This window comes from Prosopis cineraria, unplaced genomic scaffold, assembly GCF_029017545.1.
Source record: "Prosopis cineraria cultivar Desert tree isolate PC_DT_omini unplaced genomic scaffold, ASM2901754v1 PC4, whole genome shotgun sequence".
Lineage (NCBI taxonomy): Eukaryota > Viridiplantae > Streptophyta > Magnoliopsida > Fabales > Fabaceae > Prosopis > Prosopis cineraria.
In genome coordinates, this window is record NW_026555335.1 from 3,046,793 (window position 1) to 3,115,906 (window position 69,114).

Below are 69,114 nucleotides of genomic sequence, written 5' to 3' on the forward strand. Positions count from 1 at the left end.
TCGTTTGCATTGTTGTCATTAATGCGGCTGTTTATTGTGCTCTATAATCGTTCCGGCTAGATATTACACTGTATGTCCATTTGTTCATGGCTTTTTTATGATTCCTAGAAAATCGTAGGTTTCTTCAGAGGAGAGAGGAAAACCTTTCTCATATTGATGGCGATTATAATCAAATAAAAGACAAGTCAAATCTTCTTTCAAGGAAGGGAGTGAAGCTCGAACACGGCAAAAATAAAACAAATAGGCAATGAGTAGCTGAAAATAATGGAAGAAAACAAATGAGCGGTGGGAAATGGATGATGTCATGTTAGATCTTAATATAAAATTTTTATACTTAAGTTTATATAGGTTATTTGATTTGAGGATTAAGAGTTATTCTTGCTCGTCAATTATGCCTTGAAGGTCATTGTCACTCTAAACTTAATTATAAAGTAATTATGTCTTTTAATGTTAAGTATTATTTCTCTCATAACCCTAACATCAATAATGCATGCCGTTGTTTATTATCAATAGGTTCTATTATTTTTTAATACATATTTATTATTACTTCATTGGGTTAAGGGTATTTTTCCTATCAATTTTTACTCAAAGGTTAGTAAGCACATCTAACTCAAATAATTCATAAGATTAAGTATTATTCTTACTTCTCAACTTTGTTTGAAGAGTCAATGAATACCTTAAACTTAAATAAGAGTTCATTGTATCCCTCGTTGTTAGAAATTCTCTCTCTTAATACCCTTCATATTAATAATGCTTAACATCATTTGTCATTAGTGGATCCTAGTATTTTTATTTTTATTATTTTTTATCAAGTAAAAGTTATTTTTGCATTAGCTTTACTTGAAAGGTCAACAGACACCTTAAACTCAAATAAAAATTTATTATGTCTCTTAACATTATATATTCTCTCTCTTGACACCCTAATGTTAACTTACTATGTCTTTACTATTAGTTGTTCCACATTATATATTTTTAATAATTTTTATTATAAAATATTAGATTGAGTACCTTTTTAATTTTTTAACTTTTATTTGAAGTGTAAATACACACTTTAAATTTAAATATTTTATAATAAAAATATTAAAAAATTTAACATAATTGCACTAATAGTAAAAATTTAATAAAAAAAATCAGAGAGTGATACGGGAGAGTATACTTATTATCAAGGGACAGAATTGAACTTACCGAAGTTCACTTTGACCATTTTCATATCTTTCTTTATTTCTTTCCTTTCCTTTTGTTTTTGTTTTTTTAAATCCCAGGTAAGAAATATCAAACGCCGGGCATACGCGTTGGCCGTTGGGGTAATTGAGAACTGAGGTGTGACTCTACACAAGAAAGGCTGAATCCTTCCACAGCCGATTGTGAACTGTTCCGAGACGGACGGTGATGATGCCGCGGCACATAATCATGAACGTCGACACCGTAGGGCCCACCCCCATCTACTGTGTCTTTTCACCCTCTTTCCCAAAACACCACCTTCGCTCCCTGTGGGTCCCAGCTGCAACTCGCCATCTCATTCTCGTCCCTCGCCTGTCCGAAATTGTAATTTTCGTTAATGTTGGGGCCAAATATGGTAGCCTCACATTCATATCGCGCAATTACTAATATGTCCTCGTCGCCTTCATCTATATAAGAAAACGCCATGCTCCTCAGTCGTCCCCATTCTCAGCTCTGAACCTTTCTGGGAAGACCTGGGGATCTGTTTTTTACACCCTTGCGGGAGAGAGTTCTTGTTCGTCCTTTTAGTTGGTGAGAAGATGCTGGGTGTCTTCAGCAGCTCCATCATTTCGCCGCCCGACGAGCTCGTTGCCGCCGGCAGTCGCACGCCGTCACCCAAAATCACGGCGGCCGCACTTTTGAACCGGTTCGCCCAGAGCAACGCATCTACCGTCTCTGTGCAAATCGGAGATCACGCCCAGCTGGCTTTCTCTCACCACAACGAGTCACCGTGGCACCCCAGGTAACGTCAGCTTCCTAGTCGCAGTAGCTAGAAACCTGAGTCGCCCAAGCGACGTCGTTTGGTCGGTCGTTCTTATGATGCTTTCTCAGTAGGTGGAAATGTTTTTCTGCTCGTTGTCGTGAAAAAGGATAAACCGGTTTTGATTAAACTAGGAGTAGAGTTATTCCTAATCCAGAAATTCCGCAGTAGCTAGAAACCTGAGTCGCCCAAGCGACGTCGTTTGGTCGGTCGTTCTTATGATGCTTTCTCAGTAGGTGGAAATGTTTTTCTGCTCGTTGCTTATAAAACGTGAAAAAGGATAAACCGGTTTTGATTAAACTAGGAGTAGAGTTATTCCTAATCCAGAAATTCCTGATAGGAACATAAGAGGAGAGAGAACGTCTGATCGGTGATATAGGCAGTGGTGGCTGGAGAATCGGACGGTTGGTGGTGATTTTTTTTTTCCGGCCTTTGATTCGAATGATGATCGATGACTAATCACTGATCATGAATGCTCATGCGCCGTTTTCGTATACTCGTCAGTTCTGTTTCATTTCGAAATTCATAATTCATATTCATAATTTAATAAGAGATTTTCCATACTTTCGAAATTTTCTAGGCAACAAATTAGCTTGAAGGCTAAGCGATGGTCCATGAATGAGTTCATTGCGAGTGATTCGGAAAGGTGTGGAAATTACCCTCTTAAAATTCAGGGATGGGATTGGATAAATTTTTTCCTTTTTGGGGGTGGGGAGATGATTGGGTTTTTTTGGGATTCTGGCGTGAATGATACGTCGTCGTATTACCGAAAGAAAAATGTAATAATAGTGATTTAGGAAGAGAGAGGATAGAGTGTTTACAGCCCACATGGTGATCGTGTGCATTGAGCGACGCATGTGGCAGATTATGGACGCAAGTCCACGCAGTTCCATCAACGGTTGAATGCTGGTTGACGGGGGAGAGGGGTCTCTCCTCTTTTTTACTCCTCCTCCTCCTCCTCCTCTTTCAATTTCTCAATTTTAACTATTCATTAATTTTATAATAAAAAATTATTTAATAAAATAATGTAAATGGCGAAGATTAGGAAAGTCACCTGAAGACAAGTCTGCCCCGACTCCTTTCACGAAATGGGACCCGCTGGTATAGTAGTAGACATGAAGAGTCTCAAGTCCTTTGTTACTATTGTTATCATCGAAGTGAATGATGTTTGTCTTTTGTCATGTTTCTTTTTCGGATCGGAGATCAGGGGCCACTGGCCCGTTTGCTTGCAATTATTAGGCTTTGCTCCGCCCCATTCCACTCCATTTTGTTGACTTCCATAGTTCCATTCCTGGGCTCACCTGTTGTTTTCCATATATATATCTTTGTTGCTTTTGAGGCGAGGAGGCTGAATGAGGATAAGGATTGCGTCGACTAGGTTGGCCAGAACTCAGAACTACCTTAACAGGGGGAAGCTTAGATAGGCCTATTTGACAATATTGAATATTTTTATTTTTATTTGTTCCCTTTCCACTAATTTAGTTCTCATTTTTTTTTACTAAAAAGATTGGAATGAAAAAATAAAAAATGAACTAAATCACCTTTTTCTCCCCACAATCAGTAAACATAATAAAATTTATTAATATATTTTTTTTATTTTAAATTATAAATATTTTTTCCTAACTTATCTTGGTTCAAAATATAAGAAACTTGATAGGTTTTTTTTTTTTTTCCTATTTTATCTTTGTATTCATTAACTTAGTTTGTTGTGGAGCATTTATTATATTTTTCTCATTTTTCATGATAGTTAAAACTTTATTATTCTACAAGGAGAATCACACTTTCTCATATTATAATATTTCCTTCGTGTTTATATATAAGAAAAAAAATTGTATTACATAGTTTAAAAAAATTAGTTAACCATAATAATTATGTCTCAAGATAAAAAAAATAAACTAACATACTTATGTTAATCAACATAAGCATTATTAATTATTTTTTATTAATGTAAATTATGAGAGGTGATTTAGAAAATGTGTAATAAATATTTATTGAAATAGGTGATTTTGCTTATATAAAAAAATAAGTAAAAAGTGGTAGTTTTTTCTATGAATAAAAATGGAGGAAGTATTTCATTAAAAAAATATTTCTCTCTCATTTAATTTATTATTGACAAGTGGTGGAAAGAGCAAAAAAGAAAACTTTTAATATTTTTAATTGAAAATAAGGATATAACTGAATTTTATTGATATTCAAATTATAGTTAAAAATATCTTATATTTTAGATCAGAGGGAGTATATTACAAATGTAAGAATTATCACCTTCTCTACAAATTTCACAAATCATTATTTTCAATATCATGAATTAAATTATTTTTTTTTTTATAAAACATTGTTCATTGTTTCTTTTGATCATCTCATTTTTACTTTTATTTTTTTATTCATGTTATTTTATTTCTTTTTAGTAACTAAATGGAACTTTAATTTCATTAATGTCAGTGGGTCCCTTGGCGTGAGTGAGCGTTAAAATAGGAGGAGGTAATAATTTTACTTCATAGTCGGCAATGTCGTGGATTGGCTTCATGCTAAAAATCTACACCGCTTCCTCGAGCGTCCTAAACAAATGGCTTATTTAATTGGTTCTCTTGCTCAATGGGTAGGCACGTCCATCTTTCAATACGTAGAGCGACAATACTTTTACCTTGTGCTTGAGTCAAAATGAGTCCGGTCAGAACATTGGAAGAGGAAGCAAAAAAGGGAGTGACCTTGGGCATGCTTGTGTTTCATGCATTAATTGTTGTCGGTCGATGTAATAACTGCAACAATCTGAGATATATGAAGTGTTTGTTCGTGGGAATGAATTACCCCATTGCCATTATGACATTATCGGTTAACTAGACATCATGTTATATCTAAATACTGAGTTGGAAATGGCAGATCGTTTGCTGTGAAGGACGAGGTGTTCTGTTTGTTCGAAGGAGCTCTTGATAATTTAGGCAGCTTGAGGCAACAATATGGACTCGCCAAGTCTGCCAATGAAGTGCTTTTGGTAATCGAGGCTTACAAAGCCTTGCGTGATCGAGCGCCCTACCCTGCCAATCACGTTGTTGGCCATCTCAGCGGAGGCTTCGCTTTCATAGTTTTCGACAAGTCCACTTCTACTCTCTTTGTGGCTTCTGTAAGCAATCCAAACACATTAATTTCTCTGATGATCTACCTCCATAGGCTTCACTTCGTCACTGAAAACAATCTGCCTGCATGGACTTTGACAGGACCAATATGGTAAGGTTCCTCTGTATTGGGGAATAACGGCTGATGGATATGTGGCATTTGCTGATGATGCAGAATTGCTCAAAGGCGCTTGTGGCAAGTCCCTTGCTTCTTTCCCTCAAGGTGGGTTTGCTTGTAATTCTATCCCATGATCCATTTTTCCCCTCCCCTTGTCCTCAAAGTAAACGTTAATTTCTTTCTCATTGTTGACGTTGCTTGGACCATATTGTACAGGATGTTATTACTCCACAACGGCTGGAGGGTTAAGATGCTATGAGAATCCCAAGAATAAGGTGACCGCAGTACCTGCAGATGATGAGGAAATCTGGGGAGCAACCTTCAAGGTAACAGGATGACCTGGGTTTTAAATAAAAATGCTGGTACATTGCTCCACACCATTTGTAGAAACTCTTTATTTTGGCCCGTTCATTCCCATTGAAACCATAACTCGTAGTACTGGTCCAAAGTGACTGCAAGAGGATTATTCCCACACTCCTCCTTCCCAAAAAGGAGGCCAATTTCCTCCTTAATGTTGGTGTTTCATACTGCTAATTTACCTCGAGCTTGATTTAGCTCCAAAGCGGTTGGGAAATCAAGTTTTGGGTAGGTGGTTCTAGGTGGGGCAGTTCAAGAAACCACCAAATATGTAAGGAAAAGGAAAAAGCAAGTCAAGTGATAGAGACTAGGATCAAGAAGGGAAGGCTTTAAGTTTTAACATGCTCACCAACTTTTATGGCAATTTTATTTGCAATTTTTTAATCCTCTTGCTTAGAGTGGCATGGCACCGAACTTTTAGCTTGTGGTTGCTTGATCCTTGAAATAAGTGGTTTCTAATCTGTGAAGTGGTGAAATGAAATATCAGGTGGAAGGGCCAGCGGTTGCTGCAGCCAGAGTAGACGAAATCTCGTGGATGGTAAAGTAACTGGGGGTTACTTAACTACGAGGTTACTATATTGGTAGTGGATTAGTTGTGATTGGAGCAATGGGCTTATGTGGTGGTTGTGACTTCAAGGCATGCGTGAGGGTCCCATGTAAATACTTTGTTGAGTTGTAATAACTTTAAGAAAGAATGGGACAAGTAGGCTGGCGTATTCTCCTGAGGGAGTTTGTGTTTTAGATAGGACTTGCTGTGTTTCCATCAATGTACAGTTTGTGCACCCCAACACCAAAAAAAAAAAAAAAAAGTCATGTCCCTAGTTTGAGATTCTATTTTTCCCCCCTAATGCATTCACTGTTGAAAGTCTTTCCCGCTAACAAGGCAACGAATTCTTTATCCCTTGCTTTCTTTATGAGAGGTTGAAACGATAAACTTACTGCCAAATTAGCCACAAAAGAATCTCTCTCGAGAAACTTCAGTTTTTTTCATAAAAATTAGCCAAATTAGAACTTAAAAAAATTAGAAATTTTCGGGTTCAGTACTGCTTCTGTTTTTAAACATTTGTCGCTTTATAGTTGTGCATACAAAATTAAGAATGCTAGACGGCAAATTGTCACGATGTTTTGCTAAAATATCCTTGACGTCGCTGGTTAATTATAGCTTTATTGAAATTCTAACGTGATAATTATTTAAAAATAAAGCTAACATTTTTGAGTGACAATTATTTAAAACAAAATGAGAATTAGTGTATTTTCTTACTTGGAACTAGAAAGTGCGTTTTTTTTGTTCCATACAGCATTTGAGATCAATTTTATTGTTCGTGAGTTTTTGGTCACTGTGAGTCTGTGACTTCCTAAATATAAACACATAGATATAGATTTATAGATTAATTAGTACATTAATTTATACATGTATAATCTAATTATAAGTGCCACAACATTAATTATATCTAGTATTTCTTTCTTTGTATTTGTTAACATGTCAAAGATCTTAGGAAACAATATTAAAAATGCGTTTTCGCTCTGGTAATCTCAATTAACAGGATACGTACATCTACGCCTACACCCTCCGGAAGCTTGTATTTTGGCTTTTAGATTTCACTATTTAAACAAAGACCTTCACGTTCAGTGTTTGGTGCGTCCCTACAATTAAATTGTTTGAGACTTTGAGGAGAGAGAAGAATCACTTCGGTATTCAAAACAATGTTCAGTTTTGACTTTTGATTGGTTACAAACTGCGACCCATTAACTCAACATGGCAAAACATGGATAATTACCTCAAGCATGAATCGAGAAGCTGAATGCCAATCGAGACTCAAATAATAGTTAACCATTGGTCCCCATTTTCTTCAAGCGTCTGTTCCAATCTTTGATTCAAAATATTACACAAGTTATTTTTGGCAAAGAAGACCTTCAACCAAGATGCCAGATAATCAGCAGGTGCAGAGAAGACTTGCTAAATACAGTGTGTCATAAATATCTCTTCATCATAATATAACGTTAAAAGACAATTTATATGAACAGAAAGAGCAAGTGAAAAACAGAGAAACTTGTATTAGAAGAACATGGAAAGGAAGAAAAAAACAATATATTGTTCTACAAGCTGACTTCACAGTGGTTGTTTATGGAAGTGCAGGGCAGAAAACAGCATCAAGTGGCAGGGCAAATATCTTCCAAACTGCAGGAAAGAAAAAAATCATAGCAGGCTCCTTGTATAATGAGAAATTTTTAGGTAGATGTAAGATCAAACTGATTGTAAATGAACATGTTAGCGTGTAAAAAATGGGTCTCATGTAAAATATGAAAAATATATTAATATGTTTACATATTCATTAGTGATTAATGATTAACTTGGTTTTCCATTTTTTTTTTTTTTGGGTAGACCCAGCTAGGTGAGAATTTCTTTGTGAAAGACAGTACCTTTTCCCCAAGCAGTCAATGATGTCACCGGTAACAGTTGATCTCTTATTATTCAAGAAAGCAAGGGAAGCGGCCTTCCTCATCAAAGCAGAGCCAGCAATGCATCCCAAAACTGTTGGATTTTTACAGCTAAAATAATGGCATGATTTAGGATATAACTAACAATAGAAGATAAGCCAACAAAAACAATATTCCTAGTAGAGTTGCATTAAGACATAGAACCTGAGATTTGAGATTTCATCAGTTGTTTGAACATGCTGGCGAGCCCATGATAAAAAGACAGCAACACTGGACCAATAAAAACATTTTCTTTTATGCCAAAAATTCCAAAATTCAAACGGAACAAGTTTAATAATTATGATATTTTCAGTATTTAGTTTGCTCGATAGTCACTACAAGATCTATCTCTTACGGCTACAATGCAGAAACTAAGTACTACGCATGGCACCAGAAAAGCAGGGTTCAGGTCAGCATATTGGCAAAATCTTAACAAACAAACTGTTTCCTACAACTCAATTGAATTGTTGGCGGGACCCAAGAAGCCACGATTTTTTAAAAGTGTGCTATCAACTATCAAGAAAGAACCACTCTTAAGCATCACCTTAAGCACCTCATACTACTTACTCCTTATTGCTGGTCCAACTCAAAACAAGCTAACAACACAATGGTTGTGTTTTTTTTTACTTTACTTTATGCACTACAAGAAAAAGATAGAATCAGAATGAGATATGAAAGGAAAGGCAGTAAGAGTTATACTTGCCTCCCAGAAAGGATATCACCCTGGCCACCGCAGCGTCTAGGAGAACCATAGATGCTCACTGATTTAACTGTATGGGAAAAAACTACAATTTATTGATCTTCTAACATCTGTCAAGCCATGATATAGGTGCCTTGCACAAACATATATATATATATATATATATAAAATCTCAAGCCACTGGCAACTGTAACATGGTGTGCCGAGGCAAGAACATGACTTTCTTGATTGGGTATTTGAAATAATTTTTAAGAGCATAATGAATGATATGACATATGCACATTAAACTTGGATATTATATCTTAATCTTGACCTGAGAAGAAGAGACACAGAACAAGACTGTGTTATATTCATTACCTGTGTCACCATCACTTATAAGATCAGATTTTCCTTTCCTTAGGATAGTAACACCACCAATCCTGCCCAAGAACAATGCAAAATATGTAGGTTTCTTGAAACTAGTGCATTCAATTCACTGATAATAGCAAGACATCACCAACGTGTGTAGAGAACTCCCAAGCATGCTCTAATGCTTGTATTGCTAAAAGATGTTAATTTTCTTTCAGCAACACATATCAAGGATAATGATCTGCTCTCATCGTAATGTATATGATATGAACCAGTATAGATTTCTAGCAAATCACGGTGCCAGGAAAGGAGGAACTTACTGTTTGGAGAGAGACAGCAATTGCTGAGTACCATTTAGATCATTTACTTCAGAACTTAGAATCTTCTGAACAAGACGCTTGTACTCATTGACATTTGGGGTTAGAACAGCTAAGGCATAGCCACTAACAAGATCAATGCTATTTGTAACAAGGAAAAGTCCGTCCTGCAAAACAATTCACATATGTCAATCAGATTATGAACAAGACATGTAAACAGCAACATGCATATGGTAATCAGATCATGCATGAGGTGCCTTAAATCTCAATATATTACCCCATCTACAACGATTGGGATGTTTGACTGTCTTGCATGTCTCATGATTTCACTCACACAGGCCTGACACAAATTGTGCAAATGTCAGAGCTGAGAATCAGATATGACAAATGAATATCAAAAGCTAGCACTTGAAGTCAATGATTAAATAAGTTCTCCCAAAGCGTGCACAAAATGAGATCCAGTGAAGTATTTCAACAACGCATACCAGAAGAAATGGGTCTCTTCCAAGGCCTGGACCAACAACAAGACAGTCAAATCTTTCCATCCACTTGCCAACCTCAGCTAGAACCTTGTTTGATACAGATTCCTTGTCCTCGTTTCTGAGATTAGTCTCCAAAAAAATTGACATCCAAAACGAAATGAATCATGCAAACTGGAACACAAAGATAATCCAGAGAGTACACCTGACACTGTAAGATTCTTCTAAAATAGGGTGCACAATCAACTCAGGACTATAGCTTTTTATGACAGGAGCAGCATCTTTTGTACAAAAAACATGGGACAGATCTGCACCCTGCAAGAAGGGAAAATAGCTGAATGCAGATGACCAGAGAAGAAGGGTATCATTTTGAGCCATAAAATTTAACTGAACCAGGTTGAAAATGCAATATCAAAGGAAAAGAACTAAAAACAGATAGAGTTGTGGAAACTAACAATCTTTAAGGCTGAAATTGCAGCAAAATAAGGAGCTCCTGTGTATTCACGACACCCTCCAATCACAGCTATCTTTCCTAATTGGTAATAAAAAATCAGTGAAAGAATAATTAGAAATTTCTTGATTTTCTTTGGGCAAAGAGAAAAGGAATGGGCTTTCAAAGCTGAGCCATCTTTCTAGTTATAAATAGGGCAATCTAGCTTCTGAAGCCTGTCCTTTAAATTAATTATTGCCTCTTTGAAACTTAACACAACTCAGCTCAACCCTAGTCCCCTTATTACAAGAAAAAAAGGGAGAGAAAATTAAAAGACAGAATCTTGACATGGCAACAGTGGCATAGTTTGCAATAATGCTAAAAGAATTTTATTCCATAGCTTCTCTTGGCATGGCAACAGTGGCATATTTTGCAATAATGCTAAAAGAATTTTATTCCATGGCTTCTCCTTAGAGAGGAAAAACCAATAAGACAACCATCATCTTTATGGTTGCAGTCTTGCAGAAATGAACTAGCTCACATGTAAAATAGGCAAGTAGCAAAGGGAAGTGATGAAAGGAACGCAAATATTTTTTTTTTTTTTTTTGGTTCAGATTGTGAAAAATTAGTAGAATGTTACTCATACCTGCTTGGCCTTTATATCTTGTGGGATCAAGAGCAGGAGTAATTGCTCTTACAATGCTCTCAGCATCAGCTTCAATATAACTTGGGAGTTGCATTTTTCTAAAATCAGTTGAATGACCACTAGCACCTCCCAGAGATCTTATCAGGAATTGTTGTGTTCTGTAAACAGGCGAAGAAGCCAACATAAAACTTCTTGCACAATCCAAGAAGGCTACCTGAGAAGTCATGCCATGTTTGATAAACATGACCAAAAGACAGCCCCTATCACAATCCAAGCAAGAGTACTATTTAACCCTCGAGAATAGACAAGTTAAAAATTCTATTATGAAAAGCAGAAAGAGCAGACAAAAGTTAAATTTCACTTCTACATAAACAAGACTTCAAAAGCTAAAGGAAAGAATAACAAATCCAACCAGTAGCAGTCCAGGAGATTGTTTCATTTGGCGAATACCGATACCTGTTCACCCATTTGTCCCGAAAGGGGTGGAAAACGGTATTGTATGTTTATTTAAGAATGATTCAGACTTTGAAAGATAACAAACCGCTCGGTCTTGGTGAAAAACTGATTCTATAATCAAATAAGTCTACCCGGACAATACAGTTCAATTGAATTCCAGTAAGAGTATCACGAGGTATAGCGCTGAATTCTTCAATCATCAAAGCTATATATATATATATATAAACACTCAAAATAACAGGTTATATGAGCCAGGGGAAAAACGCAAATGATTGCTTTAATACCTGAAAATAATCAAAAATTTTAAACCGAAATCCGAAAAGCTTTTCAACACCGTAGGGTCAATGTTTCGAGCCCACTGTTCCGAGAATCAGAGAGGTTCGGTGGTTTTCCTCAGAATTCAGTAGGGCGTGAGAAATTACTGAACAGTCCCACGGAATTCATTTCCGTGCAGGCCACTTGTAATTTTAATGTCTTGAATTGTGATTTGCTTAAATGGTAACTTCTCTTCTTTTCACTTTGTCTTTGATTTTTTTTAATTTTACTTTTTATTGATCTGATTATTTATGTTTGCTTCAATTATCAATTAAATTTTTATTATTTAAAAAAAGACATAATAGTAAGGGTGCACAAAGATCAAGCAAGACTGGGTTAATTCTCAATTGGCGCCCGGTCTTATATATTGATTTGTCTTATATTTGCCCCCAATCCAGCTAGTCGTCCATCATTCTGTGCTTCCGAGTAATGAAATAGGAGTGCTATTTAGTATTCAATAGTTCAATCCAAACACTAAGGTTAGATATTCAATGGATTATAAAGCTGAAACATTTTACACAAATTCAGTCCAATTCGATGCCATCCATTCATTCATGGCAAGTTTGATTGAAAGATACTTAAAATTTAAAGTGACCTCTATGTCACAATGAGATGCTGTGAAAATGATAAGAGTTATTTTTAACTTAATTTTTATCAATTCAATTGTTAAAGTTTGTATTATTTATTGGTTTGGTCCGAAGCATTGTTAAAATCTATTAACATAACAACCAAAAGTCATAAACACGAATAACTAAATATTAATGACAATCATGCAAATTAATAATAAAAAGAAATATAATTATTTAAATATAAAAATTTAAATTTTATTTAAAAATAAAAAACAAAGCACAGTGTAAAGATTAAATTAATAAAAACTAAGTGGACTTAAAGAATAAATTGTTTTGATTTAGCTACATGTACACATATACATGCCAAATCATTTTATATAAATTAAACAATTGATAACTAAAAATATACTCTCTCCGACTTAAAATATAAGCATATTCTCTTAATTAATTTTTGCTTAAAATATAAGTAACTTAGTATGTGTAGATTTTTTTACCATTTTACCCTTTTATATTTATTAATTTAAATATTTATGTAAGTGTATTTTTCACTCATCATAAAGTGTTTTGATAATTTAAATTAAAAATAAAAATAAAAAATAATATACTGTCTCTACTAAAAAATATAAAATATTTTTTTAAAAATTAAATGTTAAAAAATATAAGACATTTTTAATCTTTTGAGGTATAATCCTCTATTGATAATAACTTTATATTTATTGTAAGATGTTTAATAAGGTTAAATATAAAAAAATAAGATTAGTTTAAAAGTAGATAATTATTTTATTGAGGTAAGATTTAATTAAAAATATTTTATATTTTTAAATAAAATGAGTATATTTTTATAAAAATAAAAATTTTATTAGCATGTGCACTGTTTTTTTTAATTAAAAAAAAAAAACTGTTGGAAGCAGGGGGAGCATACAGGTTTGATTGTCCCAACAATTTAGACTTAAACTAGGGATCTTTTTCTAGCCTCCTCCCAATTCCTCTCGAAGTGAAGGAGAACGGTGAACTGAGAGACACCGAAGGAAGGTGGAAGGTCGATGGCTCCTCCAACGTCTGATATGAAGATGAATGCCATAAGGTCGGGGATTGTGGTGCTGGGCTCCTTGGCTTTTGGCTACTTGAGTATCCAGATCGGATTCAAGTCTTTTCTTGAGAAAGCTCAGCAGCATGATGCCCTCCATCAATCTGGCCCCACGACACCTTCTCAAGAATCTGCTTTCTCTGACTCCGATTCATAGATTAGTACGTCTTCTTTCACATCGGGTCTCTGTGTGGTGTGCGTTAACATAGTTTGTTCGGATAGTGCTTGTGTATAGGTGGACACGTAGCTTACTGTACTCGATCCAAGTCTCTGTATTGAGAGAAAGTAAAGAAGAGCGGGGAGGGAGAGTTCAATATCCTGACTTAAGTTTTTCTACGAGTCTAAGTATAGTGATTACGTTAATTGAGTCAAAGGAAGGTGGCCCTTCTCCATTGGCTCAATTTGCCGTGGAATCCTCAACAGCATTTGTTGATGGAAGCTTATTCGATCTCTTAAGACTAAGAGCATGCTCTGTTGCGTTACTTGTTGAATTTATATTTCAATTGTTATATATCATGTGGAGCTCCAATGAAGATGTCAAATTTTTTGGCCGATAAAATGGAGATGTCATGGTCCTGTTAACTTCCCTTGTTTTCAGAAGGGAAAGAATATTGATTGTTAGACCAAAAAAAAAAAACCTTGTTCTTCTTTCTCTATCCTTGTATTAAATGGAATTAACTGTAGATAGGTTCTTGGTTGGGTGGGGGCTGTGATTGTCCTAGGATTATGCTACTGTTAATCTGAGAAGTCAGTAGTTAACTAGGTAGAGTATCTGTTTGTGTTATCATACCAATTCACATTTATATTCATTATGATAAAATAGCAGGCACAAGATCGTTGATATGAAAAATTTTAAAGGATGATGCCCGAATATAGCAGATATTAGGATTTTAATTCTTGCTGATGAGAAGGTCTTCAACGTCATAGGTGCATGCTTGGTCAATTGAGTTATTGCTCCCAGACACGATTATAGATTCGCTATACAGGGCATATGTAACATAAGTTTCGAGTTGGCCACATTTTTTGGTAGTGTTCTTGCTAGCTCCTTTTCTCTTGGGGGCCTAAAGCACTTATCTGTCCTGAATAAATGAATGCATCATCTCTCTTTTAATTAAGAGTTGAACTAGGAGAAGCTTTTTCTTTTGTATCCATTTCATTTATATTTGTCTCCACATAGGAAGTGTTGCATTGATATGCTGTGTGTTCATCCTTTTTGTTTTTCCTTTGACCCCTCGTCCTCCTCCCCACCTGTGTTTATCATCAATTAATAATACATATTCAAACTAATTTGTGATTGAATTTGTCATCAGTCCTTCGGCTTTATTTATTTGTTTTCCAGAACAGCATATACGGCATAAGTCATAACTTCAGGTGCTAGTTTTTCTGTGAAAATAAGCTAACATTCTAACTACCTAGAATAGTAGTTTTTAAATCCTTGTCAATTTAAATGTGCATTATTCCTTCTTTTCGTTTATGAAATAAGAAATAGTATATGTTGTTGGTTAATCTTTTAGTTCTTGTGGGATATTATCTTGACTTGGTGGCATAGATTGAATCTCATTCTAAAGGTAATACACATAGTAAACTGATTTTTTCCCCAATAAATCTCCTTCCTACGTTAGATGGATCAAAATGAAAAATTGGATTATGAAGTGGTGGTAAATGTTGATGGGAAGACTGGATTTGAAGGAGAAACATAGTTATGCTACTGTAGCTCAAGACGTGTGGATGGTACATGCAATGTACCTTCAGTAGTAATGTTGAAGCAAACAGCGAGCGAAACGCTTTAATGATGAGAGAGGTGCGTATTCAGTGACCAAAGTGTTTGCTGATTCGATGAGGTTGCGTCTTGAACAGAAGACGAAAGATCCGTTTGGTTTCCTTCATTTCACATTCAGAAAATAAAATTTCACTTTCAAAAAATTGAAAGTTGTTGGGGTAAAATATTTTGTAGGAAAGTACATCCTAAAAGTACATTCAAACAGTAGCTGAAAGTGGATTTCTGAAATGTAATTATTTGAAACTTTTGAAAAGTGGATTTGAAAAGTAGGATATTATTTGACCATACCACTCTAAGTTTAATCTCTTATTTTTTATTTAAAAAATAGTTAATTCATTAAAAATATAATTATTATTTTAATAATAATAATTAGGTATCAATTTTTTCAGTATTATAAATTGAGTAATTAATTATGTTAATTTTTATCATTAATGTATAATAAAAATTACAAATCTTTATTACATCTTTTAAAATTACAAATTAAAAAATACAAATATTTAGAGATTAAATTTTTAGCATTATAGATCAAAATTTATATTATTTATAATCTTTATTATATTTTTTAAATATTTTGAATATATTACATTTGTATAATAAAAATTATTAATCATTATAAATTAATGTTCTTTTTGGTAATTGTACATTCAAAAGTATATTTCACTATCACAAATTAAATAATTTTTAATGTATCAAACTGATTTTTAAAAAAATATATTCAAATACAAATTTTATTATAATAATTAATTTTTATTAAATTAATTTTTATTAAATGAGCTTTTGATAAATTGAAAACTAAACGCACATGGAGGCTTACATTTTGCTTGTGGCCATTTGCTAACTATCCATGCCCCTCACCGCCAGCCCGCCAGCCCGCCGCCTAGTAGTAGCTTATGCTAGATTTGCAAGAACTTTTTTTGCTGCAAATCATGCATATGGATTTGAACGTTATTCATATTTACTCTGGCTGACGAGGTTTTTTAGTTCATCATAATTTAAGCCTCAGTTTTGGCTAACTGTATTGTGTAACACTAACTTATCCTAAGCTTGTCTTGCTTCTGTTCTCCATAATTGCGCGCGCGCAAGTTTGTACTGAAGTCAAAAGAATCTGTTTTTGTGTTAGCTTCGAAATCACATTTAATGCAAGTCAAGTTGATCCAAAAGACAACAATTCCAATCCAACTACAGCCTACTCTGTGCTTTTATATGCTCATTCTGTTTTTATATATAAAGTGTTTTTAATTAAATTTTATATACTAATAAAGTTTTATTATTTAATTAAATTCACATAAAAATATAATAAATTTTTTAATTTTACTTTTAATAATATTATAATTAATATTATGATAGTGGTAGAAAAAATATATAATTAATGATCTATTTTATTTTTTAAGATAAGAGTAAAATTATTTAATTACTCATAAATATCATTCACTTTTTATATTTAAAAATAAAAATAACTTTTTAAAACTATCTTATATATAAAAAAAAAAAGAGTATGTACATACCCTATTCTTTTCACGCTTGTATACAAGTTACTTTCTAGTTTCTAAAAAGAATTGATAATACTCTTTATAAGCTGCGTTATTAAAAAGAAAAAAATAAAGGTAAATTTTTGTTTGTGCGGTATTGGTCGAGAAGTATTTAATACTCTAAAATATTTATTATAATATTTTTGCTTTTAAAATAATTAAAAATGTAGCATCGACCACACTGATGTTAAACGGCAACAAACACCGTTTGGAGGATGCTAACGTGGATGGAACTTTGACTGAAAATGCCACGTAATTCATTCCTCTTCCATTGATTTCTCTTGCACTCAACCTCGTTCTTCCTCTCTTTCCCCCGCATCCGCAAGACTGCCTTCTCTCTTAGCCCACAGGAGACCTCTCTCTAGATCATGCACACGCGCTTCCAAAATGTAGCTCCGGCCGCTCTCCACCGTCAAGTTCTCTTCCTTTGTCACTAACTCTATTTTATTTATTTAACCCAAAGATTCCATCAAACGAAGTGGTTGAGTTTGAAGGACAAGAAACGTGCCTTCGATTTGGAATCTTTGGACTCCTTTTGCAACATTCATGAATTTCTAACTTCTCTGTTCTTCCTATTTCTTGATTGTTGTGGTTGATTGTTCTTCCTATTTCTTGATTGTTGTGGTTGATTTTGTTGTTGAAAATGGGTACTGCAAACTTTCAGAAAAGTAAGTTTTGTTGTGCGCTACATGTTCTCTGCTCATTCACCTGATTGCCTCATTATTCTTCAACAATTCTCTATTCACAAGTTTTATTATTAACCCAGTCAACTTCATCATCAATGTACCACAACTACTTTGTTTTAAATCTATCCATCGTATTTTAAAGAGAAAACTACTCTGTTTATCTCTGCTTTTAGGTAAAAAAACAGAGGTAAACACGAAATCATTGACACACTGGATCTCTTGATGCAGACGTCAAAATGGGGGCTTCGGCAGAGATCATGCGGACGTCCTGTCGGCCTTCATGGTCTTCTTGATGTGAGCAAGAGAAAGCTAGTGGTTCTTGAAATCATTGACGTGCGCTATCTCTTGGCGCTGGTAGGTCCAAAAGGTGAGAAGCCGCTGTTACTGCTGTTGAGGAAGGTGGTGGGAGGAAGAAGGAGGAGCGGGAGACTGAAGTGGTGATCAAACATCTATAAAGGAAGCCAGCCATGCAACCCATTTGTGAAACTATTTTTCGAGGTTCAGATCATGGCTGATGCCTATCTTCATGGTGGCAGGCAGTGTTGTCATATGAATAACTGTTCAGCAGATCTTGCAAATAAATGCCAGCATTACAAGTAAGATATTTACCGCGACCTCATCAAATATTTGATTCGAATCTGCTGCTGGGTTGGAAGTGGTTTTCATTTGTACATTTTTTTTTTTTATAAGGATAGGAAGAGCTTTGCCTGATAATATAACACAGGAAGACATCGAGGTTTTATCATTGTCTTTCTCTGCTTTATGAGCCGGAAATATAATAGCTGGGAGTGGCTACTAGCTCTTACATTTGCTTAGGGGATGATGGCGACCAATGTTAAGTCAATCATTGCTTGAGTCTTGCGAGCACAGTAGCATGTAGCGATTAAAGTTTCACCAGCTGATTATTGAAATAGAGCCACCTGTCACCTAAAATGGGACCCACAAAATTTTTTCAATGGAGTTAGTGATGACTTAACGTTAAGCGATTAGATGTTTCAATTTAATTATCAAGGAATGAAAATATTACGTGAAATATTTTAGAATATTGGTTATTCTTTTATAAAAATTTTAAGGATAAAAATGTACCTTCATCTTTTAAAAAGCAAAGATTATAAATTCTTTCTTCTAATTCTATTTTTTAAATAATTTTCTAGGAATAGAGTAAGAGATTATGAACGAAAAAGAAAGTGTTTTTTAAATTATGTATTTAAAGTGGATAGTGGTAATATTTCTAGACTTTTTAAAATACCAGGTGATAGAATAAAAAATAATGTAGTTAAGAAAAATAAATTCAAAAATAAAATAATATTAATAATTTAATTATTTCTCTTTAGTTTCATTAAAATAATTAATAGTGATTATATATAAAATGAAGATTATAATCTTAATCTTAATTTGACAATATAAGCCACTTTAAAATTCTTGCGTTTGGGTATAGCTATTTTTACATTCCAAATGTGGTTTTCAGCTTTTGAAATGTGGAATGTTGTTTGGAGTGTTTTTTTTTTTCTCCAGATAGGATGTGCTTTGCAAAATGACCTCCAAATGAGTTTGAAACAGAAAAAATCAAAGGCTCCTCAATATAGCTTTTAAAACGTGGTATGTGGCATGGTTAGTATCTAATATTTTAATTTACCATGATACCCTCATATTTTTTATTTCTTCTCATGCAATCGAGGCTGACTTTCTCCTGTCATTTTGCTACTCCTCTCATCTTGCTTGTTCGTCCCTTGTCCATTGCTCCTCCATCGGTCGGCTGTCTCTTCTCTAACTCTTCCTTCCTTCCTTCTTAAGCTTGCTTCTATACCTTGACGCACGCCACTATGGAAGTTCATGCCATTGCTGATATCGCCGTCACAGTCGCCAAGGTCTTGTCGACGGATGATGGTGTCGTCTTCATTGCAGATGACGTTTTTGCATGGTTGTTGATGGGCGACGATGGGTCCAAAGGTGAGCTGCTAATTTTGTTGGAGGACGTGAAAGATATGATGGTGTAACCGGTGAGTACAGTGGGCAAAGTGAGGTTCATCGACGATCCGTGCTCTTCGCTTTTGGTTTCAATCCTCCTTGTCATACATCACCATAAACGACAACGAGGAGAGTCGAGGGTCGTCGTTCTCCAATTCGGGCACGTCTGTGATGGCCAGCATTGACACCAACTGGTTGAGGAGGAAGCTTGTGGGTTCAGTGAAAGAGCTTGGCAAGGAGAGAAGCTAGCTTATTTCACTCTTTTATATATTATTTTCATCTCTTTTCCAGTACATGCATGCGAAATATTGAATATATTTTTTATTTTTATTATTTAACATTTTAAATTTTATGTTATTTTAAATTTGTTTCACATTTTTTAAATATTTTTAATATATAATATTTATATAATAAAAATTATAAATTATTATAAATTAATATTTTTTTTGTCATTGCATATTAAAAAGTAAATTTTAAAAGTATAAATTTTTATTAATTCAAATAATTTTTAATTTATCAAATTTACTTTTGAAAAAATTTATACAAACATAAATTTCTTTACAATAACTGATTTTCACCAAATTAATTTTTATTAAATAAACTTTCATTAAATTTACTTTTGATAAATTAAATATTAAACACACAATTAAACTAATTGACAAAATACTGACAGTCTTGTGACCTTTTTTTTTTTTTTTTTTACTTGGTTGATGGTGGATTCAGCAGCATCCATTGGGGAGCGCGAAGATGCTCTCACTTCTCACGCTTAACAGTTCAGCTGCAGCCAGCCATGAAAGTGCTCGCCACCGCTAAAAGTCGGGTGCTTGCGCCTATAAAACTCTTATACATGCTCTCGTCCCTTTACCCACTATCTCTCTGAAACTCTGATGGCACCATTTGTGAATTGTGAATTTGTGATAACCTGTGACAGGACAAAGGACTGTCCAAGACCATGGACCTCATTCTTCACCCAGGAATTTCCTGTAAATTATATTCCACGAGTCTCTTGTCCATTAGTTCCCGGCATACATCAGCCAATGCCCTGTATACAATTGACAGCAATTTTGATGAAAGCTTATGATCTTCTTCCTCTGAAGCAAGTCACTTATTTGAATGTTGAGAAACTAAATTGCTCCAACATGGGTGGAGATTGGAGACATGGAGGATACTGCCATTTGGAGACACTGCCAGATGTTGGCACCTCATTAGTAGCAGGTGATAACTTGCGCCAGGTTCAAAATGGCAGATGCTGTGTTATCAGATTACTTGCGCACCTCTGCAACATCAAAGATTGTAGGTACTGAATGTAGCACACATGACTGCTCGTAGAAAAGTTGGGCATTCATCTCTCTATTATCTTGGGCCTAATGTGGGCCCTTCACCAATCCATCGCCAAGTTTACAGCCACTGTGCAGGCGAGTAACCGATGCTTTGGGATAAGCTGCTTTGGACCGTGCATTGTTCCTAAAATATGAAGCTTCTGGCTCAAGCAAAACTTCCACCTGTTACCAATTCCATTCCTTCACAGAGAAAGCCTTTCACATTATTCTTCATGGATTCATGAAGCTTTTTGTGTAGAAGTCTTCAATCACAAAGTTGCTAGGAGCTTCTGTATATACTCTTTTCATTTAAAAATATAAGATATTTTTTAAGGGGTTAAATGTTAAAAAATATGAGACATTTTGAATCTTTAAAAGTATAATCCTTGTTTTTTTTAAATACTTTCATTGAATAAATCATATTATATTTATTTTAATGTAAAATGCTTTATTAAATATGAATAAATATAAAAGGATAAAATTAATTTAAAAACAAGTAACTATTTTATTAAAAAAATATAATTCGGTTAAAAATATTTTATTTTTGTAAATAAAAGGAGTAAGATTGATATATAGAATCAGTTATGAAATGACTGAGTTCCATGTTGGAGGCGAGTCTTTGCAAATCTGAATGTGACAAAGACAAGGCTCCATTGTGTACCTATTTATCATTTGAGTTTAGCCAAAAAAGTATCAGGTCTTGCTCCGTGCCTCTCTGGAGTCACGGGGTATGATGAGAATTAATCAATTAATGAACTAATTCAGGGTGATTATTGGAGACATTTTTGTCACTCATGCGCAAAAACGGCTCTAATCTACGTATGTTAAGCTGCCGCCCAAGTTAGAGTCAAAGTTAAGTTGGCCGCTTGTAGGATCAGCGACAATTAATGCATGAAAAAGACTCGAGATATTATTCAAGTTAGTTAGATTTTTTATTTCTTCAAGTTCAGCAACAGCGTATATAACATTTTTTTAATCAGAAAAATACCATTTATGTATCTTGCGGAGAATTCATTTACGTATTTATTTAAGAAAATTAGTTTAACTGTCCTAATTATCAAGTTAAAAAAGGTATATCATTCCATTGTATGAAAAAGTAACTTTATTAGCATGATATAAATTACAAAAATTACTACAGGGGTCTGTTATTGGAAAAGAATGATTGGTACTCGTATATTAAATTGATGAAGTTTTCTTTATCATTATTTTTGCCCGCTTGTGGCCTGGGAGCAAAAATGCTTAATTTGAGTGAGGTCTCCAATTGCTCTGCTCGACCTTCAAAATGTAGGGACCATAAACCCAAAAAGGAACAAAAATAGTGAAAGTAAAAAACTTACAATTTAAATTCCAAACTGGTGTTATCATTAAAAATTCAAAATGTATAGAAATTTACAATTTAAAATTTTTAAATTAATTTTTTCTCTCATTATTCTTTAAAATAACTTCTAATTTTATAATTTTAAAAATAAACAGTCCCAACTAACACATTGAATTGTCATTTTTCAGATGGAAAATCAAAATTAATTATTAAACGTGGATTTGAAAATCTGTTGGCCTTGTTTTACTTGATAAAAGGACATAAAAACCCTGTTGATCTTGAGTTTTATTTTAAAAACTAGATTCGAGAGTAAAAGCTATCACGAAATCACATTCTAATTAAAACATGATTTATAATTAATAATACTATCAATGGTAAAGTAAAAAATATTAGCACCCATATTATTATAACATGAGTAAATACTACTCATACTTTTCATCATTTTTTCCTTTCCCTAAACCTAACATAGTGCAATCATTGAACAAATTTGTATAGTTAAAATTGACCTTGCATGCTTGTCAAAAGAAGAATCAAGGTACAACAATAGCTCCTATTTTAACGGCAACAAAACATGATCACTACAATCCCTTCAACATGATCACTACATAATGGTAGCTTTGAAAAGTTGCATATCTGAAGTTTTTTATATAAACAAAGGAAATTAAATCAACATGCTGTCAAAAGAAATGTGATCATAGTGCACAACAAAGGAGCACCTTGGGCGACTTTACTAATTGGCATGACAAGCATGTAATCAGTTCCACCTTAGGTCGGCAACTGAGTTGTGATAATGACTATCTAGGAATATAATATATATATATATATATATATATCTTTTTCTATGGAGATAAGTATATTCGGCAACACTAATGGAGGAGGTCCATGCAAAAGTCAACTATATAGTCTTCATGTCTTAGGTGAAGATAAAGAACCTATTCAATATAAAAAAATGAACCAACAAATGAGAACTAACAAAATAAAAAGTAAAATTTTTTTAGCTAAAAGTAACTCAAAGTAAAACTAAAGTCAATTGCTAGAAACTATCACGAAACCGATAAAACTAACATGTAAATGTAGGTTGTAAAAAAAAGTAAAATGGATCACATGTGATCTTACAAACTGCAATACTTTTACACAACTAGTATAATAGTAAGCATGTAGAAGATGTATCAAAGGAAGAACAAATAAGTGGAATAAAAGGAACAAAAATAATTACTGTTATAACAATAAAATGATATAAATCTTACATGAGTTTTGAGTGACCATGATTGTCTTTTAATAAAAATAAAAGGAAAATCACCTATGTGTCAGTTGCAATGTGTCGAAGTAAAGCTTGCAACCATCAGAACGGGTCTGCAATTATGAAAAGTAAAGGGCTTCAAGAAAATTCAAGTTCGTTTGCAATGCAATTCATTCGAGACCCATAACATGTATACTGAGAGACAGTCACAGTACCTATTTAAGAATCACTTTAAGACAAGACATAAGGCCGTTATTCTGTAAAGATTGGGATATTCAATTTATCCATGCCAATAGAGATGCAATTTGTCTTTCTAACCTCATATCTAAGAATGCCCGTACAAAACAAATTCTGTTGGTAACATGGACAACAAAAAGTTTATCTATGTTGTCTAGGTCATGAAAAAAGAAAAAGGGATAAGAGAAATGGAAAGCAAGAATAGAAGAGTTGAAAGTATAAAAAAGATTCTAAAAACTATAAGTAATGGGAGGAAAACTAAAAATAACAAACTTTTGTGACTTAAACTTGGAAATGCATGGGGGTGAATAAAGCATTGGGAAAAGCCAAAATACATTCAAATGGTAACAACTAAGCATTACACTCTAACCTAAGCACAAATTGACAAAAAAAGACAATTTATTCCATTAAACTTATTGAAATAGTTGGAAGGTCATTAGCTACAAGTAATTGTTGTTAATTTTTAGTTAAATTAGATAGTAACTATTGTTTCAAATCCGTTAAAGTTTTATTTTTTTTATACACAACCTAAATCTTTAAACATGTTTTATAGTGCCTATAGTAATCTAATGTAAATAACATTAAGAATCCCCATGCTGCTTGAACTTTTTCTCTAAGCCCCTTAACCTTCTCTCTCTTTAGCTATTTGTTGACCATTAGTGGTAGTAGCTATAGCAACACTGCACATTGTGGCAGCTTTTGCTATTTGTTAGAAAATCAAACAAATAACAAATAAAGAAAATAACTATAGACTTGGCAAGTGATAAAAATAATCATATTCTAATATATAGGAATTTAAAAAAATTGAACCATGAAAGCACTTATGTTAAAAAAATACTTAAAAATTTAGGAAAAACATAAAGAAATTGGTAAAAAGGAAGTCTTGTATGTAAGTTGAACTTATGATATATAAATTTGAAATTTTACATATAAAGTAAAATCGGTTGACAAATATTGTAAAGGATCCTGCTAAAAGACAACATACTATCAAGTGAGCCAAAGAAAGGTGCCTCTAGTACATGGAGTTATAACATTAAGATATGAAATGAAATATAGTCAGATTGGGGGTTTAGACCTTACTATGGCCAAAACAATTCAAAAATGACTAAATTTAATGTTTAAGGCTACAAATGCAAGTGAATTTCAAATAAATATAAGTCCATATGAAAGACTCCTAATTGAAAAATATTGTAGTCAAATTATGTATAAAAGATAAAACTAGAGACATTATAATTGATTACTTAATCTCTAGCTTCAGAGGCCTCCCTTTTACTCTTAGCTTGATCCTCACCTGTAAACATTAAACTATCAGAGAGTGATAAACATCTCAGTAACCAAATCATTTAACCAAGCATATTAAATTGTGGCAATCACAACAATTAAGCATTTAATATCACATAAGACAAACTAACATTATTTACATGCATCTTTATAATGTGTTTCAAATGATCAGATACAATCGCCTTATACCACTCTTTATATCATCTAATTGAATCCATGGGCTATTATCTCATATAAGTCTAGCCTATGTGACTAGACTAGCTCTGCTTTTTAATTGTGAATGGTCACCAGACCAAAGACTACCACACTCACTCTCGGACCATAGATTCTCTTTACTCAAATTTTAGGGTGTCATAAGTGCCCGACCCACACTGTCGGTGATAATAAGCATCGTGCCTGACCCATGCTGCACCCGCAAGTCGTTGGCAATACTAAGTACATATAGTAATGAAGTATGCCAACCACTGCACGCAAACTCAATGAAAGCTACACTGTGGATTTTCTATCATAATCTCTCTACTATATTAAGGTGAACTCCTACCTATTATGATCATGCAAGTTCAATCAATAAACATGAATATAAGTTCATGCATATCATAGTAATTCATCATCCTCATGATTTCTCGAACTCGTATGCTTATCACGGTTTACACCACATTATAGTTTACAATAGCTCATTATATAATTAACTCATAGCAAATCCAAGCCCACAATTCATATTTCAAATACCAAATAACATCTATATAAATATAATCATTAAGTATTTCATCACAAATATACATGCTTACCACATATCTTCCAAAATCATCAATTATGACCACTCATTATGTTAACACATTCATCTCATAAACAATCTAGGCTTAACATCTCATGTTTCAGTATCACATAATATCTATATAAATATAATAACCAAACACTTCATCACAATGAGTCATGTTTCATATTTGAGTAATAGTTCAAAATCAGCATATTCATACATAAGCTCATTTGGCTTATTTCAAGCCATTCATAATAATGCTTAAAGTGTAAATGTAAACATAATAATGTTATACTTAAATTTCTAGTTACCTTAACTCTTTATTTACCAATAAGAGTACCCATGAATATCAAACGAAGCCTCTAACAAGTACAATAACACCAACAATGGTCAATCTATAATTAAACACATCAATAGTCATTAATGGCTAATTATCCTTAATTAACTCTAATCAAAGCCTGAAGCTAAAAATCTCATTGTGTTCATCTACCTACAACCAAATTCGTTTTTAAGTTTCATTAGTTCCTTTGGACTCCCATTAATCTACTCAACACCATTAATAACTCAACTTCCTTAGCTCAACCAATTAGCTCTATGATTTACTTCAAACCTTATTTTGAAATCTTAAAATCATTAGCATCATAAATCAAATGTTAGACATTTAAATAGACACCTATTAATCCTTTTAAAGTAAGAATTCTAGAAAAAATCACAACTCAATTTTGGATTTCTAAAGAACTCCCCAAAAACAATGACGCAAAATGCACAAGAGAGGAAGAGAAGAGGTCATAGGCACTTACCCAAGTGATTAAAAGCTTCTAATAAACTCAATTGGATGCCCACAATAAACCCTAACAGAGCCTTCTTTGTTCCTCTTTGGACTCCCACTCTCTAATTTTTTTAAATTGAGGTGTGAATTTAGAAGCTTAAAAATTGAGCTTTTGTTATGGCCAATAAACCTTTAGCTACAACTAAAGATAAAAATTTCAAATTCTGAATACTATTCATCTAATTAGGCTTAAATATGACTCAATACTACTTAGGGTCCAATTATAAGCCCTAATTAGGGTTCGATAGACATATTACCTACCTGTACATTATCTTTTAAATTAATACTCAACTGTTTAATTTATCCTTAATTATCTAATTAACCTTAAGTTAAATTTTTCAAGATGTTATAGGTATGAATGAAACAGAGGCACCTTTTATAATACATAAAGTCATACTAGAATGTTACCATTTATTAGTATGAAAAAGTAGCCGTTGGAAATAAATTTTAAATGAATAGATAAGATTAAAAGATCAAGACAAAAAATGTACCCGTCATACTGGTATGTCTCTAGTATACTAGTATGTATAGCTCATATTGGTATGTACTAGTTCTACTGATATTATCAACCTCTATCATACCGATATGAGTTATTTATATCATTATGTACTAGTTCTATCAGTATGAGCGTGGGTTTCTATAATGGACTCTGTTATACTAGTATATTGTGTTGATACTAGTATGAGTTATTCATACTGGTATGTACTAGTTTTAATAGTATGAGTTTAGGTTTCACTTAAGATAAAAAATTCCAATTGACTTGTTCATCACCTTACTGCGTTCATCACTTTACTGTATCTTGTTAATTTCCTTACCTTACTTATTTATTACAGCACTAACTTGAAATAAATTCTAAGTGTTAGTTGGTTTCATGTTTGAATGACTTGTTCATCACTTTATTATGTGTAGTTCATTACCCTATGAAATGTTGTTAATTTTTCTACCTAACTTGTTCAATACAACACTCTGATTTGATATAGAACTACATGTTAATAGTTCATTTTTCTTGTTAAATGCCATTGCAAATGAACATAAATGACTAATTCATTCACATCCAATGGCTTGTATACAAAAAAGGAATAATTTCAAGGAATTTCATGACAACAGTAACACGTAAAATGTTATAATACTGACATTACTAATAATTTGAACAATTAATCTAACTTCTAATCCTTCTTTGCCTCTTCTTGGCATTGTCACTTGCAAGGAGTTGTGGCATAGCATCGTGTTTGGAGTTCTTCTCGTGGTTCCTATGTAATAGAGTTGTAAAATCCTATGTGAGCTTCTCTTCTTAAGGTTAACTCGCTGCTCTATCTACTCCTTGACTACTTTTGCATCAAAAAATTCACCTCTTCAACTAAGGGGAATTTTCGTAGAAAAAGAGCTACACATAAACAAGTCAAATAATGTAAATAAACAATTTTAGGGAGGGGATCAATAAGTAAACATTATGGAATGAACAAGTCTTCGTATATACCACTAACAAGTACACTTAGCCACCAATGTTTCTTGTGCCCTTCAGATAACCTCATTTTAACAATTGTTAGTACTTCTCTATCTCTGCTCAACTTATCCAGCATAAGAGTTTTTCCATCAAATTTGTCCCAACGGTTGCCAATGAACTCTAATATTTTCACCATCTCATTGCTTATAGATGGATTGGCAGCAAGACAAAGCAAAGTACCAAGCATATAAAGTATGAATAAAGCTGTAAATTCGAATAGGCTACTTAACAACTACTGTTTGGGCAATGAGCAACATGCCTCAACTAATTCCAACTTCATTGATTCAAAAATCAAGACATTAACTTTTGCTATTTTTTCCAATCTAAAACAAATATTTCACAAACGGCTATTAAAATCAAGAGAAAATTAAACTTACATAGTTATATTTCTACTAGATTTTCGTAGTTACCCATTGTTCTTTCATCAAATGCTCAATGAAGCCATCTTCTAAGTCCAAGCTCTAAGAAGAACAACCCTAACCAAAAGAAGCTACGAGGTTAAAGGCAGCGATTGACTTGGTGGTGACTCCTTCAATGGAGATTCTTAGGTAAGAAGTCTTACAACGAAGGTCTCATCGATAAACTTTATGAACCTTACTACATGCTTGCGATGCTTTAAAGTGACGTGTTTGCAAGACCTTTTTTCCTTCTTTATAGTTTTCTCACAATGAGAGCAACTTTGTCATTTGACTTTCAAAATTAATTTCATATAAGAGCCCCAATTGTATAGTGAGATTTTAGAAAATTTAGCATTTTTTTTTTTCATCATCTTCAGCTAAGGAGTCTTGAGTGAAAATTTTCCCTTAATTTTAAAAGAAAGGAAGCCCACTCGTGTACCTCATAAGCCGGTTGGGAGCCACACATGATTAGATAAGCCGACACTATTCACTATTACAATTTTTTGAGTCTACAGCTGATGGATTTTGCAGCTTGGTTGGAGGAGAATTAAGGGTTATATTGATTTTAAAAACTTACATTCAACATATTTTCAGACATACTTAAGAGATCAAATCTTTTGAATCACTTTTTTTTTCTTTTATTTAATTTATGAAAACTTTTTCTTCTCTTTCTTATTTATAACTGGCTTCTCAACAATTTACAGTCACAAAATTCAAATGAGCCATATATTTTAAGAAAACACTCAGAAGTTTCCAAAAGGGTAACGACACAAGGAATTCAATATATATATATATATATATATATTATATCTTTCCTTGGCAACAGGAACCCCATATTAATTCTCCGAGCTTAAGTGCCAAGGTACTTTTTGACGACTATCACACACGCTATTTTGAGTTGATATTCACCTGTTTCAAGTACAAAATCCTTCAGACAGATTTATAACATGCAATAATTTAAATAAGTTAATCATGATTATAAAATATATAAGACATTTTTTTTATCAATTTTATCATTAATAACTTCTTCCCACAATCATTTATTACAGTTAACTTGAACGAGATAACCACATAAACTTGCTAATTTTGAAGGTAACAAAATGAAACTAAAACTGTCTCATCAATCAAAGTCAACCCGTGAAGTGAATTGTCACAAAGACTGCAGAGGGGCTCCACTGCAACAAGTTGCTCAACATGCAGATCCCACTATCACTCACCAAAAGGGACCTTTATAGATCATGCTGGTTCAATCTTCACCGCGAGAAATAACCAGAAGATATAAAAACTACAGATAAGGATCCTGCGTTTTTGAACTATGTTGATACTTACATCTTACATGTGCAGATCAGGACTAAAAGCATTATGAACCATATAACTTGGAGATCTACTGTTGCTGGAGATGTGAGAGAGAGAGAGAGAGAGGTCTTCACAAATCACAAACAATTATATATGCTGGAGATTGAGTCTATCCTGGACTGGATATCTGGATATGGGCTGTTGCTTACTGTTCTCGTCTCCTTATACTTCAAAAGGATAATTATCCCTACACAACACACCTCCATGATTCTTGTGGGTCTTAGCCAGATTGGCCAACTGTGACCACATGGCCCCACCAAACCACATGCCCATACACCCTTGTAACTCCCCCATCCTCCCACGCACCCACCCTTTTGCCCCTTTATAAATTCCTCCTCTCTACTTTTGCGCCTTAGCTGTTATCTCTTTTGGATTTCACAACACAATACTCCAGGTTATGGATGTTGCTGTGGAGCTCGAGGATGATCTCTTTTTTGCAGACTTGAACAAGCAGATTTCTCTCCTGATTATGGATGAAGATGAACAAGAAGGCCCGCTTGCTTGTTCTCCTCCCGAGCCCCTTCAGGTTCTTCTCTTTCCATCTATCAAATTCAAGCTTAGCTTATGTTGATGTGGAATCAATCTGAACATGCCAAAACTTGTGTCTTCATCTTCTTCTTCTTCAGGCTTTCTCCGGGGCAATAATCCACCACCCTCCTCCTCTGTCTGTTATAGTGTACGAGCAGGGTGTGAGAAGGACAAGCAAAGGGACTGGAGTGTTCATCCCTCAGTCCATACAACCGAGAAGAAGGCACAGAAGAGGAAGATCTGGTTCGTATGCTAAACATCAGAAGCAATCTGAAGATACAAGAATGGTTTCTCAAGCTCCTGATAACAGTTATTCTTTCAGATCCAGAAATGGCTGACGTGGACAGATCTGTCTCCCCCAACAAAACAGAACAGTTTGATAAATCCTAATGATTTTGTATTCCTTTGCCAAGTTTAGTAAATTATTTATTATGTGTCTGATTCTTTAGTCTTCAGGCAATAAATTAAAGTATTGCTTCGGTGATTGATAAAATATATATAGGTTTTTACTGATTATGTACATGGGAAAGCCTTATTATATGTACTCCACTGCCAAGTATATTCATGAAGGAAGGTTCATCCAAGGTTTTGTGCCTTTCCAGCATGTGGACAAGTATGGGTGTCTTACAGTTTGACTACATGTATGCATCTAGGTATTGTTTCAGTGATAAGCTTGTCCTTGATTACTCAATAATATTAATCATACTATTTCTTAACAACTTGCCCTTTTCTTCCTTCCTTTTCACCGTGTAGTTGCAAGTAGCCTCGTTCTGCTACTAAGTCAAGTGAGATTTGAATCTATTCTCTAAAAGGCTGCAAATTAAGAAAGGGATTTTCATTCGCCTGCAAGTTGGAGTGAATTAAAAGTAATAGAAACCTTCAGTTGTGATAAACAAAAAATACAAAGTGAAACTTTTGAGCAATTTGCTTTTGTGCGAGGCAACACACACACACACACACACACACACACACTGATTGATTTAAAACTCCTAAATTTTTTGCCCCATGCATTCATGAAGTAGACTCTGCTAAGCATCGTTGGCAGAGTATGAATATGATTGCAAGCATAACTTTTGAGTTTGCTTTTAATCATTGAATTGTCGATTATTCTGATTCCACTCTTACTCAACGACACAATTTTTCCCCCGTAGCAATTGCCGTTCATTACACCAAATAAATAATTATAAATCTTCTTTGTCAAGTGTAAATATGAAAATTTTGCAACCCCCCCCCCCCCCCAAAATCATAAGCCGCCGCAAGACAATAGATTTACCATCTCCTGTTTTATACTAGATTATATTCTCTATAAACTTTTCGGAGCAATTCTAAGATTAAGTGTTCAATAATATCCTACATCAGGTGCCGTTTAATGTTTGCTATTGGCATTTTCATAGTCCTGCAAAGAATTTAATTAACTAACTACATTTTTCATGTCGTCCCTCTTTTTATTATTCTATGGTACATTTTCTCTTTTCTACTGCAAGAGATCTGTTTTTGACGCTGATGGCCACAAAAATCCATAATCCCTGCTTACAGGAAACATCGTTGTCTCATTTTCTCAACGGTTCAATCAATGTTGATTGATGGGAAAGAAGCAGTAGGGGATTGCCATGGTTTTGATACCACACCATACATATTGAACCTGCCAAGAGGCAAAAGGGGGAAAATAAAGGAAAGAGCGAAAGAAAGAGAGAAATCTATTATTTTGATCCTTGCATGAAACCTAATTCTTTATTGCCTCGAAACAATATTCCTTCTATCTTATTATTATTGGCCAGTCCTTCTATAGTATTTGATAGCACGGAAAACTAATTTTCAAAATACAGACAGCATTAAAAAAATTAAATATATATAACTATCTTGCACTTCATTTAAATGCAATGTCGAATCACTATCTTGCATCACACCAAATGTAATCTTGAAGGAGCATTTTTTAAAAGAAAGAGTGCAATTTTCAAGTTCCTTTCAACATAGCTTCCAACGAATCATGTGACCCATCTTCATCTCATGGGTACCCTGACAGTTTGGGGAGAGGGGTCTCCATTTTTTTTCCTCCACTTGCCCCATTCCCCACCATTCAAATTATTTTATTAAATAATTTTTTTAAATGATAAAATTAATCAATGGTAAGGATAGGAAAAGTGAAGGGAAGCGAAGAAAAAAAAAAGTGAAGAGACCCTCTTTCCAACAGTGACACTGACACTACCAACCAACAGTTACCACTATCGATCAAGAGACACCTGACAAGGAAATGGATCCCAAATACTTCCTCCTCCTATTCACTTTATTAATTTTTTAAAAAGCAAGAGAAAGAAAAAAACAGTAAAATAATATTATATAATTTATTTTTTTTTAAAAGTTATATTTATAATTCAATTAAATTTTATTCTTTATACTTTTATTATATTAATATTGATGAGATTGATAAAATTGAAGCATGTACATATCTACATGTTCATTTATTATGAACGTAATGCACTCGCCTTTTAGCAAACTATGTTCATCTTTAAATTCTTCAGGAACATGTGGCTTCATACTAAAAGCGCTAGGAATACTTCGCTTCACATTTTTTAAAAAAGAAACAAACCAGAATCTGCTGATTCCAAGTTCTAGAGTGGCAATGAGGAAAGTAGGACATGACCGTGATCTCACTAACAAATCCAGCTTCTTTCATGCTCTTTCTATTTAACCATCAGTTAGTTCCTTCCACGAGTTCAGTAGATAGAGCAAGAAAGTCACTTTAGAATATTTTGCTAGATGGCAACATCACATGCCTCTCATCAGGCTGCTAGATTCTAGATTAGGGAATAGAAAGCAGATAACCTCAGCATTATTTGAGTGAAATGAGCGATGTAACAGCATGTAAAGGAAATAAACTAAGACAGAACATGGACAACCGCAGAACATGGATAACTGCCCATGCATGTCTATACTACTTTGATAAGTTCATTAAATAATCTCCCTCGAGGAGAAAGCTCTGGCTCCGTAAACTGTTTATAATTCTTAAACATCATGGACCAGTAATAACAATGCCGGATGCATATACCAACGTGTAGATTGGTTTACAAAGTCATCACTTGCACTGCATGCTTCTTCTTGGACAAGTGAGACAACATACTAGCCAAGCTAAGTCTTTACCGCATCATGTCCAGTCTGGATGTCAAAAATTGAGAGCACATGGAAAGATTCAGCCGACTTTCAAGAAATAACATAATTTTAAAAAAGATTGGAAGTAGGGAATTAGTTGGATGGATTAACCTGAACATGAGGAGGATATCCTACTGGACTGACAGCCGTGCTGGAAACCTGTGCAGGTAGACCTGATCTACCATCATGAATGGCAACTCCGCTCTCTTCCTTAACAGCACAGTGAAGAGACTGTCCACTACCATTTTCTTGTACAGTCTTTCCTTTAAAGGGGAAGCCAGAAGTTCCCTCACTAGAGCTAGGCATGGGAGGAGAAGCAGCAGCCCGTTTTGAGGCAAGATCAAGACGTTCAATCATCCGTGCAACACCAGCAATACCTGCATTCATCTCACGCTGAACACCTTTACTCAGCTCTTTTACTGAAGCATTGCGGGCAAGTAACTTCTCTTTAAGGCCGCGTGTACTTTTTGAGATAGATTCTTTATATCTGATTCAAGATTTTAATATAAAAACATTTATCAGTGGGATAATCATAGAAGCATCTTGGGGTTAAGTGTATAAATTTGTTTACCTAGCTGAAGCAGCAGAAAATTTGGTCTTGATGGTCTCAGGGAAGGTAAACATCTCAGAAGTGTTCAGTCTTCTCACACTCTCAGATGGTGGCGGCTGGCTATAAAGAACTCTGAGCACAACCCAACAGATAGTAAACATAAGAATCTCATGCCATAACCTCCAGCTAAAGAACTCATGCCACTGCATTATAATTCAAATCCAAAGTTTGGTACAACCAATACCTGGCTTTGAAAGGGTCATCGGTTTCAGGAGTGGAATTTCTTGCAATTGCTTCAACAGAGGAAGGGGCAGATGGTGGTGGTTGAATGTCCGCAGCAGAACCAGAACTAGGTGAACTACCTCCAGAACGTGAAGTTGTATGCGCTGGATGCAGCTCAGAGACTTGCACAGAAGAGTCAACAACAGGAACCCGAGATGGACCTACTCCAGATGATCTTTGCATTTCCCTTCTACGAAAATAATGTGCTCTACTTGCAGCAGCAACTAGGTGCTGCATAATTTGTTCATCAAAATCAGAGTCATCTGAACAAGAATCATCCTGCAATAGCATGTTGAGCCTCTTGTCAATGAAAGATCTCATGCTTTCCCTCAATTCAATAAACTGGTGCCACATTACATGAATAGATACAAATAAATATTGACTTAGATAACAGATTCACAACACTTGGAAATATTGCTCACATGTTCAGCGCTAAGCCTTTCAATGGGGATATGAGGATATGGGAATGCAGACGAATATGAGCTTCTTGACCTTATGCGTTTTTCAGCTTCCACTGCAGCTAGAAGCTCTTGGCTGCAAGATTGGTGATTAAGGAAGATAAAAAACCATACCAACACAAGACATTCAAGAAAGAGACAGAAATTTTCCAAGAGAAAGTATATACTTGGCAGGGTCTTTCAAGACAAGTAACTGCCAACAGATTGGGCACTCCTTGCTTCTCTGAGACCTGAAGATAAAAAAGTATCGTGTTAGAAGCAGCCTATTTATTATTGCCTATGTGGGTGAAAAGCATACATCTAATTTATCATACTGATAACCAACATAATCTTCCTACAGAGCGATCAGGCTTACCATTCAAGAATACAGTGCAGATGATATTCATGTTTGCAATTTGTTATCTGAAAATTTAAAGGAGGTATGTCAATAATATGTTGAAAATTTAAAAATAAGACATTCATATCTAGATTTGCGAGTAGACCAGACTTGGTAAAAGTTCCTCAATTGATAGCCATGAGGTTTTCCAGTGAACCTATGACATGTGGATTGCAGAGGAAGTTTATTAAAAGGTTCAAGCATGTAACGCTGCACTGTGAAAGTTCCACTTCTCAAATACTTCTAAACTGAGCCTAAGTTTTCCCCAATGCAAATTTTCTTTTGTAAATTGACAGGTTGTAACTTATCCATTCATGAAACACAGCTCACATGACAGCACCAGCCAAATAGCCATCAAAGTTTATGCATGCATATAGAGAGGAACCTCATAAATGTGAAGAAATTAGTAACCCCACGTGATTCAACAATCTGAATTCTCATATAACCATCATGATCTAGATGTCAAATTTGAGTGGTGCCCAAAGAAAAACAGAGGAAAACAACACAACTCTCTACCGCAAATATGCATATAATTGGAAGAAATCACATGGGCCGTTCACTTATTTCTGGTTGCTTGAAAGTGAATAGCTTCTTGTTCGTGGGAGCAGGATTCCACAATCTGAATCCACACAAGGACCTAGATCTACATGTTAAATTAATTGGTACAAGATATAGAGTAAATGTTAAAATTTCTTCAGCAAGCCTGTATATGTACAGAAGGCAGCACATGCAAAATATTCTTTTGGGTAGCTACGATATGAGTCATTCCTCATTCTGCTTAAATAACAAACCCGGCAAGGCAAAATTTCCCCCCGGGGTTTGTGTCAGTGAAGACTGGCACACAATGATCCATACAGATATCTTAAAAAGGTAATAAAATAAAAGGTACATTTTTCATTAAGTTCCTAACTCTCAAAAAAAAAGGTGGAGGCACATCAAAATTCCCAAGTACATCAATCTCTAACATTAAGGAACAGAGAACTGAACAGAATGAAAAAGCCGGTCATCCTTCAATACCGAACAATGAATAAGATTACTACTATGTGACAACGAACATCTTATGCCCACAAAAGAATAAAATGCAGCAAAATTATGACTTGCCCCTAGACTGATCCTACTTCCGAAGGAAACGAATATCGAAAAGGAGTCCAAGGGAGTTCGGTTGCTCCTTGAAGCTTATAACTCCACACGAACCCGAATGCACAAACAAAACGTAGAAGAAGTGGAGTCAGATAGAGAGAGAGAGAGAGAGAGAGAGAGAGAGAGAGCGTTCGGATCATACAGTAGCAGGGTCATCGGTGCTGAAGGGCTCTAGACAAATACTGCAGGAGTCCTCGGAACCATCGTCGAAAACTGCAGAAGAGGGTGAAGCCGATGTAGGCAAAATGTCGGATAGAGGGGGTGGGGAAGGGGGAGGGGGAAGAGAAGAGGAAGAGGTGAAATTATCCATGGATGGCAGCACGGGGAAGGAGACTCGAGATGAAGAAGAAGAGGAAGAGGGAGGCCCACGTCAAGAAGAAAAGAACCCTAGAGGAGTAGAGTGGGAGAGTAATAGGTCAAAGTACAGAACTGTAGATGGAGAAAGAAGAGGAGAGCAAAAGGAAGCGGGCAGAAAACGCAGGAACAATCCGGTTCACACGTCTTGATGAAATCAACCTGATTTGATAATTTATTAATATATTATGATTTATGAATCTGATGTTGATGTTTAGCTTTTCTTTTGTGGGTTTGAAAGGACTTCCAAATCTAAAATAATAGCTTACAAATTCTAAGCTCATCTCACAACAAATCTAGATATAACTTATGATTTTCTACACATATGTTATTATATTTAATTTAATTTAATAAAATTAATAAAATAACAAAATTTGTTAAAAAAAAGTTGCAGTAAATGGAAAAAACGAAAGGTACGAAGTCTTTGAACAAGCCAAGAGCCAGAGCAAGAGAGGAATTTAATGGAGGCATGTTTGGTAGGGCACGAAGGACGAAGAGGACTTTCGGTCATCTTTGCAAAAAGTGTCCCAAACCCTCCCTCCAGCTACAGCCGTCAACTAAGACCGAGCCATCGGGTCAATTTACCTAAGTTTGAAAAAATTTAACAATGGGTTATTATTGTAGAGTGTAAAATAATAATTTAAATTTAAAAAGATGAATCTTTTTAAATTTTAAAATAAAAAAGCCTGTCTTTTTTAAACTCTTTTATATATTTTTTTAAATTTTTAATATTAAAAAATTAAATATTATATTAATTTTAAAACCCTAACATTATTTGATGTGGATAAAGAGAGAATATATAAAAAATTTAATTTTTTAGTCACTGTTGAAACTTTATAAAGAGAATGATAAAATTATATACTGATGTTAATAATTATAAAAATTATCCAAATTTTACTGATATTGTTAAATTTATCATTGTGCATATTGATCTTGATTTTGTAATATTGTTATTTTTTATTAGTTAAATTTGTTATTGTGACTTAAATTTATTTTTATATATTTAACGTTATGTGTAACAATTTTTTTAAATTTTAAATATATTTTTAATTTTAAATTAAAAAAATATAGGATCAAGGCCTTTTAATATTAAAAGCTATGGTGGTCGGATTGGTTAAAATAAAATTTTAAGATGTAATCAAATTTTATAAAATTAATCCATTTAAGTTTGGCCTTTCAAGAGCTATTAAAATTAGTACGACTTTAATTGACACCCCTACCCACAACCTCTCAAAAACAAAATTTTGTACGAGAAACTTGATGCTTTCCTGTACCCTCACTCCTTGACGCTCCTTTTATTTATTTTCTAGCCTTTTTTTTCCGTACTCCATTCTATCAAAACATGACACTAGCTTTGTCTAACGTGATTCCCGTTTCCCACCACTCCCTTCAACAGATAAATATGCACCGCTTAATACCCTCCCGCTCGGCTCTCGTCACTCACAAGCTTCTCAGACCACCTAACCCCTTATAATGCCTTGGGCTGGTAAAGCCTTGTTTGTCTGAATGGATAATCGCTCCCTTTCTTCAGTTACCGTGTTTTGCTCACAGAGCTTTAAAATTGGTTTAGGCTTTTTGGAGGAATATTATGAAGTTGAGATTTTTATTTTATCTTGGTAATAGCAGGTTAGCTGTAATTGCAGTGTGAGTTAAGGCATTGTGTTTTTATTGGTAGCTGATTGTTTCTGCTTCAAATTGGTTTAAACTAGTAGTTGTTGTGCATAAACGCATGTGACTTAAAGCGTTGTGGCCTTTTCTCCGTAATTGTTTCAAGAGGGAACCAAGAACAAGAGGCCAAGAATCGAACTTTCCCATTCGCAAGAAGATAATCAAGACTTTCACATTGCCCCGTCAATCAATTACATGACGGGATGCAACTGGAATTAGAAGGTGTTGTCCTGGCCCCTCCCCCCCCCCCCCCAAAAAAAAAGGTTACTTCATCACGCTAATAAATGATCTAATCGCACGTCCCTCCAAAATAAAACAGACGCTTTTTTATTGTGCAAGCAAAGCTCACTTTATTCTCAATAGTATCAATAACACAGAAAGAAGGGACTCTCCTTTTCTTCTCTCTACTATTTATTTATCTCCTAGAATTCTCAGACACTCAGCATCCAACGAAAGAATGAGCTGCGATACCTTGTTGGAGCATCGATTTCTGTACTTGATCATCTCCCGCCGCACCGTTTTATATTTGGCCAGTGTAACGCATCGTTTTATTCGGAACAGCTACTTGGCAACTGAGCGGGTCAACATCCTAATTTCAATCCACATTCACTTACCAATACTTCTCCGTCACCCTGCGCTTTGCAGCTGAGTTGCCATGGATGCTCTTTCACCTGCAAAGCTTCTTCCCATTTCCTTGGAGAAGCTAACTCCTACTTGTTTTCTTTCTTACTCGCAAAATCATAACTTCAATTTTTTCTTTTCCATGTATCACTCCAACCCTGGTCTACGCCTTATCTCCAAGTTCAGAACTCCACAATCCCTTTTAAATACCTCTTCCTTGGTCCACGCAGCAGTTGATAAAGTTGGTTCTCCCACGTTAAGGGAAATATGCGAAGCTCGTGTTCCCCAGCATATATTAGACAGGCAATCTCTGACCTTTTCCTTTTCTTTCTCTTGCTTTTCAGAATTGCTCTCTCTCCTTATGTGTGTTGTGTGTCGGTGGATGTGTGGATGAGTTTCTTTCTTTCCAATTTTGATTGTTTAAACATGTATAACATCTGCGAGACAAAAAATTAAAAAAAGTGGGCTTTGACGACTTTGGTGATCTTTTTCTTATTTCTGGTTTTCTTGGGGGGAACCGTTGATTGTATTTTGACTACATGAGACGATGTCGGCACTGTCATATGTTTCAGGATGGAGGAGATTGGATATGTATTGCCTACAGATGTCCAGAAACAAGCATTGCCTTCTCTTTTATCTGGTCGTGATTGTATCCTTCACGCTCAGGTTAATTTGCTTCTTGGAGTTGGTTTTATTCTAACGAAAGAGCAAGGATTGCCTACTGATGTAATCTTATATTATGTCTTCTGTAGACAGGTTCTGGGAAGACACTTGCATACCTGCTTCTTATATATTCCATAGTAAATACTGCAAAATCTGTTGTGCAAGCTCTTGTTGTGGTTCCCACCCGTGAACTTGGCATGCAGGTAATAATGCCAACGATCTTGCGATTGCATAATTACATGCTAATTATATTCAATGCAATGTATCAGAGTGGATTCACTTGGAAGTTGGAAACGACTGATGCCAAAATTAAAATGATTTTTTTTATGACAAGGTTGCTAAAGTTGCTAGGATATTGGTGGCAACTCCAACAGAGGTTGAGGAGGAGCACAATTCATGTACTGTCATGGCTCTTTTGGATGGCGGAACATTGAGAAGACACAAGAGTTGGCTAAAGGTACTACTGTGGTACTTTGTTGTCCATCACAACCTTTTCCTTTTACAAGCTTTATTCTGTGATTGTTCCCCTTACCAGATACAGATTTGGTGCAAGTAGTTGTTGCTTTCAAATTCTGTAGAAAATTGGAGTATCTCCCCCCCCCCCTGTGAAGAAACTTTTGCCTTTGTAGATGAGACAGATAATTTGACCTTTGATGCAGTTTGTTCAGACTATTGTTTCCTCTGATCCAATTTATGTAATCTTAAATATTAATCAATAATCAAAGCATGTTAATTGATTTTAGATGATCTAGATTGCTTATTAGAAGTTTAGAAAATCCAGAATTTTGAGGGGCCTATATGATCCACTTGACTTGGGGCCGTGAATGTTGGAATGGGTTGAGTCAGTCTCATGTAGTCTTTCAAATTTTAGGCAGAGCCTCCGATGATAGTGGTAGCAACAGTGGGGAGTTTATGCCACATTATTGAAAGACAATTTCTTAAGCTTGAAACTGTGCGGGTGCTAGTAGTTGATGAGGTAAAGTCTTTTGATCTTTGAGATTTGTGTCTGCTGCCTTTTATCCTGCTAGGTAATAAAGCAGGTTTTTTTAATTCTTCTCTTGAATTTTTATCACAGATTATAATTTTGAATATTGAAGCTTTGTGTTTTTGTTTTATAAGGTTGACTTTATTTTCAATTCTTCAACGCAAGTCAGTTCCCTTCGAAAGCTTTTAACTTTGTATTCATCATGCAATAACCGTCAAACGGTTTTTGCCAGTGCATCTATACCACAACACAGACGATTTCTTCATGATTGTGTGCAACAGAAATGGACTAAGGTCAGCTGATGTAGCTATTTATGATTTTTCTTTGAGTTGCCCTTAAGTATGCCACTGACTTCCTGATGGTTTTCTTTGTCTCTATTTATTTTCTAGAATGATGTGGTCCATATTCATGTCAGCCCAGTTGAGCCAATGCCATCACGCCTGCATCATAGATTTGTAGTAAGGGATCTTGAGTATCATAGTAACCTTGTTATTCGTTCTCGTACATTGTTAGCATATCTGCCTGTTTCTGTAGGCTAGCTACTTATTAAAATCCTGTTGTTTACTTAAGCTGTTGTCAATTTATTATGCTGTTTCAATCAACAGGTATGTCACAGGAACAAGAAGCAACAAACCCTGTTATCTTTGATACAATATGATGCACCTAATTCTGGCATTATATTTGCTAATGAGCAGGTTTGCAGAAATATCTTCCTTAGTATCCTCGTCTTTTCTTTACAAGATTATTTGAGTAAATTCCATCATTAATATTCGCTGATACAATAATGTAATCTGATCTTAAATAATTATTACTCAGTGCTATTTTCTCATCTATCTTGCCTATTTTATTATTGATAAGGATCCAAGTCAGCTTAAGAGACCACTAATAACTTATCATCGTAGAAACAAGAGGAAGATAGTTCAAACTGATGCTGTCATGCATTTTAAGGGATTTATTGGATTTAAATTAATCATTGCTGTTATTTTAATTGTTATTTGAATTGTTATTCTGTTTTGAGGATTAATTGCTAAATAATAGGACCTCAAGGTTGTTAGGGAGTTTCTTCCACAGTCGTTCCTGATTTTTAGGCTAATATCTTGCATTATTTGAATTATTCAGTTGTACTCTTTTATTTTAAATATCCTAGCTCCCATACACAATAGGATATGAATGAAGAAATAAACCTGTTACTCCTTTGGAGATTCTCCTACTTGGTTGTTAAGTTATTTAGAGTGAGATCCTTGCTCTAGCTAACTTAGTAGATTACTCTTCCTAATCCTTACTATTTTAAGTTCTTATCAATTTGCGGGAACAGATTTAGTCTTGGGAATTAAGGGATTAGCCTCATTGAACACAATCCAAGCCAATTGGAATGAAATGTTTTTAATTTTTTGGGTTAATGGTAAGAGGTATAAGCTTTAAGGAGTGCCTCCATCCACCAACCCAAAAGCAAGCTTGCATTCAATGTTTTCTTCTAAGCTTAAATTAAGGTCACCGGATGCTAAGTCAATAGATGTGGACGTGCTCATGGTGGAGTTTGATAGTTTGTTTAATGAACCCACTTCCTTGCCGCCTTTCAAAGATCATTATCATGCCATCCATCTGCTATCGGGGGCTCAACCTCCTAACTTACATCCTTATCGCGATCCTTACTTCCAGAAGACTGAGATTGAGTGACAAGTAGATCAATTGTTACAAAAAGGCTTTATACAGCCAAGCTGAAGTGCTTTTGCTAGTCCAGTCTTATTAGTAAAGAAAAAGGATGACTCTTGGAGATTTTGTGTAGACTACAGGGCTTTGAACCAGATCACGGTCCCAAATAAATACTCGATTCCCAATATCGATGAGCTTTTAGATGAATTCATGGCGCCACTTATTTCTCTAAGATCAACCTTCGCTCCGGTACCACCAGATTGGGTCCTACCAGTTGACATTCACAAGACGGCATTCAAGACACATAGTGGACACTATGAATTTGCTGTCATGCTTTTTGGACTAACAAATGCCCCTGCTACTTTTCAAGCAGCTATGAACGATGTTTTTCACCCTTATCTTCGAAAGTTTGTACCGGTTTTCTTTGGTGACATCCTAGTCTACAGTTCCACTTCAAAGCAACATGAAGAGCACCTTCAATTAGTGTTCACCACCTTGCAGCAACATTACTATGCCAACTTTAAGAAGTGTGAATTTGGACAGGCTTGTTTATCCTTCTCAGGGCATAAAGTTTCAGCACAAGGAGTGGAAATAGACTTTGAAAAGATCAGCACTGTGAGTGAGTGGCTAGAACCTGCCAATGTGACCGAGCTTCGTGGCTTCCTAGGACTTTCCAGCTATTACCAATGGTTTGTCAAGAACTATGGTATTATTGCTCGTCCCCTTATTGAATTAACTAAAAAGAATGCTTTTAGCTGGTCACCTGAAGCACAGAGAGCTTTTCAGAGGCTTAAATGCCATCTTATTACTGCTCTTGTTTTAAAACTTTCTAACTTTACTGTTGAGTTTGTTGTAGAATGTGATGCCTCTATGGATGGTGTTGGGGCAATTCTTATGCAGAATGACCATCCCATTGCTTTTTATAGCAAAGGGCTATCTTTCTCTAACAAGTTTCAGTCTGCTTATGATCGAGAGCTCTTAGCATTAGTATTGGCACTCCAAAAATGGCGTCATTACTTATTGGGGAGGCATTTTACAATGAGGACTGATCATAGCAGTTTAAAGAATTTGCTACAGCAAATAATTATGACAAATACCCAACAACGCCTCATCCTTAAACTCCTTCCCTTTGATTTTACTATTGTGTATAAGGCTGGAAAAGAAAATATTGGGGCTGATTCACTGTCCAAGAGGCCACAACATGCTGATTTTCTCACTATGGTGATACCTGTACCGTTGGACTATCTAGAATTACAGGAGGCTTTGATTGCTGACTCATTTACAGTTGCTATCATTGCTGCTTTGAAAGAAAATCCAAGCTCTCACCTTGTTTACACTTGGTTGAGTAGAAATTATATTTTAATGGGCGCTTCGTCATTCCCCAAAGCTCCTCTCTTTGCTCCAAGCTGCTACAAGAGGCACATGTGACACCTTCTAGGGGTCATGGGGGCTTCTTGAAAACTTTAAAGCGTCTATCAAGTACGGTTTACTGGCCCAAAATGAAACATGATGTGAAAGCTATAGTGCAGCAATGCTTTACTTGTCAGAAGAATAAGTATGAAACTTTATCTCCTGCTAGTTTGTTACAGCCTTTACCTATTCCTACCTAAATTTGGGAAGATATTTCCCTTGATTTGATTGTGGGGTTGCCCAAATTTGGTGGCTTTGACACTATATTGGTGGTAGTTAATAGGTTGAGTAAATACTACCATTTTATTCCCTTGTCACATCCTTATACTGCAAAATTTGTGGCACTCGTTTTTGTGAAGAAATTGGTCGTTTGCTTGGCATACCTTGTTCTATTGTTTCAGATAGGGACCTGCTTTTCTTGAGTGCCTTTTGGCAGGAATTGTTTAAATTAAGTCAAACTTGCCTTCAGATGAGTATTGCCTACCACCCATAAAGTGATGGGCAAACTGAAGTGCTCAACCGTTATCTTGAGACTTACCTAAGGTGTTTTGCACATGAACAGCCACATCCCTGGAATAAGTTTTTATGTTGGGCTGAATTTTCATCCAACACTGGTTTCCATGTTTCTGCCAACACTACTCCCTTCAAGGTGGTGTATGGTAGGGACCCACCTCTTCTTCATCCTTTCATTAAAGGTGAAACTCATATGATAATTTGAAACTAGAGACCAAATGCTGCAATTGCTTAATGATAATTTGACCGAAGCTCAACATCGAATGAAGATGTATGCTAACCATCATCGGCCTGGGCTCTCTTTTGAGGTAGGAGATACGGTTTTCTTAAGGATTCAACCCTTTAGGCAATGCTCACTGTCACACAAGAAGTGTGACAAGCTCTCACCTAGGTTTTTTGGGCCTTATACCATAGTTTGCAAGGTGGGACTAGTGGCTTATGAACTGAAGCTCCCTTCAATGGCTAAAGTTCACCCAATTTTTCATGTCTCATTATTGCAAGCAGCTCGGGGGATGCCTTCTCTAGACTCTCCAGCTGAATTGTCACTCTCAGCAGATTTTGAACTCATTTTGGCACCTGCAACAGTACTATCTCATCACTGGAGGGGACCTCATTTGGAGCTATTGATCTAGTGGGAATCCAGACCAAATGAAGAATCAAATTGGGAAGATTATGATCTCTTTGCACAGAAATTTCCGACCTTCCGCCTTGAGGACAAGTCGTTTTCCCAAGGGGAGAGTAATGATAAGGATCCAAGTCAGCTTAGGAGACCATTAATAACTTATCATCATAGAAAGAAGAGGAAGATAGTTGAAACTGATGCTATCATGCATGTTTTAAGGGATTTATCTGCTTTAAATTAATTATTGCTGTTATTTTAATTGTTATTCTGTTTTAACTATTAGTTGCTAAATAATAGGACCTCAAGGTTGTTAGGGAGGTTCCTGCATAGTCATTCCTAATTTTTAGGCTAGTATCTTACATTATTTGAATTATTCAGTTGTACTCTTTTATTTTAAATATCCTAGCTCCCATACACAGCAAGATATGAATGAAGAAATAAACCGTTATTCCTTTGAAGATTCTCCTACTTGGCTGTTAAGTTATTTAGAGTGAGATCCTTGCTCTAGCTAACTTAGTAGATTACTCTTCCTAATCCCTACTATTCTAAGTTCTTATCAATTATGGTATCAAGAGTAAGACCCACTAGGTAAGTTGTTTCTGTATGATCTTTAGCCTCTTTAGCAGTTTGAAGTCCATGCTAATTAGGTGCTTGGAAAACTAGGCAGAATTAAGGATTTTAGATGCCTTATCCTAGCATATAAAAACTTGGTTTCTTGTATTGAATGCGTAAAATCCTTCAAATAATCAGCCAATATGTCTGCATTTACTGTCTTTTGACCCAGTCTATGTAAATATGCTGAAAGTTCTTTATAATCTGAATATTAGATTTCTATTTATGCAGTCTGAGAAGTCAAAACGGGCAGGAAATGCTTCATCGACATCCCTTCTGATTGACTTTCTGAAGACTTCATATCAAGGTTCTTTAGATATCCTCCTCCTTGAGGAAGACATGAATTTCTATTCAAGAGCAGTTTCACTGTTGGTAAGTGCCATTCTTTGCTTGGGTATTGATGCACGCTCCTTATATGAGATTGAGACAAAATAGGTGTTACCATTTAAAAATCAAAATTGAAACTGCTGGGTCTCTTCGTGCTTTGCAATAAGCTAACATGCTAATCAATACATAGAGACCATATATTTCGATGAAGCGTGTGTTTGGACTGAACATGGTAGTTTAGAGTAAACATCACTGGATTGAGTGATTTTGGTTCAATGCTGATTGACATGGCTACTTTTCAAAAGCCCTATCACCCGCCAAAATTATGGGAGTGAAAGCCAGTAGGCAGACTATGTGGAAGAACGGTTTCTTAAAAAATGTATATTACAAGTAAGTGACTGGCATGGAGACCCACTTTTAGGTTGGTTGTTTAAAATCCCAAAATAACCCCCACCCCTTTTCTTCTTCTGGCTGAGGTCTGGAATTCTCCAAAACTCCTTGGATATGTCGAGGACTAGTGACCATCCAATTGTTTTGCTTTGTGTCTCTGAGCTTGCAGTTGCTAAATAAGAGACTGGATAAGGAGGCAGAGCTGAAGTATCTTATGTAGTTAGTGAATGTATAGCTTCCATGGAATGCTTCTTTGGACGCCTCCCTTGGTTTTCTTTCTTCACTCTTACTCCCTCATTTATAAGACACATTTTAAAAGGTTTAGTTGGTCCCATTTATAAATCATGATGCGGCTTTTTAAGTAATATTTAAAAGGTTACCTTTCATGAGAAAGAAAAAGTAACATGACATCACTTTTTGGATTTGTTATATATGGGCATATTTGAAATTTCACACACTTTTATTTCTTGTACTTTTTTTGTATTGGTATTGATGAGGTTGGTAGAAATGACTTATAAAGAGAATGGGAGGAGTATACAATATACAATATGGACTTTGTGCCAATGACCAGTCAGTCACAGATGTTTAAGACAAAGCTCATGGTAAGCATGGTTCCACATTTACCTTCTTTGGTGCAGGAGGTAAGGAAAGGTGTCGGCTATCTTCTTGTAGCAACAGATATAGCTTCGAGAGGAGTTGACCTTCCAGAAATGTCTCACATTTACAACTTTGACCTGCCTAGGACTGCCATAGATTATCTTCATCGGGCAGGTAGGACTTGTAGGAAACCCTTTTCTGACATGAAATGTACTGTTACCTCTATTATCGTTCCAGAGGAGCGGTTTGTTCTACAGAAGTATGAAAATGAGCTCATGTTCAATTGTGAAGAGCTTACTTTGTAATCCATATCTGAAGGTCCACGCACGTTAATAAGATAGCATATGCTGCTTCAATTGGCTTTATGATTAATCAGAGTGATCCCTCCAACTTTCAGGTTATTTACTATGTTTATATTTCTAGATCATTGTTTGGATCAAAAAATTGATTTCTAATATTTTAATGTTATATTTTAGAAATGTTTTGATCTTTTGTGAATTTGGATGACACCTAATATTGTATTTCCATCTTTTTTATGTCTGTTTTAGGGATTAGAGAATAATCTTCCCAAATGATTTGAGTACCAAATAGGACTTGCTAAGTATCATCTCAACTAATCATTTATTTTTTCCGTGATTTTAATTTAAAACTATAAATTGGCATGAGTTATATCTTTAATTATGGGATAGAGTATTGACTAACATTCACATGGCTGCTTTTCACTGATCTCCTGCACCTATTTTAAGTAGACACAGTCTACCTAAAATTTCTTGCATGAGGTATATTAGTGTAACCCCCAAAATATATATATATATATATTGTTTTCGTAACCTTCCTTGAATTGTTTCTGGGAAACAGAACTGTGGTTGAATCACTTCTCATTGACCTGAAGTTTTTGCACTTTCAGTGTCAAACTTGCTCAATTTCAGTAGTTATGTTCTGGAAATTGACCATTGATATTTATGGTAACAGAAAAAACGAACTGACTCAATTTCAATATTTATTTTTCTCGATTCTCAACCTAATCCATATCAAAATAGAGAAAAGGAGGGGGGAATTTATTATATTACGAGTCCATCTTCGATTACTGAGTTCTTCAATATAATGGTCACACTTGACCGAATGTAGAACCCATCAGAAGATCTGTCAGCCTCTTGTATGCCCTGCAGTTCATATAAACCCAGAACTTTTAGTCAGAAGTGACCGTTAATAATCACCATTTCTCTGGTTGCGTCAATGCCAAACATTTTCCTTTTATTTCTCTAGTAGTTTTTGAAAGCTCTGTTGACGTCACATGACCTCCAAGCCTCAAACATTTTTCTTTAAAAATTCATCCACTTTACTACTGAATCAAACACATTAGTGCTTGCTGACAATCTTTATCTCTATGGATCGTTGGCCTTAGTTGAACTTTGTTATTAGTTATGTTAAAGTGAATTTGTTGAAGGTGGGCATAATTTGGTTAGCGTATCATAACCAGCTCTCGTCCACTTCCCCAGATCGAAGATCGGAAAAAATATACCTCTGAGTTCGCTATGACAACATTCTTTCCGATTCTTGCATTTTTGTCAATAATGCAGTCTCTGTAGATATGTCAGGACAGCAATGAGGAACAACAGTGAAAGAAAAATTGTTAGAACATAGAAGGATACTAAGTTGGAGATTGTACTTGATCTTTGCATTTTCTCCTATTCCAACAGGTACTCTTCCCTCCGCTAACAGTGCTGCTCTTTCAGAGTCTGTTTCATAGAAATCGGCACCAAGCATCACTGTATCCTGTTGAGAATAATCATACAACAGAGCTAAATGATCACAGCTGGCAAATAAGCAGATCAAAATAAACTTGCACAGAAAACTCATCAGATTTTCATTGAACAAGTGATTCTGGAATGATTAATTTATGCAGATAATGTGAGCAATTGAAGAATAATTAGATATCTGAGCACTGCTGTTAGAAATGGAAATTGAGATGCTAAACCTTCAAATGAACGCCTGAGTTTATTCTGGATCTGATTCCTACTACACTGTGTTCAATGGAGGAATTGGTCAAGAAGCTTCCATGCGATATTATTGAATCAACAATCTGCACAAGGACAATAACAGTTTTGATGGCAGCTTAAAAGTTGAAAGCAAGTATTCCCCCACCCCAACCCCTCTCTTTTTTTTTTCCCCGGGTGTGTTAAAACACGCTCCGAAAAGCTGAAGAATTCGGACCTACGACTTGAATAAATTAAAATTGATGTGTTTCCAGAGGCATGTCCGTATCAAAAATTTCTGTATACCTCACTAATATTGTTCACATTTTGATCCTATATTGATCTTAATTTTTCAAGCAGGGTCAAACGTAAGTGATGGTTCGGTGGGTGAGGAGAAAACTCTCACGTCTCTTTTTCTTGTTCCTACTTCCCCACTGGACTTTTCTGCATTTTTTCCCTTGGCTCTTGATAGAACCCTCCAGATCCCGGAAATACGATAAAGCAAGAGAATTCGGGTATGTCGCATATTACTTATTGCCGTTGATTCCTCATCATAATTCGCCTAGAGCAAGTTCAAAGATAGAGTACTAACCCTGCAGTTGTCAATCTTGGAAGGTGGTAAGTTCCTCCTTGATGTATACATTGGTTTTGCTGCGTCATAAAAGCTAAACCTGGGAGGCTGAATTGAACTATATTAGTGAATTGAAGTAGAAATAAATTAGTTAAGAAAATGCGTAATAAATATTGCAATTTAGCCCCCTATTTTAGGTGGATTAAGTGAGAAAAATAATTTTGACAGCTCAAGTCTCAATCATTCATTTAAATCTGTGAAAAAAATTAGATTATTTTGAATTTGCTAGTACGTTGATTTCACATGTTTATCTGGACTATAGTCACCCTGGACAATTTCCCCCCAACTACAAGTAAGCTCTATATAGACATAATGCTGAAAATAAAGAAAACTGATATATTTGACACTCACATGTTCAGTGAGGGCTAGATTTGCCTTAAAGAAGGATCTGATGGTTCCTATGTCTTCCCAGTAATCATTGAAGAGATGAGCCTGCATGCATAGTCTTCATTATAATAGTAAATAGCTATACCATGTGAGAGTAAACTTTTAGATGGGTCCCGGGTTAAGTTTCCACTTTCTTTTCCACTCATTAAAATACGAAGTGGACTAACTTTTAATGCGATCTCTCCAAAAATTTGATTTACAACCTTCATGTTTGTGCGCATGTGCGAGGGAGATGTATGTTTTTAATCTCTCCTCTTCTGAGGTATACTAAGCTCTAAATGGTGCAAGAGAAAAAAGATGAATACAGGCGCACCATTACTATAAGAATATATTAAACTGGCATATAGATTTCGGTATCAGTGCATTGAAATAATTAGTCAGACCTTCATGTAGAACTCTCTGGCTGAGGCAGGAATGACCTCTGATCCAAAGTCATTTGCAGTTGGAAAACGCCACCTGGATGACATTTATTTATAGCACTTAGCTAAACAGTTAGGTGTATGACAGGGAATCAAGTTCTTTTCTTTGCATATTTCTGTAATTTTTTCAAGTATAATAGTTCAATAGATAGTTACCAGTACCTTAAGAGATTAAGAAGTATCTCCTTCTTGAAAACGTACACTCCCATGGAAGCAATATAAGGTTTCTTTTGAGCCTCCTCCCGTGACAGGCCCAGCACTGTTGTATCTACTTGCTGAAATATGAAGCAGCGTTAGCGTCCTAAGTCTATGAAACTTATATTAGCAGTATGTTAAGCATGAGTTTTACCATTGCTTTCAGGTCTTCCCCCTTGGGCTTTTCACTGAATGAAAGGATCCTTCCTTTGTTGTCTATCTTCATCAGACCAAAATCTGAGGCACGGCTACCATGAATGCACAGTAGAGTTTCAAGATATAGTATATTTTGATAATCATTGAAGTTGGAGATGAATAGAACAAGATCTATTTTAGAGTTCATTTGAGTAAATTGATACACCTGAAGGCAAAATTCACTCTAGTAACAAACACTAGACCTCGGTGCCTGGGGTTTGTTTATTTGGTAGTTAAGCGTGTTGAAGAGGAAATCATCATTAGTGATTCCAATCTATAAAATTTTGAGGGTTCATGCATCTTCAATGCAAATTATGAAAAATCCAGTATTTGAAAAGTGGCCTACCTATCATCCATAGGCAAACAAGAAAGAGTAATGTCTGCACCGCTTTGCCGGTGATCCTGGAAATGAAGATAATCCCAAAAAAAAAAAAAATCCAAGTGTCATCTTTTGAATGCATTCACTGTCACTGAATAGAGAGAGGAAATCACTGTTTAATTTAACCGCAGTAGTTCCTTACTTGAACAAAGTCCATATAGTCCATCCTGTACAGGTGATCTCCGGAAAGAATCAATACATCTTCAATTTCCTTACTTCTTGGATCCTGCATCATGAAAGCATCCTCTAAAATGTTTTAAAAATGATATTATACGTACAAACTATTTCTCAAATTTTGCTCCCTAAATAGCTCCCGTCAAGCACTTAAAAGGGAATTATCTTACAGGACATAGTTGCCATCATTTCTGTAATACCTCAAAAAGCCAATGGAACTGACGCACAGCATCTGCAGTTCCCTGGAACCAACTTTTCCCCGCTTCCCCTGGAGTTTGAGTGGCCGCGAGAACCTGCAGAAGTAGCACTTGCAGCTTCAAAACCGATCTTTTTTGAATCGAACATACTTGTAATTTACTTAATCATGTAATTTCCTAGAGTCTTTAAGTCGGTGTGAGTAAAGTATGATCTTATGGAGTTAGTTGATGCGATGGGCCTCAAATACCTCGACATAGCCATCTCCGAATGTGACCCCAGCGCCAGAGTTGTAAGCGCGAGCAATATGCCTGTTGAGTGAAGCTGAATTGAACTGTGTGAGAATGTACACTTTGTTGATCCCACTGTTAATGCAATTGCTCATTGGCACGTCAATTAGCCTATAAGCACCTCCAATAGGAACCTGCCATAGAAAATCCCACACAAGATCATCAAATTTGTGTAGCTCCATAATTTTATACTGATAAAGTGTAAGTTGAGATATCCTCAACAACTCATCACATGCACTATAACGTTACATTTGTCAAGCAGAACTACATATAGGCATGAATAAACATGCAATTATCCGTGTTATGTTTCTTTACAATTCGCATTACTTTTGCATAGCTAGTCTATCTAAGAATATTCTAGATCACCAAGAAGGTTGACAATTAAGAGAGAACAAAATAAAACAAGAAAGATTTAAAAAGAGACATACAGCAGGTTTGGCACGGCGCTTGGTGAGAGGAAAGAGACGAGTTCCAGCTCCTCCGCCGAGTATAACTGCCACGACCGTCCGTGGGTCCCTTCTTTCCATGTCTAGATCCCTTAACTGCACTTGCCCACAACATAATGCAAAAATTTTGGGACTCCGAAAGTAATGGGCCACTCAAAATGGGCTTCACTGAATTCAATTATAATACAATAAACCCAAATTCTGTCATCCATTGCAAGTAAGAGTAGGGTAGATATTCCATGATTGTTATACCCAAGCACCTCATTTCATATGCCGTACCAAGGGGGGGGAGCAAAGGAGCGCTACATATACTCTGTTTACTAATGAGGAACACTTGGGGCACCATGTATCAGATATGAACAAGTGTATTCAAATTCAGTGAAGGCGATGGCGTCCTTGACCCTAACTATAAATGCAATACATTTGGTGGACTGCTCCAAAAATGTTCAGTTTTGGTTCACCAAAATACATGACTAAGTTATTACGATATTATCTAGCCTATTCTGAGTTTTGTTTCTTGTGAGAGGATTTGTATTAAGAGCATAGGAGAGAAGAGGAGAAGAAAGTGAGGTTGAGAGCTTAACCTTGGATTCACTGGTGAAATCGGCAGTTAGAGACAGGGAGATTGGTTGCATGATATTATTGTGAGTGCAATGAGTATTACCATTTCCTTGTTGCAGAAGCTTGGGAAGCATGAGCTTCTGTCCCATGAGTTCCCCATTAGAGAACTTCACAAGCTTCCAGTTCCTGCCGGCCAATCCCCTTGCTCCACGTAACTGGACGGAAGCCGACAGAGATATCCGGCAATCCGCTGAGACCGCCATTTTTTCAGGACAGGAAATTCAGTTGTCAGGGAAGAGCATTTGAATTAGAGTGTGGATGCATGTTTGCTTATGTATAGTGGTGTCCTCTATGAAGCTGAGATTTGCTTACGTGGGCACTAGTCTATTGGAGGATTGGGCCACGTTATCCGAATTCGACTGCATCCACCAATTTGGTCAGTCTGTGTCCGGAGGATCTTGTTTTGCTGTGTAGAGTGACAATTTAGCCCTCCTAGATTTTGGGATTTAATTTAATTGCCGAAAATTCTAGTGGTTCACGATTGGATTTTGTGACTTAGTTGCATGAATGAGGTGGAATGATTCCCTATGCCCTTAGCCATAGTCTGAATTTTCCACTTGAAAGTTGGCTTTCAATGACAGAAATTGGTTTGTCTTCAAGCTTGGAGCGAGGATGCATGAGAGTTTCATGATTTTGATAGGCCATTTGACATGTCTTTTATGTTGTTAGTAGTAATTAGCGACACTTGCAAACGCAAAGGTTATAGAAAATTAAAAAATAAATAAATAAATAAATAAGTTATCAACTTTCAAGTTGATTAGTCTTATGTCAAGTGAGTTATAAATGACCTGATAAACACAATTTTAGTCTAAAAAGTTCCTCACAAAGTAACTGTTATAACTAAAGTTTTTTTAGGTCTTTTTTTAAAATAAAAACAAAGTAAATTAAAGTAATAATTGATTTGCACGAGGAGATGCTAATGCACTTATCGTCAGGACTACTTCTATTGCTGAGATGAAACAAAAAATTAACTAGTAATCAACACATATGTGACGATATATAAGAAAATAAAAGTTGTCAGCTGTGACTTAGATGTTTCTTTTAACTAACGCTTCCAAGTTTAAAGAAAAAATCCTGCTGGCTTTAATCCTGCTTTGCATGTTTAAACTCTTAAGAAACCAAAACAGCATCGTTCGTCGGTCAAACGACTTTCGGATTGAAAAGAATCCTGACAGGTCTCCAAATATGTCGGTGCTTTACCGTTGTGAGTAGAATTTTTTATTCCTTAGCCTTAAAGAAACAGCAGGTAAGGTACCTAACAAGAAATACCCCCAGAATCGGTGCCTGAACCTACTGTTGAAGTCAAGAAAACCAGTTTCTGGAAAAGACCAAGCTAGCTACTGCCATCAATGGCGTTGGCCAAGTTTTCTGTGCATTTTTTCCTGCTTGTTTCTTCCATTCTCTTATTGAGTCACCCTGTCAAATGCAGTGACGGTGACTACTCTCTTTCTCTCTCCAAGTATTCTGTCTTTCATTTATCATCTTACTTGAATTAGCTAATTTTATTTCATATTATGTGGGTTTCTTTTTTCTTATTATCGATTAATTCTTGCATGAAAACCTTTATAACTTGCTTGAATAATCTGCTCAACCAGCACCAAATTTAAGATTGAAATTCCTTTTGCTTTCTCCTACTTGATCATTTATGATCTTTTTCTTTTGGTTTTCGTCTGTTTCTCAATTGTAAAGCGAGCTTTGAGAAAGGGAACAATAATAATTGATTTGAGATTCTTGAGTGAGGGATTTTATTTTCAAGGATTAAAGGCCCTTTTATTCTTCAACTATATAAAAAGGTCACAAATAAGTTTAAATATAATTATGAATCAATTCTATTTCTCAATTTTAAACATTTCATACCTCATTACCCTGTCGTTTTCTCACTATTAGCTGACCATTAATAGGCCTCACATTATACTTTTTTAATATTTTTTATTATAAAATATTTGAATTAAAAGGCAACAATCACCCTTAATTTGATAAAAATATCTAAAAAATAATGAAACTTACTAATGACTAACAAACGTTAAATGTTTTTAATGTCAAGGTGATAACAAAAGAAATCTTTAAAATTGAAAAATAAAATTGATCTATAGTTGAATTTAAAATCATTTGTGACTTTTCATATACAATTTAAAAGAAAAAATAGCCCTTAACCTTATTTTCAATGAAGAAGCTTCTGACCTTATAGATATGCTCATCATATGTTTCTTTTTTCTTGCATTTGGGTACTAAACTTGATATTTCCCATTTATGATTCATATACTGCAATGGATTTTCCATAAGGAAAGAACAAGGTTGAATCTTCCCCAGAACATTATTAGGATGACTCCTTAGTGGAGCATGGTATTTTCTCCAAGTGCCCCTTTCCCATACAACTGAAGGACTAACTAATGGTACTAATCGATTCAGATTTAAATTGACAAGATGCTGTTGCAGTTGTCAGCATGTTTATTCCAAACCTTTATCTAATATACTCGATTTTCTTGTTTAAATTCAGTGTTCCTAAAACAAGAAGTACCGAGCAACCTTAATTTGACAGCTTAGTAAAGTTGACATCTTGACAGTGCACTTGGATTTTCACAATCCACTTGCAGATGAGGAAGATAATCTTTTCCAGGGAATCAACAAGCATTGAGCATCCTTAAACTTGACAGCTCAAACAAAGAATGAAAATGCACAGTGTCTTGCTGATAAAATAGCTGACCAGTTTAAGGGCCAACCCCGAACAAATACCACAGGCGCAAACACTGTACCAGGTACAGAACCACAATTTTCCAACTATCCAGACCTTTCAACACTTGAATGTTTCCAGCACCAGGGATGCAGTTGTAATGCCTGCCTGTTTTCCTAGCCTGGACACGAGCCTTGTCCTCACTAATTTCACGCAACCTCTACCCAGAGAATCTAAACGACAGAAAGTACACTGGAATTGGCATTGGTTCCGGATTGTCGCTGTATTGACCACTAGTATTCCTGAGGGAAGCTTTCAGTCTGATAGCCAGAATGGTGCCAATTTGATTTCCAATGTCAGTTTGATTTACTACTCAATGCTCTTGCTTGTGGGTAGCATGTTGCTGTTGTGAACCAAGAGGATGGTTGCTAAAGGTGCTTCAGTCCGAGGTGCCACAACAGAGATCTTTGTGTGAGATAAGAATACAAAAAAAAAAAACTCCTGTTTTGTGGTGAAAATACAAGGCACGCTGCATATTGTTTCAGTATTGTAACATGTTTCAGTCTGTAGAATGGGAAAGATGACCTGTATGCTAAAGAAGAAGCATTCTTTTGCAACCTGCCACGAGAATTTCAATTTTAAAATGAAAGTTCTGCAGTGGCTTATTGGATTTTGAGATTCATTATAAATGCGGTTCAAGCTCATCTTCTGATTCAGTTTTAGGCCGTAAAGAATATGAAATTTAAGCAGATAGCAAAAAATTCATTTTATTTTAAGGCTGAATTCAAAGTTACTGTTTTGTTTTTGTTGGGGGACGTTCAGAATTACTTTTGGCAGAGGAACATTAACAAGGTTCTGTGAGATTTGGAAATAGAAAACTAGCATGAATCGCATAGATATCTTCATTTGGGTTTTACGGAGAACTAGGACACTAATAACCTACAGAAGGCCGTAGCACACTAAACTAGGAACTTATTTTTATTGGCCAAAATATGCTATGAACTTCGAGAATAGGTCATCATGAAATCTTTCCCAAAAGATGCATCAGAGGGAATCCAGCCATGATAGAAAATCCATAACATATATTGTCGATGCTCAAAATATATATATATATATATATATATATCATCAGTAACCTGATTAGCTGCAAAGACTGCAGATTTGGCATTTCATTGCACTGCTTAACGTGGGAGGTCCATGGCCCATCACAAGCTGACATTGACTCCTAATGAAGAACCAGTTTTCCTCCATAGGAGACAACCATGTAGCATCGGAGAATTTGATTGGTAAAGTACTTATCGCTAACTCAAGCTTCCTTTGCTTTGGGAGGAGCAGACAGATACCTGCCAATCATGTGCATCAAAATCCATGACGTCTTCGTGATCTTTTCCTTTACCATCAGAAGTAGCGCTGCACTCAGAACAGTTTTCAATATCTGCGCTTGCAATCCATTGAAAAACCCCAGCAGGCCTTCTCTTCTCCAAATAGTACAGAGTGCACCTGAGATTGTTCGTTGTGCTTTTCGCTCAGCTTGTGTACTTTGATTATCATCTGACTCAGCCGATTGAATCATAACCTTACACCTATAGGCAGTTTAAAACAACTTTCATCGGCTAGTCCACAAAATGGCCCAAGCAAACAAAAAGATAAAGAGGAAAACCAACAGAAACTTTAGATATGCATAAAATGAATGTTCCCTCCTTCTTTAGGAACCATATTTGACTGAGGGTAGATGAAATGACATGACCATCCACCTGATAGCTGGGTAGGTTAGACACGTGGCAGCACATTTTGAGACTGCACCCAGCATGAAAGCACAAAAGGCAGAAAGAGCTTCCGGGGATGACTTTGTACCTATTTTCTTGTTCATCTTTCCCTTTAGTAGTCTCTGTTTCAGTTGATCAAATGCCGTATACTGTTGGGAAGAGAGAAAAACTTGTCTGAACATAGGTTGTTCTCAAGCGAACCTGAAATGATACGAAAGAAACTCCTCTAGGCCTTAGTTGTATACATGCTCTATGAAGGACTGATACCTGAATAGACGGGTTTGATGTTAAAAGAAGAGATATCCCAAGGCCATCAAACGCCTCACTGCATGTACCCTCTGATAGGGTCTTCCAAAATCCCTTGGATTTTCCAAATTCGCTAGTCTGCATCCTTGAGGCTGCCGTATCTAAGGGCTGTGAAGTACAATTAGATGTTAAATATGCATGACAATAGATGCTATGGTAACTGAATAATAACATACCCAAGAACAACGACAGAATGATTTGGATACTAATCTTGTTAAGGTGTTGGCCAATTTCTTTTGATTTTAGCATTGAAAAATCCATTTGGCAGAGTCTACAATTGTCCACATTCTTTTTCTTTCCTTTTTTCCTGTGTACATTACAGGCTTGTAAAAGAGACTCTAACCTAGAATCTCCCCTTGCATACCCATCCATTCCAACCATCTGAGCTAATATCATAGTTAATTACATGCAGTAAAACCTAATATTGATCTTCATTTCTTGTTGTGATGCCTATAAGTGGAAACTATCAATGGAAGAACTTATTTACATGCAGTAACTTATGGCTTCAACATTGGTTAACAGCACCATAACAAGCACATTGCAGGTAACAAACAAACATTCTTTATCTGAAAACGATAATAATTATAGCTTGCCTGTGTTACGACTATTGTACAGACCCCAGCTGCGGTAGCAACAAGCAAGTTTGCTTTCGTTCCAATGGTCTTCCTTCCAGTTTTCTCCAAGTATAGCCTCCTAAAGTAGCTGTATCCATAGAAATAAAGAAATGACGAAATGAAGGATTGGACGTTCTTTATCCCAAGCCCTTGATACAATGAAAGTGCCTGACGAGTAGAAATTGCTTCCCATAAAACATCAGAAATATTCCTGCATAAATTAGAGCAACCAAATTTATTAAGCGTAATTTAATAATTTAATAGTGAACTTTGGCCATGTGTGTGCATCGTGACTGCAGCAAAAGTGGACATATGAAATTGGCAGTTGGCAGTTTATTGGACTAGCCATCAATGATCCCCCCCCCTTTTGTTTGATTAATTTAACAAGATTTCCTCGTTAGATTGTGCTACTTTCTCTTTACATGCTAGGTGATAGATGATAGTATTGAGCATGAAATACCAGCTTTAGAAATATTTATGCTTGTTCCTGATAGTCTACTGTTCTACTCCCAAACGAACACGCCAGGAATACATACTTGAGCCGGATTTGTTAACAATAAAACAGTTAACTTATCATTTTAGCAAACGTTTTTATGTATAATTTCACACTGATAGTTCAATAAGCTACTTCAAAGGAAGATGGACAAAAAGATTAGAACATGTTAATATAATTATCTAACGCAAATTGTAATCCAACTAATAAATATTGTTAGGAAATGGTTCAACCTGTATCTTCGCTGTTGTTTAGCCTGAACTTCAGCTTGATACTTGGTCTTGCAAGTATCTAGAGGGTACAAGACGGTGGTGCTAACAAGGGATCCAATGGCACCAGAAGTTGCCTCTGACAATGATTCCAGATCGAGCTGCATCTTTCCTCGGTAAAGCCTGTATAGATGGAAATTGAAATAGATTACCAGAACTCACGCACATCAGAGCCTCAGGGAGCAAGAGGGAATTGGGGTTTCACGGGAAGGAAACGAAAGCCTGTGACGTTGAAGGCGCAAAGAAAGCCATGAATTGACCAAGAAAGTGTGTAGGATGGGTTAAGCAGGTAAATAAAAGCTTCTGATTTTCGAGCTCTTGGTTGGACGTTGGTGCATTTTGCCCAGTAAGCCAAGGGATTGCTTGGTTTCAGCTTCGCAGTCAGAGTATCTGCTTGGGAGACGAAACGCGAAGAAATGGGCCTTAGGGACGACGCTATTAATGGAAAATTTGCACTTCTTCTTTTTGGGGAATTAAAGGAACAGGCACTGCCTGTGATATTCTAATTTCAAAAAAATATTATACTCAACATTCTTAATCGATCAAATATTAAAAAAATAATCATTTATTTTTAAATTAATTTTATTTTTTTATATTTATTCTTCTTAAACACCTTATAATAAATATAAAATTATTTATTAATAGGGACACTTTTAAAAAAAATAATTAAATTTTAAAAAATTAAAAATATTTTACATTTTTAATCATTTAATTTTTTTAAAAATATTTTATATTTTTTTAATGGACTGATTATGTCACTAGGTTATGAGACTTTTTACTTTGTATGCAATCTAAAATGAATTTGCCTCCGTAGTTGATATTATTCTATAATTAGCGTGATTTCTCGTATATATCAATTATATGTAATGACTATTTTGAGATTCAAAGTCACCTCATATTGTTAACAAGCGCTCCTTTGAAATGACGTATTAGTAATTTTTTACTCCCTATGATCCTTTTTATGAGGTCTTATTAGTTACTTTTCTAACATCAAGAAAATTAAAATTTTTTAAATGTTACATATTTTTATAACTTTTTAATTTATTCGTAATCAAACTAAAGTCATTATTTAAGCTAACAGTAAGAAAGAGCTGGGCATTTAAAAAAATGTGTCTTTAATGATTCGTTATTTAAGTTAAGGGATTTTCAGTAGTTAGTGTCCTGCAAATAGACTCAAAGAGAATGAAAACATGTTATTGATAATATTGTAATATATGTGTGAATATGAGGATTTTTTTGAAGGAGATAATATAATTAAAAAATAAAAATATTGGGCATTATTAAATGAATATTTCTATAAATATTCTTTAAGTATACTCTGATTCCAATGAGTTTGGAATTCAACCTGTCTAAACTTTTTATATAAAAAAATATTATAAGTGAATTTGCCTTTGCCAACACGAGCCAAGGGGAAGTGATAGTTTGGGATCGAAGTTAGAAAACATGATGAAACTTGAACAACTTGAAATTTTAAAATGTAAACTATTGATTTGGTTTTTTTTTTTAATGTCAATTAACCAAAACACCTCTGTTCATATAAAGGTTGGGTTTCAAATTATATGTAAACATGGGCGCACATTTGAATCAATTGGCTTTTTATTTTCTCCCCTCAAATACTATTAACAGACTAAAGTCTGTAGTTGACAGTCTAAACGTTCAAAAGCTAAATAGCCACAATTCTTATTATTTGATGAATGTTTTAAAATCTGATGAAAAAAACTGAAAAAAAGTCTGTTAATATTTCTAAACCGATATAAGAAGAAGTTGACATCAACATTTCTAAACCCGAATTAATATTCTTATTACTAAAGCATGAATAGAAAAACTGGCTTCGTGCAAAAAACCAAAAATAATATCCAAAATAAATTAAAGAGTCAAACTGAGTTGTTTATTCAGCCAGGTTCCGGTTCGAATCTTAGAACAATTTTGATGTCAAAGAATAAGTCCTCCTAATTTAATTCCTAAACCAATTGCAACAAAACGGAAGGCTAGGTCTGCTTTTTCAGCGTGTTTGGAAAGCCAATTTGCCAAAGTTGGAAGAGAAAGCTTCTGCGTTCAAATTTACAAAGGCACTGGGGAAATTATTAAAAAAGACTCAATACAAAATTATAAAAAAAGTATGAAATTTAATAAAAATTAAATTAAATTCTCTTCTCTTCTCTTTTTTTTCAGTCAAATTCTAACTTTAAATTTTTAAAAAAATTTACTAGCATAAGTTCCTATTAACCATCACCCTCCACTTAGTATTTATAGTAAAATTAATTTAAATAAAATATTAATTGATAAAAAAAATTAATTTAATTTAATTTAAAATTGAGGTTATTACAAATATTGTTGCAAAGGTCATAAAGAGAAATTTTCGCCATTTGTTATATTGCTATATTTTTTTATGTTGTCAAAATTTTAAGGCAATATTTAACATCTTCGTTAGATATGCTCATATTCATAATGTCATTAGAGATTAATTTATATATTATCATTTTTATTAGTTATTGTAAAATTGATGTTTGGTATTTAATAATTAAATCTTTCTCTTTTATTAAATTTATTTAAATTAAAATATATTGAGTTATTTATTTACAAAAATTCAAAAGTTAATATTAATATAATTCAAAATTTTAATTAATTAGATATATAATTTAAATAATATTTTTTACTTCTTAAATAAAATGTAACAACTTTAATAATATTAGATATAAATTTATCAATAATTTAATTTTGAAAGGCAATGTCCTTAATGGTAATTTATACAGCTAAAATTGATTCTGAATAAATTATTCAAACATCTTCAATTTTGTTAAAATTAATTTTAAAAAAATAATATCCAAACAAATTGTATTATAATATAATAAATTATGATTAAAATCTACAATTTAATCAATTACTTTCATAATTTATTATATACAACTGAAATTCAAACAGGCACTTTATTTGCCACGCTAATGCCATACGAGAGCTATCTCATATGCAAAGGAGATTATAATCATGATCATAACAAAAATGAGTTTTTTTAAATAATTAACTAATGTTTATGATTTTTTTAATGCAAGGTTATGGAAAAACTTTGAAGGGTAACAATTACTTCCTATCAAAATATAAAAAGCTTCTACACTCTAACTGCAGTTCTACAAAAATCATAGTAAAAAGAATGTTTCGAGCCACATATTGAACAAGCCAATCTATGCATTCACTCGTTTCAAGAAATATGATCAAAAGTAATGATCCAATCTTTCAAGATCAAATTCTTGATTTTATTGAAAATATTTGAGAGAGGATGATTCTAATTAAATCAAGCTGAGTGAGCATGAAAACTTTGATTATGTCAAGGCAAAAGTTGACTTCAATGAAGTTGCAATTTTAGCAAAAATATCCTAGGATACCCCCAAATTCAGTAATCGTGCTACAATAATAATCAAGGTATTTAGAAGAGTTTTTAATCTGATTTTATCTATTGTCCAAAATGAGACATCCATGGGTGGCATAATCATTAATGTCTGTAGAGCTGTGATATCCAATCTTATGTAACTAGTTTCAAGTGGACACCTTTTTCCATGAATTCTATCATAATTAAAGGCTTGCAGTTAAATTTTTTGAAAAAAGATTGAGGTCATTGACAATATTTTGAGTGGATAAGAAGGCAATATCTTTAGTTGGATGTCAAAGGATCTTCATCTGAATATATGAATTTGCTCCTCAAGCCTAGGTTAAAAGATCCTTCTAATTCTTTTGCTAAAAAAAAAAAAAAGATCCTTCTAATTCTCAAGCCTATCACATCCTTTTTTACATTATAAAGAATCTAAATCTTGTAAAGAAATGGAAAAGAAGATACTCATCTTAAATTTATTGACTAATTTCAACTAGACTTTCTTAAAATTTTTATGGTCACGTAGGATGTGTATCGATGAGTTGAGATAATTATACTCAAAGAAGCAAGCTCTCTTACTAGTTCTTGTAGCATTAGCATTGATGAATTTGGATTAGTGATGATCCCAAGCGACTTTTTAAAAAAATATTTTATTTTTTATATGTTAGCCATTTCTAAATTGATGAGTTGGGATAATTGTAGCATTAGCATTGATGAATTTGGATTACTGATGATCCCAGGCGACTTTTTAAAGAAATATTTTATTTTTTATATGTTAGCCATTTTCAAATTGTGCACCAAAATTCAAAATGGCTTTTGCCCTCTAATATTTTTCAAATTAATCAACCAAACCATTGGGCCATGTCAACTATGCTCTATCACGAATTATACAAGACAAGTTTTTCTTGCTGAATAAATAAATCCATGATACATGCTTTAGAAAATAAGATAAATATGCTTTATATTCTTCACATTTTACATATTATATTTTTGCCTTGCAGCTCTGTAAGATTGTAAACGAGGATCATGTGACACGGAGAAAATTCACACAAGCCGCAAGACACGACATCCGCAGAAGCAACACATACCCTCTTTTCCTAGAAACTTCTCCTCACTGAGCATCACACACTTAAACAAATATGAATTTCATACAAGATATACAATATTATTGTTTATTTTAGTACAAAATATAAAATCTCATCTCATTTTACTATATTGTAAAGCACTTTTCTGTACTTTGCAATATTATAAAATATGTTTTGAATGATAATGTGTTCCAACATTATTAAAAGAAATAACTGTGGGGCCATAGTTAAAAATGTATATAGAGATACGACTTAATAAAAATGATAAATACAATTTTACCAAAAAAATAATAAATATGAAATTTGTTATAAGATTACAAATTTAATTTTAAAAATGTAAAAAAATAAAATTTTTGTATTTTGAAAAATTATGTGGAATTCATGATAAAAATAATAGGTTTAAGATATATATATATTAGAGAATGATGATAGATATAAGATCTGTAGTAAAAATAATAAGGTGTTGGATATGTAATGAAATTATAAATTTAATTTAAATAAAAATTAAAACCAATAAGTATTTAGCTGACAGGATTTTTTTTGGAAATTTAATTTTAATTATGTGGGGATAAAAATTCATAAAATAATAAATTATTATTTATATTTTGAGTGAAATAACATGACTGTTAGTTCAATTATAAGGAAGATTTGCAGGAGCCAATAGTAAAAAAAAATTATAGAGATGAGACTCAATGAAAATGGTAAATATGAAACTTATAATGAGATTAAAAATTTAATTTAAAAATTTAAAATATAAAACTTTAATATTTAAAAAATCATGTGAGATTCATAATAAAAATAATAGGTGTAAGATTCATACTAGAAAATGATGGATATAAGACTTATATAGTAAGAATAATAGCTTTTGAATATGCAATGAAATTACAAATTTAATTTAAATGAAAGGTAAAAATTAAAAACTAAATATTTAACTAACTAAATTTTTAGAAATTTAATTTTTAATTTTTTGGGGATAAATTTACATAAAGTAATTAATTATTTTGTATATTTTGAGTAGAATACAATGAATATTATTTTTAAGAAACATTCGCATGAGTTTTAAAAATTGAAAAGAAGTAGATGTAATTATAATAAAATAGAAGAGATGTCAATGTAGCTTTAGTCCTATAGTTTGAATATGCATGAAATAACAAATTTTAAAATAATTTGAGCTAGAATAAAACAAGTTGGCATATATTTTCTTATTATGCACATATGCTATTCATATTTTCAATATGCACAGTAATATTTTTCCCCCTTTTTTCGTGCTGTAAAAAGGTGAGGCTCGTTAAAAAATTGTGGTGGATATAAGATTCATAATAAGAAAAATTAAGAGGTACGATCTTTACAATAAAATTATAAACTTAATTTAGACAACATAAAAAAATTCATATCTTACCTCGTGAGAATTTTTTTTGAAAATTTAATTCACTTGAAATAAAAAATTACAAATAAAAAAAATCTATTGCTATTATTTTTTAGAGCAGGTAATTTGGGCTAACTCAAAAAAAAATTTAAGGCAAGGCTTAATTGAAGAACAACACATTTTTTATGTTCAGATCAATTTGGACTGACTCAAATATAATTTATTTATAAGCTAAAGTATACATTTAGTTTTTTTATTTTATATAATATTTTATTTTAATCTTTTAACTTTATAAAATATCTTTTTAATCCTTTAATCATAACATTATTAGTTTTATCCTACCAAAATTTTATATCAAACTTTTAAATATGACAAAATATTCTCAAATGTTAACATATTAAATTTAATTTTTTTAAATAATAATGATTGATATAAAAAATAATTATTTAAAACTAACAATTCTAGAGTTAAAAGACTAAAAACAACTTTACAAAATTAAAAGATTAAATTAAAATCTTGTATAAATTTAGATGACTAAAAGCATACTACTTTTTATATATTTCTGAAAAATTAATAGGTAGGTTCTTATAATTTTCTTCAATTTTAAATTGAGTTCTTATAATTTATTTTATTTCAATTGAGCTTTTGAAATTTGATTCTTTAGTTTTGTTAACCTTTAAAAATTAAAATCCTTGAATTGGTTCTTTAAAAAAAATTAAAACTAAGCACTTTTATATTTTTATTAAATAATTATATAAATTTAAAATTAATTACATAATTTTTATAATTCAAAATTTATATAATCAAGCTACGTTTTTTAAATAATTGTTTTACATATAGATTTTTTATAAAAAATTTAATAAAAAATATAAATATTATATTAAATCAAAATTTCTATAAACATAAAAAGTGTTTTTGTTTTGGAAAATTAATCAGCCATTAATAATTTTAACATATATTAAACTATAAGAGCTCAATTCAAATAAAATAAACTATAAAGATCTAATTTAAGATTAAGAAAATTATAAGGACTTGTAAATTAATTTTTCTTATATTTATGGTAAATTATTTATATTTTTTCAATATGCTTGAGAGCAACATATTACGAAATAATTTTTTTCTTTAAATTTTATTTTTCACAAAGCAAAACTTTCTAAAATAAAATAAATTATTATTATATTTTTAATATTTATATAATAAATTTAAAAATAGAATAATTTGTTATTTTGTTTAAATTTACATGAAATAATATAATATGAGTATATTAAATATTTTTTATCATTTAACTATTATGTTAATGAGCATCCTAGAATCTAAACTATTATGTGAATAACATTATAAATTTTAAATTTTTAAAATGTGTAAAAACTCCTCTCATTTTTTAAATTTTAAGCACTTCAAACTTCATTATTACAAATGAAAGGCTAATAACCACCCGTGACAGATATACTTATTAAGAGAGAAAAAGAAACCACCCATGACTAATACACCCATAATGAGAGGAAAAAAAACAACTATATTCTACCAACAAATAATAAAAGACAAGGTTAAATAATTAATAGGAAACACATGAGAACTAATTTCATTATTTACTTTATTTAATGTGGTCACCATCGCATTATTTGAAGGTCAAGGTTAGGTCCAAACTGGATCGAAGGTGAGCCTTTTTCCTTCATGAACTCCTACTAGCTCACTCCAAAGAAAGTTGTAAGGATGTGTTTGAATTCAAGCTATAAAATTATTTCACCTAGCTTATTCCGAAAACAATCGTGAGACCTTCATCAATTGGTTATGGCCCCGTCTTATGTGAAAATGCCTTTCTCTTCCCTCTTTCTTATTTTTGTACTTTTCATTTAACTAAGCAGATGAATCATTTTAGTTGTAAAATTATTCTCACTTAAGATCAAAGAACTTCAAAATATTTTTTCTATTTGGTGAGACTTGCTTGTTTTTAACTTTTTTCTGTAGGACCTGATTGTAATTTTTTTAAAAAATATTTCTTGATTTAATAACTTGTTTAAAATAAAAAAGTATGAATACGTAGGGGTGACATGTATGATAGTGATTTGTGTTCCTTAAACATTATTCTAAATTTCAATTCCCAAATATGTGTATAGAGAACATCTTTTGAGAAAAATAATCATTTAAATGATATTTAGATTTTTTGAAAAATCAGTCTTATGATTGCAGGTTGTGAACATACTTTGAGGAAAAAAAATGTAATTTTTTTTTTTGCATTTTTTAATAACTTTGTTTAAAATATACAGATGACAATAATGACTATTTTTTATAAAATATTTTAGGGGATTTTTCTATTATTTTGTTTTAAAATAACTTTGTTTAATAACGAAATAAAATAGCTTCGTGTTTACTTACCGAATCATCAATTAATTAACATGTTGAGTGGCGTATTGTAAGGAAGGGCGAAAATGGCCAAAGGCTTCAAAGCAGTGCCGACAAGCATTCAAATCATAATTATACCGTTACGCTCATCATCTCCCTGATTTTGAAAACACTTGCTCCTCCTCTCTTTCCCTCTTTCGTTTCTGCACAAATGAACTTCATCCAACTGTAGAGATCCAAGCCTTTTCAATTGACGGTTCTTCACGAAGACTCTAACAGCTTCTTGCGCCCAAAAACCCTCTTGCCCTGATGCAAGAATTTCTGGGTTCAGTTCGCCGATCCTTGGTTTTCAGGAGCCCAGGCGGGGACGATGGAGGGTTTGGTGTTGGCGGTCTGGTTGATAAGATTGGCTCCAGCATTCGCAAATCACGAATCGGACTCTTCTCTCAGCCACGCGTTAGGGCTCTGCCACCGGTTCCCAAGGACAACACTCCTTCGATCCGGTGGCGGAAGGGCGAGTTGATTGGTTGTGGTGCCTTTGGTCGAGTGTATATGGGTATGAACCTTGATTCCGGGGAGCTTATTGCTGTCAAGCAGGTAGTTAATTTCATTCTGTTCATATATTTTCATTTCCCCCATTTAGGCTGTGGAATTGTTTGTTGATGATTTTGCCTTTTATCGGTACAGGTTTTAATCGCAGCAAGGGGTGCTTCGAAAGAGAAAACACAGGTAAAGATCAGTGCATCAATCTATTATCCTATCTATTATCCTAGATAATAGATTATATATTGCTTTATCTAGCCTTTGACAACTTCGTTTTCTTTTCTTTTATTGTTCTCCTCCTCAAGTTAGACGTATGCTTTTGATTTTTTTTTCTTTTTCGAAAATTGCATAAACTTGCGTGATATTTTTTTCCCTCCCAGATAGTAAGGATAAGAAATTAACTATATGATTATTGATTTGACATTCATGTGATTTAAGTAATAATGCATTAAAGGCTATGCATAAAATAGTTCCATGCCTCTATGCTAGTCTTAAGAAACAGGTAGCATTCTCAACTGATTATTATGCCTCTGCCGAACATGGTTAACGTGCGATCTCTATATCTTCTTTGATCAGGCTCATATATTGGAACTTGAAGAAGAAGTGAAGCTTCTCAAGAATCTTAAACATCCAAATATTGTTGTGAGTATATTTTTATTATGCCAGGAATTCGCAGTCTGTCTAATTCAGTGAGTACTAAACTTTTCCTCTATTTAATATCTCAGAGATATTTGGGAACTGCTAGGGAGGAGGATTCCTTGAATATTCTGCTGGAATTTGTACCTGGAGGATCAATCTCATCACTCTTGGGGAAATTTGGGTCCTTCCCTGAGTCTGTAAGTAATTATTACCTCCTAACAAAAATGGAAACTCTAATAAGCTGTAACCCTGCTTCTGCTTCATGAGAATAATTTGGTGAACAGGTGATAAAAATGTATACAAAGCAACTCTTACTGGGTCTTGAGTACCTTCACAAGAATGGAATTATTCACAGAGATATTAAGGTGGGTACCCTTACTTTCTGGGTCAGAAAATTCTCTCTCTCTCTCTCTCTCATGGTGGTCAATGGATTGTTTGATATAGGGTGCAAACATTCTTGTTGATAATAAAGGATGCATTAAACTTGCAGACTTTGGTGCATCTAAGAAAGTTGTTGAGCTGGTATGGCATTGTTGCCCCTATTAATTCATTTGCACTTGGAAGCTTCTTTTCTACCTTCTTTGTGACCATGACATTTGAAGCTTGTGGATTGTAATAGGCTACCATGAATGGTGCAAAATCAATGAAGGGTACTCCATATTGGATGGCTCCTGAAGTTATTCTGCAGACAGGGCATAGCTTGTAAGTATTAAACACCTCTTGGTGTAAAACATTGATTATATGTCTAAATATTTATCTAAATCATGAATTTTAGAAGGCTTATTTTTTGAACTATATCTTTCAGGAGAAGGAGTTAACTTAGCTCAGTTAATTAAATTACTCCTTACAATTTATAACATAGAAAAAAATTTCTGTTGTGACATGGCTGTCATATATTTAAAAAAAAAAAAACTTTTGAATTATATTCATATTCCTATTGAAGTTTATATTTTATATGTGTCCATATAAGCATGCAAGACATAGAAGAATGTTACCCCCTTGTTAGCTTTTGTTTATATTGAAATCAAATATCCTATTTCGTCAGTGTTAAAATCATTTAAAACATATTGACATTTCTACTCATGGAAATGATACTATGTTTCCTGGGTATTCTTCTTTCTCTCTTCATCGCTTTCAATATTGATATAGAATTGTTTGGCTCCACATGATAAATCTTCTAAGGTCTGTAAAATGTCGCCATAAATATGGATTCGGTAGTATGGGTTGCTTAAATCTCACTTTAAGTGTCATGGGATAC

General features: G+C 34.2%; 8 protein-coding genes and 1 pseudogene across 22 annotated transcripts in view; 5 read left to right on the top strand and 4 right to left on the bottom strand.

Annotated features, from left to right (window-relative positions):
* The first annotated feature begins 1,658 nt into the window (after positions 1 to 1,658).
* LOC129309228 (stem-specific protein TSJT1) lies at positions 1,659 to 6,434 on the top strand. Of its 2 annotated transcripts, none has more exons than XM_054950684.1 (5): positions 1,659 to 1,963; positions 4,859 to 5,099; positions 5,194 to 5,314; positions 5,426 to 5,571; positions 6,054 to 6,434. In XM_054950684.1, the coding sequence occupies exons 1-4, from the start codon at positions 1,761 to 1,763 to the stop codon at positions 5,545 to 5,547; spliced, it is 687 nt and encodes a 228-aa protein (XP_054806659.1). In that variant the 5' UTR covers positions 1,659 to 1,760; the 3' UTR covers positions 5,548 to 5,571; positions 6,054 to 6,434. The 2 variants fall into 2 exon arrangements, with proteins under 2 accessions (XP_054806659.1, XP_054806658.1); XM_054950683.1 differs by having other exon boundaries at positions 1,661 to 1,963; positions 5,426 to 5,535.
* A 1,094-nt stretch (positions 6,435 to 7,528) lies between these two features.
* Positions 7,529 to 11,887, bottom strand: LOC129309227 (ATP-dependent (S)-NAD(P)H-hydrate dehydratase). Of its 8 annotated transcripts, none has more exons than XM_054950682.1 (12): positions 11,705 to 11,887; positions 10,965 to 11,224; positions 10,344 to 10,420; positions 10,094 to 10,203; positions 9,895 to 10,009; positions 9,687 to 9,749; positions 9,413 to 9,576; positions 9,102 to 9,163; positions 8,748 to 8,814; positions 8,210 to 8,275; positions 7,988 to 8,099; positions 7,529 to 7,745 (listed from the first exon to the last, which is right to left on the bottom strand). In XM_054950682.1, exons 2-11 carry the CDS (start codon positions 11,206 to 11,208, stop codon positions 8,036 to 8,038), a joined length of 1,032 nt encoding a protein of 343 aa, XP_054806657.1. In that variant the 5' UTR covers positions 11,209 to 11,224; positions 11,705 to 11,887; the 3' UTR covers positions 7,529 to 7,745; positions 7,988 to 8,035. The 8 variants fall into 8 exon arrangements, with proteins under 8 accessions (XP_054806657.1, XP_054806651.1, XP_054806649.1 ...); XM_054950676.1 differs by having other exon boundaries at positions 7,988 to 8,116; positions 11,705 to 11,885; XM_054950674.1 differs by having other exon boundaries at positions 7,529 to 8,116.
* Positions 11,888 to 29,782: 17,895 nt separating this feature from the next.
* On the top strand, positions 29,783 to 30,840 carry LOC129309786 (uncharacterized). Its single transcript, XM_054951499.1, has 2 exons — positions 29,783 to 30,119; positions 30,220 to 30,840. The coding sequence occupies exons 1-2, from the start codon at positions 29,991 to 29,993 to the stop codon at positions 30,457 to 30,459; spliced, it is 369 nt and encodes a 122-aa protein (XP_054807474.1). The 5' UTR covers positions 29,783 to 29,990; the 3' UTR covers positions 30,460 to 30,840.
* A 2,081-nt stretch (positions 30,841 to 32,921) lies between these two features.
* LOC129307739 (E3 ubiquitin-protein ligase RHF1A) lies at positions 32,922 to 36,575 on the bottom strand. Its single transcript, XM_054948615.1, has 8 exons — positions 36,217 to 36,575; positions 34,914 to 34,960; positions 34,726 to 34,788; positions 34,523 to 34,634; positions 34,063 to 34,379; positions 33,840 to 33,950; positions 33,380 to 33,755; positions 32,922 to 33,274 (listed from the first exon to the last, which is right to left on the bottom strand). The coding sequence occupies exons 1-8, from the start codon at positions 36,382 to 36,384 to the stop codon at positions 33,248 to 33,250; spliced, it is 1,221 nt and encodes a 406-aa protein (XP_054804590.1). The 5' UTR covers positions 36,385 to 36,575; the 3' UTR covers positions 32,922 to 33,247.
* Positions 36,576 to 38,497: 1,922 nt separating this feature from the next.
* LOC129308610 (DEAD-box ATP-dependent RNA helicase 58, chloroplastic) lies at positions 38,498 to 46,890 on the top strand. 6 transcript variants are annotated; one of them, XR_008592647.1, is made up of 11 exons: positions 38,498 to 39,020; positions 39,290 to 39,383; positions 39,470 to 39,583; positions 39,715 to 39,837; positions 40,252 to 40,356; positions 40,500 to 40,658; positions 40,755 to 40,823; positions 40,971 to 41,060; positions 45,407 to 45,547; positions 46,390 to 46,663; positions 46,808 to 46,890. XR_008592647.1 is itself a non-coding variant. In XM_054949846.1 (11 exons), the coding sequence occupies exons 1-11, from the start codon at positions 38,752 to 38,754 to the stop codon at positions 46,828 to 46,830; spliced, it is 1,320 nt and encodes a 439-aa protein (XP_054805821.1). In that variant the 5' UTR covers positions 38,498 to 38,751; the 3' UTR covers positions 46,831 to 46,861. The 6 variants fall into 6 exon arrangements, 5 of the variants coding, with proteins under 5 accessions (XP_054805821.1, XP_054805822.1, XP_054805819.1 ...); XM_054949846.1 differs by having other exon boundaries at positions 46,531 to 46,663; positions 46,808 to 46,861; XM_054949847.1 differs by lacking the exon at positions 46,808 to 46,890 and having other exon boundaries at positions 46,390 to 46,674.
* A 460-nt stretch (positions 46,891 to 47,350) lies between these two features.
* On the bottom strand, positions 47,351 to 52,658 carry LOC129308609 (glucose-1-phosphate adenylyltransferase large subunit 1, chloroplastic). 2 transcript variants are annotated; one of them, XM_054949843.1, is made up of 15 exons: positions 52,361 to 52,658; positions 51,759 to 51,872; positions 51,291 to 51,464; positions 51,046 to 51,138; positions 50,814 to 50,897; positions 50,639 to 50,694; positions 50,252 to 50,345; positions 50,065 to 50,177; positions 49,867 to 49,939; positions 49,448 to 49,528; positions 49,058 to 49,144; positions 48,468 to 48,572; positions 48,142 to 48,265; positions 48,012 to 48,072; positions 47,351 to 47,652 (listed from the first exon to the last, which is right to left on the bottom strand). In XM_054949843.1, the coding sequence occupies exons 1-14, from the start codon at positions 52,598 to 52,600 to the stop codon at positions 48,023 to 48,025; spliced, it is 1,488 nt and encodes a 495-aa protein (XP_054805818.1). In that variant the 5' UTR covers positions 52,601 to 52,658; the 3' UTR covers positions 47,351 to 47,652; positions 48,012 to 48,022. The 2 variants fall into 2 exon arrangements, with proteins under 2 accessions (XP_054805818.1, XP_054805817.1); XM_054949842.1 differs by having other exon boundaries at positions 48,159 to 48,265; positions 52,361 to 52,656.
* A 124-nt stretch (positions 52,659 to 52,782) lies between these two features.
* LOC129308616 (uncharacterized GPI-anchored protein At5g19250-like) lies at positions 52,783 to 55,543 on the top strand (annotated as a pseudogene).
* A 485-nt stretch (positions 55,544 to 56,028) lies between these two features.
* Positions 56,029 to 58,959, bottom strand: LOC129308614 (peroxisomal adenine nucleotide carrier 1-like). Its single transcript, XM_054949852.1, has 5 exons — positions 58,481 to 58,959; positions 57,734 to 57,965; positions 57,102 to 57,248; positions 56,823 to 56,983; positions 56,029 to 56,651 (listed from the first exon to the last, which is right to left on the bottom strand). Exons 1-5 carry the CDS (start codon positions 58,621 to 58,623, stop codon positions 56,375 to 56,377), a joined length of 960 nt encoding a protein of 319 aa, XP_054805827.1. The 5' UTR covers positions 58,624 to 58,959; the 3' UTR covers positions 56,029 to 56,374.
* Positions 58,960 to 66,764: 7,805 nt separating this feature from the next.
* LOC129308607 (mitogen-activated protein kinase kinase kinase NPK1) overlaps positions 66,765 to 69,114 on the top strand; it is a 6,059-nt gene continuing 3,709 nt past the window's right edge. The window contains exons 1-7 of the mRNA XM_054949839.1: positions 66,765 to 67,271; positions 67,362 to 67,403; positions 67,794 to 67,859; positions 67,943 to 68,053; positions 68,141 to 68,221; positions 68,301 to 68,378; positions 68,476 to 68,558. Of these exons, the coding sequence (XP_054805814.1) occupies positions 66,984 to 67,271; positions 67,362 to 67,403; positions 67,794 to 67,859; positions 67,943 to 68,053; positions 68,141 to 68,221; positions 68,301 to 68,378; positions 68,476 to 68,558 (749 nt within the window). The 5' untranslated portion in view covers positions 66,765 to 66,983. The remainder of the gene's footprint in view (positions 67,272 to 67,361; positions 67,404 to 67,793; positions 67,860 to 67,942; positions 68,054 to 68,140; positions 68,222 to 68,300; positions 68,379 to 68,475; positions 68,559 to 69,114) is intronic.

Bases quoted from the DNA above. Each gene is read 5' to 3' on its own strand.
- LOC129309228 (XM_054950683.1), top strand. From the start codon at position 1,761: ATGCTGGGTGTCTTCAGCAGCTCCATCATTTCGCCGCCCGACGAGCTC. The intron at 5,100-5,193 runs GTAAGCAATCCA...GGACTTTGACAG, and splicing joins CTACTCTCTTTGTGGCTTCT to GACCAATATGGTAAGGTTCC. The intron at 5,536-6,053 runs GTAACAGGATGA...ATGAAATATCAG, and splicing joins TCTGGGGAGCAACCTTCAAG to GTGGAAGGGCCAGCGGTTGC.
- LOC129309227 (XM_054950674.1), bottom strand. From the start codon at position 11,208: ATGTTTATCAAACATGGCATGACTTCTCAGGTAGCCTTCTTGGATTGT. The intron at 10,204-10,343 runs GTTAGTTTCCAC...CCCTTCTTGCAG, and splicing joins CAATTTCAGCCTTAAAGATT to GGTGCAGATCTGTCCCATGT. The intron at 8,815-9,101 runs GTAATGAATATA...TTTCCCATACAG, and splicing joins TATAAGTGATGGTGACACAG to TTAAATCAGTGAGCATCTAT.
- LOC129309786 (XM_054951499.1), top strand. From the start codon at position 29,991: ATGGATGTTGCTGTGGAGCTCGAGGATGATCTCTTTTTTGCAGACTTG. The intron at 30,120-30,219 runs GTTCTTCTCTTT...CTTCTTCTTCAG, and splicing joins CTCCTCCCGAGCCCCTTCAG to GCTTTCTCCGGGGCAATAAT.
- LOC129307739 (XM_054948615.1), bottom strand. From the start codon at position 36,384: ATGGATAATTTCACCTCTTCCTCTTCTCTTCCCCCTCCCCCTTCCCCA. The intron at 34,635-34,725 runs GTATATACTTTC...CCAATCTTGCAG, and splicing joins GTCTTGAAAGACCCTGCCAA to CCAAGAGCTTCTAGCTGCAG. The intron at 33,756-33,839 runs GTAAACAAATTT...ATCTTGAATCAG, and splicing joins TTTTCTGCTGCTTCAGCTAG to ATATAAAGAATCTATCTCAA.
- LOC129308610 (XM_054949844.1), top strand. From the start codon at position 38,752: ATGGATGCTCTTTCACCTGCAAAGCTTCTTCCCATTTCCTTGGAGAAG. The intron at 39,021-39,289 runs GCAATCTCTGAC...CATATGTTTCAG, and splicing joins CCCCAGCATATATTAGACAG to GATGGAGGAGATTGGATATG. The intron at 41,061-45,406 runs GTTTGCAGAAAT...CTATTTATGCAG, and splicing joins TTATATTTGCTAATGAGCAG to TCTGAGAAGTCAAAACGGGC.
- LOC129308609 (XM_054949842.1), bottom strand. From the start codon at position 52,600: ATGGCGGTCTCAGCGGATTGCCGGATATCTCTGTCGGCTTCCGTCCAG. The intron at 51,873-52,360 runs GTTAAGCTCTCA...GGGCAAGTGCAG, and splicing joins ATTTCACCAGTGAATCCAAG to TTAAGGGATCTAGACATGGA. The intron at 49,145-49,447 runs GTGAGTGTCAAA...AGTTCAATTCAG, and splicing joins ATCTAGCCCTCACTGAACAT to CCTCCCAGGTTTAGCTTTTA.
- LOC129308614 (XM_054949852.1), bottom strand. From the start codon at position 58,623: ATGCAGCTCGATCTGGAATCATTGTCAGAGGCAACTTCTGGTGCCATT. The intron at 57,249-57,733 runs GCAAGCTATAAT...TGTACTTCACAG, and splicing joins GTACAATAGTCGTAACACAG to CCCTTAGATACGGCAGCCTC. The intron at 56,984-57,101 runs GTATCAGTCCTT...TCTTCCCAACAG, and splicing joins CATCAAACCCGTCTATTCAG to TATACGGCATTTGATCAACT.